Source organism: Lynx canadensis, chromosome D1 (assembly GCF_007474595.2).
Source record: "Lynx canadensis isolate LIC74 chromosome D1, mLynCan4.pri.v2, whole genome shotgun sequence".
Classification (NCBI taxonomy): Eukaryota; Metazoa; Chordata; class Mammalia; order Carnivora; family Felidae; genus Lynx; species Lynx canadensis.
In genome coordinates, this window is record NC_044312.2 from 8187126 (window position 1) to 8259214 (window position 72089).

The 72089-nt window shown below is 44.2% G+C and overlaps 2 long non-coding RNA genes across 2 annotated transcripts; one reads left to right on the top strand and one right to left on the bottom strand.

The window, feature by feature from the left end:
- Positions 1–7512: 7512 nt before the first annotated feature.
- LOC115525548 lies at positions 7513–20641 on the bottom strand. The gene is made up of 3 exons (XR_004908371.1): positions 20574–20641; positions 17257–17258; positions 7513–7524 (listed from the first exon to the last, which is right to left on the bottom strand). It is a non-coding gene; the product is annotated as an uncharacterized LOC115525548 (long non-coding RNA).
- On the top strand, positions 20581–39809 carry LOC115525547. The gene is made up of 4 exons (XR_003972389.1): positions 20581–20637; positions 31547–31553; positions 37208–37214; positions 39799–39809. It is a non-coding gene; the product is annotated as an uncharacterized LOC115525547 (long non-coding RNA).
- Positions 39810–72089: the final 32280 nt, after the last annotated feature.

The window sequence follows — 72089 nt, forward strand, 5'->3', positions numbered from 1 at the left end:
GAGGTGGAGCATGAGTGGGAAAGGGACAGAGAGAGCAGAAGACACAGAATCGGAAGCAGGCTCCAGGCTCTGAGCTGTCAGCCCAGAGCCCCACGTGGAGCTGGAACTCAAAACTGTGAGATCTTGACCTGAGCCCAAGTCGGAGGCTTAACTGACTGAGCCACCCAGGTACCCCAAGTAATGGTAGTTTTTAAATGTGCTTTATCACCCTATAGTAAAGTGGTGAGGAGTCGTCTCTCCACCCCGCCCCCTTCAGCCACCACCTGGAAACACCAGTCTAAGGAAACAAAGAGGCTTTATGGATTGGAATGAATTCCAAAACATCAGAGCCATGGCCCCCTAAATAAGGATGATAACCTAAGGAAACTATCCAGTTTAGGAAAAATAGCAAAAGAATGAAATTTCTGAAGATGAGTGAGAGGTATTTGAGGAGAGGAAGCTTTCAGGCAATGGAGTGTTGGGAGTTGGTAGAGAGTTTGGGGGTCTCGATCAAGTACTTAAAAGTCAGGACTGTCCCTAACTCCTCAGTATCCCCAGAACAATCCAGAGACAAGGATTCTATGACATGAGCTGGTCTGGGCTGGCTTATTGCCCTAACCAATGTTAACTTCTCCCTGATGCTTAAAATTTAATGGCCTTTAATTCCACATTTAAAGAATAGGGCTTAGGATGTATTTCCATTGGGAAAGGGAATCTATTGACTTAATTTTTCAGAAAACTATGAGTTTGATACTAGATACAGATCTTTTTGAGGGCAAAGGCACTGAATTCTTAATGTGCATGTGATGGGCTATCCTCCCTGGGGAGAACTGGGAGGTTTTATAGCATAGGCAGTAGAGGTGCTGAAGGAGAAGCTTCAAAGGCAAACGGGCATCTTAAGGGTTCTGCATCTAATTGACTATTTCCCAACCATAGCTAGGTCCCGTCTTGGTGCCTATGAAGTCTGGCTTGTTTTATAAACCTTGAAAATGTATGGATTAACATCAGTTGCTGCTAGTGTGGGACAGAACTAAAAAACAGCAAGTCCTCTATGTTTTTCCAGCCTTAATTCCTGGAATTTGTAAGAGGCCCTTTTGCTTCCGGTAGCACGGGCTCTGGCCACTAGAGGGGGCTGCTGCATCAGCTGTAGGACCCATTGACAGCAGGTGCCGCATTCTCGTGGCCATGACTATGGAATATCATTTTATGCCCCTTCCCTCAGAAGCATAAATTGATCATCAATCCATTCATCTCTCCTGCATGACTTCCAAATATACCGTCCTGGCCTCCGAGTCGTACGGATGGGGACACGCCAGTTCACCAGAATGATTTCTCAGGGACCTGGTTTCTCTCTGTGGCCTAGCAGATGACTGTCTCCTTGGCAACCAAGACTGCTTCCCTACTTGGAGAGAGGGATAAAGTGACAGAGTCCTCACGGGTCACTCCATCAGTAAACAGGTCAGAAGTATAACCTGCTTCCCCCCCAAAAATACCCATTTCCCAGAACCCACCTGGGTGCTAGATTACATAAAACAGGGACCATACTGACCCAGTCATTTAGAGTGGGGTCAGATGGCTGCTGAGGCTCCGTGCCAGCTAAGACCCAGGTGGCCTCAAGTCTGTCAAAGTAGGAAGAAATGCATGAAACTAGCATCCCCAGTGAGTAAGGAAGGACAAGATTAGATAAAATTTCTTTGGAAAAATGAAAATTCTCCAGTTGGCTCCTGTGGACAATTTGTGTTCTCAAGCACATTCTGATTTCTACCATTCCTTCAGCGGTCCATCCACAAACTTAGAAGAATGAACCAAGATTATGGCAGAGAGGGGAAGAGACTTGAAAAAAAAATGTAGACATGAGAAGAGAGTTTCTACCTCTCCTGGAAGTTTTAAGAGTTATGGATCTTAAGTATATACCAGTTTGTGAATCATCCCCTTGTTTCAAATTCATGTCTCAGTCATTCATTCGAGAAAATTAAGCGCCTTTTATCCGCCGGGTTCTAGGTACTAGGAAGTGTGTATGAGACACAGGTATTGAATATAGGATCTTTGTTGCTTTGTTTTTCTTTATACTTTTTTTTAATTTAACTTTTTATTTTGAGATAATTATAGATTCTCACTCGGTTGTCAGAAATAAACAAACTGAATTTTGCCACCTGAAGGTATCTTATTTTCTTCTGGTTTGGAATTTAATCTTTTGGGATAATTACTCAGAACTTACATTTAGCTGATTTGTCATTTGCTTGATTTGTTTAGTCCCCGACCCCCTTCCATCAATGGAATTGGGCCTGTGAGCCATTCAGTTTCTCTGTAGAGAGATAAAAATAATCATAATAATTGCATGTTTATATCTATATGAGGTTTAATGGAGAAATTAAACTTCGGGTCCTGAATGGACTTTGAAGGGTGTCTGCTCCGTTTCGCACTGCATCGAGAGGAAACAGACTGAGAAATAGGGAAATAAATTGCCTCGGGATCACAGAGCTGGTCGCAGAGCCGCAAGATTTCACGTCTCTGAGGCACTCAGGTATGTGAGTGTTCCAAATCAAGAGCCACTTTCACCACGGAAATTGAGGGTGGAAATCCCTAGCGATTGGGCTCGCCACATGCTTCTGTGTCGGGTCTCTGAGCTTTCGCGCAGCTCCTCTTCCACAGGGGCAAACAGGCAGCCATCAGAGCCAAGGGAGGACTTGCCCTCAGCTCCTTGCCCTCATGAGAATTCCCTTTGTGGACGACTTTCCATTTTCTGCAGCGCCAGCTGGTCGTGACTGGTTGTAGCATCTCTCACCACACGTGCCGGATTCTGTTTTAAAGTCCCACTGTGGTGTTTAAGGGCTAAAAATAAAATCATGTCGTACCCTCCGGTATTTTCAGATGATCGCTTACGCTACTCTTCTCCTTTCCGAACATCACAGAGGTCCAGCTGATTTTAAAATTCCCTTCTTCCGACAGCCCAATTCAGAGAACAACAGACGTCTGTCTTGAGCACACCTAACTTCAGAGAATTCAACTGTCTGCACTCAGCCCCTACCCCTTTGATCCAGCATGAAAGACAGAAAGACAGATGGACAGACAGAGACAGAGTTTCCCTCTCTCCTCTTGCCTCATTGTCAGGAATAGTCAAGGCTCCAGCTGAGTAACGGCCGTCTATTTATCTTCAAGAGATTCTCACTGGAGATTATTTTTCCCCATTTCATGGGCTACTAGAAAACATAGAACCAAATGTGCGTGACTCACCCCAACTGTGTGTCTGCCACTCAGCCTGAACGAGTGCTTCTCTGTGTCACACGAGTGGGGTGCATCTTAAGTGTGACCTCACACTTGATTTCCTTTTCTTTTCTCGATCCATATTCCTCTACCCCGACTTCTACATCTATTCTTATTGTTTATTTTACGCAATTAAGTACGTTTATTTACTCAGCTTACGTGGAAGACCAGGTTATTAATCAATTTGTTTGTCCTCAGCAGCTTCAGCCACATTTTCTTTTCCTGTCTTCAAGTTATTTACCCCAATTACATCCACAAAGCAAAATGAAGCAGAGGGAAAACAAGTAAGGGGGGGAAAACCTGCTACTGAGGACTAAAAGCACCTTTCATACAATAAGTAGTAAATTTTGCACACTGTGAATATGGATGACAATGTCAAATACGTATTTCAGTGGGGCATTTTCACTCTGTCCATGTGGATATAACTTCAATTTAAAGTTCTAACAAAACTTAGGGCACAACTCAGTAGCTCAGTTGGTCAAGCGTCCAACTCTTGATTTCAGCTCCGGCCACGATCTCATAGTTTGTGAGTTCAAGCCCTGTGTTGCGCTCCACACTGACACCATGGAGACTGCTTGGGATTTTCTCTCTGTCTCTGTGTCTGTCTCTCTCTCTCAAAAGTAAGTAAATACATAAATAAATAAACAAATAAACTTAAAACAAAAAGCTTGTCACAAAACTTGAGACAAACAAGATTAAGGTTTAACCTCTGAGATCAGGGAGCACACCTTCCTTTAGTAGGTATTTTGGCTTTCTTTTCATGTACATTCACCCAGGCAAAACGACCACAAGAACTATTTTTAAAGTGAAATTTTTAAAGAGAAATTAGTGGGTTCTGTACTCTACAACAGCCTTACGAACCTAAATAATAATGCTCTCTTGAAATATGAATAGTTACTTGAAAACCTAAACTCGAAGCCCAATTCAAGGTCAGAGTTGGGAAAGCCCTTTTGCTCTTGATAAATTGTAAGATAAATAGGCCCCCTTCCTTTGGGCCATGTGCACAATTCCAAAGATCACTGGACGTATTTGTACTGTGATAAATAAGATAATCTGGAATACAAGTCACAGTACTCAGGAATTCCTCTCTCTTGTCATTCTTCACTTTAAAATGATAAGTCTCAGTTCATTGTAGATTCCAAGTGATTCATTCTTTATCTCTTTTTTAAACATGCCTGTATTCTTTAGCCTTTCCCAGTTAAGGAACCGAATGGGTATCTTAGCGAAAGAGGTCCTGAGGAAGATTGCAAGCATTATACCATGCTTTGTTGAGTGGGTTCAGAATAGCTTATAATATATTATCATAAAAACAGAGAGTCATCAATAGCATAATTGCTGCATGAATAATCTTAGAACAAGTGAGACCTTTCAAGCTTTTTTATTGTAGGCAATCTTTATGCTCACCACATAAAACAAATGCCTTCTGGGAATTTTTTTTTTTTTTTCAAGACACAGCTTTCTCTAGTTTACATTTCTTGGTTTTCTACATGAGACATCTAAAAGATGAAAGAAGCTGGCTTTTCTGGCTACAGGGATAATACTGTATGTAGCCACCGACGATTTATGCAGCACATTAATGAAAAAAAAGTTGCACCTATAACGAAATATCGGCAAGTTGGTCCTCATTACCATCATAATATTTGGCACTGGAATTTAATAACTCTTTCCGCATGTAATGCCAGAGAGCATTTTAACATTAATTAAAACCCCCAGTTGGGGCGCCTGGGTGGCGCAGTCGGTTAAGCGTCCGACTTCAGCCAGGTCACGATCTCGCGGTCCGTGAGTTCGAGCCCCGCGTCGGGCTCTGGGCTGATGGCTCGGAGCCTGGAGCCTGTTTCCGATTCTGTGTCTCCCTCTCTCTCTGCCCCTCCCCCGTTCATGCTCTGTCTCTCTCTGTCCCAAAAATAAATAAAACGTTGAAAAAAACAAAAACAAAAAAACCCCAGTGATATTGGATGAAAGGGATGTCGTTGAGGCAGTTTTACATACAAGAAACAGAGTTCTAGAGATTAAGGAAGTGACCTGGACAGATTTTTTTGTAATTATTCATCATGCCGCAATATGTCACCGGTGAAAATGGAAACAGGCGTAGCCTCCCACAACCACTACGGGCTCGACGGTGTCCTCATAATGGAGTAGGGGCCTGGTAATTAGGGCTTCTGGTTTCTACAGATGTTCTCACTCACTCTTCTGCCCTGCATTCCCTCAGCACTAATGAATCCGGGATTAATTTGCAATAGATGATTAAAAAGTAAAAAGCTTTCCTCGGCTCCTTTAGGGCAGAAACCCGTTCTTTAATTTTCCCCGAATGTCTCTGTATTTCGCTGGCTTGGCTTCATGACCTGTATGAGTAAAACAAGAGCTCCTGGACAAAGTTAAACAGGCTTCCTTACTTCCAGAATCCTCAGAGCCTTTGCTATGCTGATGTACACTGAACAGATCCAAGAAGGAAGTATTACTTGCAGATGTAGGTGACCAGCCAAACCTCTCTTTCTTAGGCATGGTAGGCAGAATAACGGCCTCCCAAAGACGTCCACGTCTTGGGCCCTGGAGCCTTGCGTGGCAAAGAGAATTAAGGTAGCAGATGAAATTAAGGTTGCTAATCAGCGGACCTCAAAATATCAAGCTTATTCTGGATGACGTAGGAGGGACCGAGGTAATCAAAAAGGTCCTTAAAAGTGGAGTCGGGAGGCAGAAAAGAGTCATTTTAAGGGTGGTGCAGCGTGAACCCTCACACACTGTCGGTGGGGATGTAAATTGGAATGATCACTGGAAAGCAGGTTCCTCAAAAAGCCAAAAACAGAAATACTATGTAATCCAAGAATTCCAGTATTGGGTATTTACCCACAGAAAAAACATTGGCGCACCTCGGTGGCTCAGTAGGTTGAGCGTCCAACTCTTATTTCGGCTCAGGTCATGATTCCAGGGGCACGAGATCGAGCTCCATATCAGGCCCCACAGTGAGTGTGGAGCCTGCTTAAGATTGTCTGTCTCTCTCCTTCTGCCCCTCTCCCCCACTTGTGCACATGCTTTCTATCTCTCGAATAAAAAAAAAATTAAATGAAAAAAATCAAGGTAAAAACATTAAATCAAGATGGTATATGCACCCCTATGTTCATTGCAGTATTGTTTACAGTAGCCAAAATATAGAAGCAACCTAAGTGTCCATCCATAGATGAATGAATAAAGAAGATGGGTATATATATATATATATATATATAGAGAGAGAGAGAGAGAGAGAGAATACACACACACACACACACACACACTCACACTGGAATGTCACTCAACCATAAAAAAGGATGAGATCTTACTATGTGTGACAACATGGATGGACCTAGACAGTATTATGCTAAGTGAAATAAATCAGACAGAGAAAGACAGATACCTTATGATTTCACTTCTGTGTGGAATTTGAAAAACAAATGAATAAACAAAATATGGAACCAGACCCATAAATACAGAGAACAAACTGATGGGGGCCAGAGGGTAGGGTTGGGGGGACGGTCAAAATGGGTGAAGGGGAGTGGAGGACACAGGCTTCCAGTTACGGGATGAGCAAGTCACAGGGATAAAAGGCACCAGCGGAGGGAATATAGTCACTGGTACTATAATAGCACCGTGCGGTGACAGGTGGCAGCTATGCCCGTGGTGAGCACAGCCCAACATACAAAGATGTGGAATCACTATGCTGTTCACCTGAAATTATTGTAACATCGTGTGTCAACTAAAGTTAAAAAAATTTTTTTGAAGAGTGATGCCTCATGGGAAACACTACAGGCCATTGTTGGCTTTGAAGATGGAAGGAGGCAAAGAGTGTGGGTAGGCGGTAGAAGCTGGAAAAGGGAAGGAAACAGAGTCTCCCCTCGGGCCTCCAGGGGAACAGAGCTGTGCCAACACCTTGACGGTAGCCCAGCGACACCCACTTCAGACTTCTCACCAGAACTAGAAGAGAAAAAAAATATGTGCTGCCTTAAGGCACCAAGTATGTGGTAATTTATCACAGTAACAGTAGGAAACGAATACAGGGGATGCCTGTTAACATCTTCTTAACACCTCTCAGAATGACAGTTCTTGGGCACAATTTTGAGAGGAAATGCTATTCTGTCTGGACCAGGGGCTCGCGTCGGACTGGCAATCAAGAAATATTCTAGATTGAATAATTCGTGTCTTAAGTTTATTTATTAAATAAATAATCTCTATTATTAAATAATAAATCTCCGCACGTGGCGTGGGGCTCAAACTCACAACCCTGAGATCAAGAGTCACGTGCTCTACCGACTGAGCCAGCCAGGCGCCCCTAATTCATTTTTATTGTGTGAAAATGATTGGTAGTTGGTCACTGGGCCAGCCCGTTTGTTGGCCTATTTATCCCACTACCTGTGTGTTTTTCATTTTATGGTAATAATTCCCATCAACCATTTTGAATATTGAAGTGACAATGTGTTTCCTTTAAACGATGTTATAATAAGCAGCGTGAAATAGATTAGTGCATCTCAAAGTTTAATGGACATGCAAACGACCTGGGAGAATGCCCTTGAACTATAAATCTGATTCGGTAGGTCTGGGGTGAAGACTGGAAGTATGTTTTTTTTTAATGTTTCTTTATCTTTGAGAGAGAGCATGTGGGGGCGGGCAGAAAGAAAGGGGGACGGGAGATCTGAAGTGGGGTCTGTGCTAACAGGACAGAGCCCGGAGCGGGGCTTGAACTCACAAACTGTGAGATCATGACCTGAGCTGAAGTCGGAGGTTCAAGGGACTGAGCCACCCATGCGCCCCAGGAAGTATGTATTTCTAACAAGTGCCCAGGCCAATTCCACTGCTGGTGATCCGTGCACTGCACTTTAAATAGCGAAGAAAAAGACGAAGACCCGTGTCAGACCCTGCTGGATTCCCTGCTCTGGGATCTTTGTGTTCTCACAGGTAGAATCAGTGACAAAACCTCTTGGCCCCTGCTGTTCATGATCTTAAACAGAAGATATTCAAGCAATTTTAGTGTAATACTTAGAAGACTCCATTAGAAGCTTCTGGTTCTTAATTTCAAAGTGAACATATTCTCATGAGAGACCATTGGTAAAACAGAGGAAGAAAGAATAATTTTAATCATCTTTGGCCCTAGCACCCAAAGATACACCCTATTAACATTTGAATCTTTTTTCTTTTCCTTTTTCTTTTCTTTTCTTTTTAATTTTTTTAACACTTATTTATTTTTGAGAGAGACAGACACAGAGTGCAAGCCGGGAGGGTCAGAGAGAGAGGGAGACACAGAATCCGAAGGCAGGCTCCATTCCAGGCTCTGAGCTGTCAGCACAAAACTCACGAAAGGTGAGATCATGACCTGAGCCGAAGCTGGACGTTTAACTGACTAAATCACCCAGGGGCCCCTGAATCGTTTTCTTTCAAGGCTTATTTCTCTGTATAGTTTCCGTTTTACATATCTGAAATCATGTTGCATGTGTCAATTTTTTGTCTGAGGTTATATACATATATATATATGTGTGTGTATATATATATATATATATATGTATACATATGTATATATATGTGTATATATATATGTATACATATGTGTATATATATGTATATATATGTATGTATGTGTGTGTATATATATATATATATATATACACATATATACATACGTAGCATGGCAGATTTAATTATTGGTCACAATTCTTCACTCCCCTCTAGTGGAACGATGCATCCACACTGTTGCCATTCTGGTGAAAAATGTCCAATCCTTCACTCCCTTCTGATAGAGATAATGTATCCGTTCTTGCCAAGCTGAGAGGCAAAGAGTACTTACCTGCACCTTGACTTTGAGCTTGGCCAGGTGACCTTAAAATACAGGTTTTATTATTTATGTATGGCAAGGCCCACAGCTGAGGAAATAACAGTCATTGGAAAGAATGTTTGTTGTCCTCACAGTTGTCAAGAGAAGGAGGCATGCCACACCACTGGGTACACAGGGAAGCACCAGGCTCGGTCAGGAGGTATAAGGCGTGAGGAGGAAATGTGGACCAGAGTTCTGTTGTGGTTTCTGTGGGAAGGAATGAGCAGGATTGGTGAGTTTGAATAATTTCAGTGGGCTCTGTGGTATGGGGGCTGTCCCTTAGTTGTCTGGTCCCTGGCCCTGGGGAGACTGGGGCAAGGGAATATTGGCCTAAGAGGATGATAATGGAGATGGTTGGGGTAAAGGCCTTTGGACTGGTTTGCCTGAGAAAGGTGCACCGAGGGCTCTTGTTTGCTATCTCTAGGAATTAACTAATTCTGGAGAAGCAGTTGCTCCACGGTCAGCAAGACCCAAAGTATCAAAAACACAGAATACAAGCACACGGTTAGTAATACATCATGATGCAAGCAGAGGCTTAGAATGTGCTGATGTGCTTGGGCTTGTTCGTTGTCGGTAAGGAGAAGAGCTCCTACAGCCACAGCTGCGGGATGACCACAAGCGGAGCGGACGTGAACCCCGCTCAAGGCCAAGAGCTCAGGCAGCTGGCGCCCAGCCCCAGCCAATCCCCATGAGAGAGGAGCTGATGTTTATTGCGACATGCCTCTGAGATTTTTCTGGCTGTTTGTTACTGGCATTATTGTGGCAATGGCCAAGTAAGACAGAGATTAGTACTAGACACGGGGTGCCGCCATAATAAATCCCAAACGGTGCGCCATCAGCTTTGGGACTGGGGAGAAGGCGAGAAGAAAATCGTTGTAGGGGCCTAGGAAAATGTTGACCCGTGTCATACAGTCATGAAACATTTTCTTTAACCACTACTTGCAGTAAACGAAAGAACAGAAAATGGATGCGATGAAGCTGGAATGATGAGGAAGTTTCAAGGCAGTGTTGACAGGATAAATGGCTCGTTGCTAATTTGAAAAGGTGCTGTAAGATACAAGACATGGGTGCAGGGGAAACATGGCAGGTTTGCTCATAGAACTGAGAGTGAACAAACATAGCCCAGAAGTCCTAGGATTTACAGGGGCGAAAAATGAAACTGTATAGAGAGAAACATTCTCTCAGCTTGAATGAAAAGGAATTGTGACTCTTTGAGATATGGAAATACCTCTGGATTCCTCCTCTTGAGACCCCACTTCCTTTAGGCAGGAAGCAGACTGAGAAGGCTGCCCAGCCACCAAATGGGGCATATTCTCCAATGCTGTCCTCAGATGTGGCCAGGGAGGGAATTTTGGCAAAGAAGGACCTCTCAAATTGTGGAAACAAGAGCCTAGGGAAAAGTCCAAGGGGTCTGGAGAGCTGTTCCCAGGGAGTGGTAATGGGGTCCAATCCAAGAACATTCCGTGCCCCCAAGATAGGGAACCCAGCAACATTTGCCTACCAGGATTTCACAATTACTGTAAACTCATGACTGCTCTCGGCTTCTCACTCTCCCCTACTAGAACGGGGACGTTCACTGTGGTCATCTCGTTCCGTACCACTTTGGTATGTTGCACATGGGAGAAGACAGATAAGTTGTCCTTTCAGTCAAAGGTCTACAGACCGAGAGCCATCACATCTGGAGTTGCCATAGATATAGCAATGCGATCTTTCTAGCCTGATGCCGTCATGGAACGAGATTTGGGGGCTGTGGGGCTGGGGGGTGAGTATAATATGTGGAAGGGATGTGAATAACAGTGATGGATGCCAGACTGTGGTAGATCGAGAGATTGGTGCCGATTCTTCATTGCCCTATAATAGAATTATGTATACACATTGTTGCCACATCCTCACGGCAGGCAAAGGGTACCTCCCCACCCCTGGACTTTAGGCTTGGCCCTGTGACTTGCTTTGGCGAATGAGAAGCTAGCTGCCTTGAAGCAAGCAGACGCCTAAAATATACTGTGTATCTACTCTTGCCCTCTTGCTCTCTTTCACTGCAGGAGTCGGCCATGAGAAGAGCCTCCCCCCTGGTAGCAGGTGCCCCTCAGCCTGGGCTCCAACACGAACACAGTGCCTCATACCTGAGCCTGAAACCAAAGCCAGGTTTTGAAGCCAAAAGCAGAGCCACACCCCAGCTTTCCTGCAGATGCGTGCCTGAGAAGTAAATGCTAATTGTTGCCTGCCACCCAGAATTAGGGCCCGTTTGTGTTACACAGCTTTATTGAGCGATAGCAGACTCAGGCATGTATCTTTCCATGCCATTATGTGTTCTTTAAGAACACTAGGGTAGGGGCGCCTGGGTGGCGCAGTCGGTTAAGCGTCCGACTTCAGCCAGGTCACGATCTCGAGGTCTGTGAGTTCGAGCCCCGCGTCAGGCTCTGGGCTGATGGCTCGGAGCCTGGAGCCTGTTTCCGATTCTGTGTCTCCCTCTCTCTCTGCCCCTCCCCCGTTCATGCTCTGTCTCTCTCTGTCCCAAAAAAAATAAATAAACGTTGAAAAAAAAATTAAAAACAAAAAAAAGAACACTAGGGTAAATATATCAATTCCACTGAGTAGTTTCACTTAAGTAAAACTGGATTAAGTAATCCAGGGTTAAGTAATCCCTGGATTCTGAGACGTTTAGGTTTATCCTCAGAGTTTTATTTTGCAGTGGGAAGGAGGAAGAAGGGTTTCTAGTCTTTGCTTCTCTTAACAATCCTGTAGTAACATATTGGTATGTAAATGTTGTCCATACTTTCATTTTTTTCTTATAGGGTTCAACTGGATAATAGTAGCTACCTCCTAAGGTTGTTGTAGGGATTAAAAGACATAAGATGCATGGAGTGCCAGGCATATTATCTGTCAGACAATTGACACTCAGCAAATGATTGTTTTTACTATTTTTTGTTGTAGTCTTAGAAGCTGAAGAAAAATTCAAAGCTCTTGACATGAAACGTAAAGCGGTTCTCCAAAAGACTTACACCAGTTTAGGTGGCTAGTAACAGCGTGTGAGTTTCGGGGCACCATCAAAGAACTGCAACCTTTTAAACCTTTCACGATTTTAACAGGTAAAAAATAGTATCTTACAGGGGCGCCTGGGTGGCTCAGTCGGGCGTCCAGCTTCGGCTCAGGTCGTGATCTCGCGGTTCATGCGTTTGAGCCCACGTCAGGCTCTGTGCTGACCGCGTGGAGCCTGGAGCCTGCTTCAGATTCTGTATCTCCCTCTCTCTCTGCCCTTCCCTGCTCGTTCTCGGTCTCTCTGCCTCTGTCTCTCAAAAATAAACATTAAAAAAAAAAAAAAGAAAAAAGAAGCAATATCTCACAGATATTCTAATTCTTATACCTTTTATTGAAGAGGAGGTGGAAATCTTTAAATTTTTATTTGTTTTTGAGCGAGCGAGCAAGAGAGAGGGAGACAGCAAGTGCACGCGGGTGGGCAAGTGGGGGAGAGGCAGAGAGAGCGAGAATCCCAAGCAGGCTCCACACCGGCAGTGCAGAGCCCGACCTGGGGCTGGAACTCACGAACTGTGAGATCATGACCTGAGCCGAAATCAAGAGTTGGACGCTCAACTGACTGAGCCGCCCAGGCGCCCTGAGGAGGTGAAGATTTTTTTAAGTGAATTTCCTAAAGTGTAGATGCTGTTCTGTGAATTATCAGCTGACATATCCATTTCCATCCGTCGTTATTGAAGGTTGCTTGCCTGAAATTCTCTATGGTCACAACTCATGGCCCTCACCCTCATACTCGGTCCTCCTGGTACATATCGTACAGCACATCACCTATGGTCTGTTGTCCATATGCTGTGCCGAGTCCAAATCCCTCACCTCTAAGTCTCCGCTCCGTTTTATCCCAATTTAACCCCACCTCCTCCTAATTCCATTCCCCCTCCTGTGGCCAATCCCCCCATGTCTGGGGAGGATCTATTCCTGAGCGAAATAGCCAACTTGATTAAAGATTTTTACCCCTACAGTGTGTTTTCAACAGATCGTATTCTCTCTTATTTTTATGTTCCTATTCTGTTTATTCTACTTCTGTCATTGCAACATGATTTTGCAAAGTTCTTTTTATATTTTGCCATTGAAAGGTCACAAACATACAAGGCTAGTAAACAATCACCTCTGTTTTCCGAACTCCCCTGCCTCTGCCCACACTGTCCGACACAACCCTGAATCTTCTCAAAACGCATTAGTGGAGACAAAGGTTATTGCTTGTAGCTACTTACACTCAATAGTTCCCCCAACACCAACCCCACTCAACCAAAATGTCACAGACATTTGCTCCTTATTCCTGGGCTTTTTTAGTCGAGACAGCAGGGTAGGTCTGTGTTAACTTATCTGGCTGTCGTAGGAGGCTCTTGAAAAGCCATTTACAAAGGATTCAAGAAAAAGAAGTCCTTGCTAATGTAAGACAGAATTCTTAATGTAGTGAAAGAGATTATCATGTGTCACTTGGAAATTCAACCTCATTTTTTCGAAACATAGCTCTTCCTTAAGTGTTTGTGGTTGTGGGGCTTTTTCCCCATAGGGAAATATCTGTAGCACATTTTTAATGCCCGACCAGCTTCCTCCACTGCTGTACCCTACCTGGCCTGCTGCCTTTCCTCCTCGCCTGACATCCCCACGGTGGTGCCCGGGGAATTCAAGCCAATTTGAATATGTAATCATGTGGAATAATAAGCTGAACTGGACTCTCTGGGGAGTCCTCTCGCTGCTCCCCAGTTCCCTGCAACCAGTTTCCTAAGTGCCTCTGAGAGATGCTGAGAACACCATGTCGCTGTTAACCTCCTCACACTTTAGTCATTTTCTGCTCACACTGGCTAGAAGCCCAGCTCCAGAGAATGTACAGGAAGTGGGCAAAGGAAGTTTCTCTCCTTCTGAGATGCACTGGGGCACACTTTCCACAGCCCGAGGGAGAGATTTGGGCAGGCTCTGAATCAACGTATTTTTAAAGCATTCGTTATTCCGACAGTGGAGTTCCATGGAACCAGCATTTATTCCTTTCATGTAAGTCACACTGAGTGCTCCCGAAACATATCATAATACCAGGAAGTAAATAACCATTGCCTTGTTTTATGAATATGAGAAATTTCTGGTGACGATGCCTAAATATTGTGATTAATTTCCAGTTAGATAGGCTGACGTGTAGGTATTTACAACATCAAAATATTTCTCTGATCGAATCCGTTTCTAAAATGTAACCTAAAAGGCAGGACATTCGTCTTAACTAGCAATTTAAAAACAGATGTCTTGGTATTCCAGAATCCGATTTCAATACTAAGGTGATCAGTTTGGAGGGAAGAACCTCCGCGTGGATTTGCTAGTCGGACTAAAGTACAAAAGCACCTGCTATACCCCTTGAATATATGATAACAATGAACAATACCAGTAAATATCTGAATGGTACTCTGTATTCTTTCCTCTGCATAGTCGCATCTATGCAGTCACATTTAACCTTCAAAGCACATGTCCAGGAGACGGATATTATTAGCCTTAATTGTGGATGTTGTTGGAGCTGAGACTTTGTTTTATTGCTTGTAACGCTCTAAGAATAAGTCATCTTTCTTGAACTCGGACATATCCACTCAGGTCAGAACTCGTGCAGATCGAGCTTGAGCTATTTTTAAGTGGGACTCCAAAAGGCAGCTGCAAAGCAAGTGTCACAAGCACATGCCTTTCTGACTCAGCAGTTGAGTTCTACCTCACGCTTTTCTCCTTCTCCAAACTCGTGGAGCAGTGGCACGGACGGCGTTGGGGACACGCTGTGCTGGGTGATGCGAGCCCCCGGAGGTGTATGGTAGGTGAAACCTTGCACGGGGCTCGGAACAAACCCCATCAACGAACGTTCACTGATAGCGGGGTTCTGTCACATTTCGGAGGCTGCCATGATGCATCACAGTCCTGACCCCAGAGCCAGAGAATGAGGGAGCCGCGGATCGAGACATCCTGTCGAGCCGCAGTCGGAGGAGAAAACCAGAATGAAAGAATAGTTGGGCCTCGCCAGGCAGATGGGTTAGACCACCTCCATGTCACAGCCAGAGGTTTCCAGAGAGGAGGCGGAGTTCCACACGGAGGCATCAGATAAAAGTTTTCGGTTTGGGTCACTATTATTTCTTAAGAACCTTGCCAGGCACTCTCAGATCTCGAGCCCTCGTCCCTCGGCATCTGACCCCTGCTGCTGTCTGCCTCCACCCCTGCCCGTGGCTTCTGTGTCCTTTCTGGCCACACAGACCAAAGGGCCTCGCCTAACATCAGCAGAATCATACAATCTTAGAATGGGAAGGACACTTCCATGCAAATACCTAAGACCCTATCTAGCTTTTTGGTTTTTGTTTTTTAATTTTGCTGCTGCATGAGTAGAGAATTTAATGTGGGTGCAGTGATATCCTCACTCTGACACACTTCTCCTGGCATTTCCTCTTTTCCGAGCATATGGGTGACCCTGAGCTCATCACCTCAGAGAAGGGATCCAGCTGGCCAGAAAGTAGAAACGGCCCAAGAGCGCTTTTTGCCTCTGCGTCTTGAAGGGGGGAGCTTAGAGTTTTGGACCTGGCGTGTAGACGAAACGTGTGGGAGAAGCCGGGGTCAGAGGGGATGGTGGGTCCAGGAGCCAAGTTTCCCTTCTTTCTAGGCAGTGCCCCCCGGGAGGTAGCAAGACCCCCAGAGAGCAAACGGCTTCTCCCAGACTCGGCCCAGGGGTCCATCACCTCTTAAAGTTTCCCCGCCCTTAAGTGATGAAGCAGGACATCTGCGCGAGGCCCGCATCCTGAAGGGCCACGACAAGGGCAACCGCAGTCTCAGGGTGACTCGGCTCCAGTGGGTGACTCGGCTCCAGCAGGTGACTCAGGCTCTGAAGCGCCCCCTCTTGGTGACCGGCCAAAGCACATGTACATCCCTCTGGGGCCTTTGCCTCAACCCCACGGAAAGAGGGAGAAACCCAAAACTACCTGAGATTGTTATTCTTTTTTTTTTTTTTAAGTTTATTTATTTATATCGAGAGAGAGAGAAAACCCGTGGGGGAGGAGCCGAGAGAGGAGGGGAGAGAGTATCCGAGGCAGGCTCCGCGCTGACAGCACAGAGCCCGATATGGGACTCAAACTCACAAACTGTGAGATCACGACCCCGGCCGAAGTCGGGCGCTCAACTGAGTCACCCAGGCACCCCCTGAGATGGTTCTTCTTAGCCTGACAGTAGGAGGATTGAACATAGAGTTGAGTTACAAGAAATGTTATATTTCTGGATCAACTGAGTCTGTGAACTAAGACGCCTGTGTCTCCTGTTCATATAAAACGCCGATAACCACATATAATAAAAGGTTGAAATGTTACATGTCTTGTTGACAATATTGTATCAGTGAACCCACCGTCTGCTACAGAATCTGAAAGGTGTTTTTTCACGCGTACCACTGCCAGTTGAGCTTTATGTGGTTCATACGTCCAGGTGGAAAAATGTTGGGTCAGTTTCCCGCTCTTTCAAAATCCGTTCTTGAAAAAAAAAAAAAAAAAGAGGGGCACCTGGGTGGCTCAGTTGGTTGGGCGTCTGACTTCAGCTCAGGTCATGGTCTAGGGTTTTGTGGGTTCAAGCCCCATGTCGGGCTCTGTGCTGACAGCTTGGAGCCTGGGTCCTGCTTCGGATTCTGTGCCTCCCTCTCTCTCTGCCCCTCCCCCACTCACGCTCTGTCTCTCAAAAATAAATAAATGTTAAAAAGGAAAGAAAAGAAAAGAAAATGTTAATTAAAGGTTTGCTGCCACTTTAGGGGAAAGAGAGAAGGAGAGGGTGGAGTAAGGTCTCCATTCCGTAGGAACTAGTCCTACGGTCTCTGTGCCACCCAGCACTTGGCCAGTCCCTTGGAGACGTGTACGTGCACGTGCATCCCGGTTACAGGGTTCGCTCTGCAAGACTTGACCTGATGTTCCAACTGTGCTACTTTTGAGTCTCAGTTGTGTCAGCCAAGCTTTTGGCTGCCCACTTCCTATCAGAGTATCACTTCGTCTGAAATGTCATCACCATGTGAATCTGCTTCTTCAGTAGCTTCTTTCCTCTCCTCATTATTCTCTCACATGACCATCTCTGCACACTCTCCTCCCTAGACCATTCAGCCCATCTCCGCCTCTCCCTCCTCCACCCCGAGGTGAACGTGTCATCCTCCTACAGCTGAGGACTCCTGGACCGTCAGTGCTGGTCAGCATCACACCCAGAGCCTGTGTTTCAGCCCCACCCCCCACCCTGAGCCCTCCTGAGACACAGGAGCTTCTTTCCCTCCTCGGCCAAGGTGCCACCACCCCCTTCTGGTTCTTCTCCGGCTTCTCTGACCTTTGTCTCTCAGCGCTCTCCATGAGCCCCTTTCCTCTTCCTTTAAATATTAGTGCTACTTTTCTTGTAGCCTCGGCTGTCCTCTCATGCCCCTCCAAGATTCCCAGCCACAGTGAAAACTTTAACAACCATATGAGCTAATGATTCCCAGATCCACACGAAGGGGGTCAACCGAGAGATACAGATTCCACAGACTGAATACGTGTGCAGGAAGTTGAATTGATATGGCTTTGGGGTTCTCGTCAAACTACACTGAATCACAAGGCCCAGGGACCCAAGAAATATGCACAGAAAGGGGGCAGATAGACCTGTCCTTTCACTCTTGATGTTCCTCAGTGGGACAGTGGAAACAGTACTTAAGGAGATGAAATCCTGCTCAAGGCATCCTGATGATGGCTGGCTATTTAATGAGAGATGGTGGAACCTGGGGCACCTGGGTGGCTCAGCTGGTTGAGTGTCTGACTTCAGCTCAAGTCATGATCTCACAGTTCATGGGTTCGAGCACCGCATCAGGCTCTGTGCTGACAGCTCAGAGCCGGGAGCTTGCTTTGGATTCTGTGTCTCCCTCTCTCTCTCTGCCCCTCCCCTGCTCTCTCTCTCTCTCTCTCTCTCTCTCTCAAAAATAAATAAGCATTAAAAGAATTTTTTTAATGTTGGAGGATGATCCAGGCAAAGACTAGGACTTCCCATTTTCATAGGAGAAGTGAGGACTTCATACCTTCTTTCTTTGTGGATTGCCTTTTCCTATAAATCTAAGTGGACCTGCCCCCTGGCTTAGTGGAGTGAGGAGTGAAGGAGCTGACTGCTGTGGCCCCCAGTTACTCCAAGGTAAAAAAAAAAAATTGTGAGCAAGCGTTCCACTACTACTGCATTCTCCAGAATTATTAAAATAAAGTGCCCCGGAATTTAGAATTGGTGTCGAGAAAGCATTATCTCTGTATCAGATATAGAAACTGTATAATGAAACAATCTGTAGGCAAACTGTATCACCTCTCTGGATACCATTCCCTAAACAGAGCTTTCTTAGTTAATACGTAGCACATTACAGTCAGTAACCAGAGGAGTATATGGATTTGACTATTGCTATTAAATTCCATATAAGTGGTAAAATGCAAAGTTGAATGAATGTTACTTCATGTTATCTATTGTTCTGCAAAACAGAGGTCAGTTGGTGTGGCATTGGACTGCCCTATAAAGCAGAACCAGAAATTTCTTTCTTGCAGGATCACGGAGAGGGAAATTAAGCGAAGAAATATGATTTAAATCCGAGAGTGACAGGTCAAATATTTCTCAAGCATCTCTACCTAGACTGAAATATTTAATCCTCTCAAAGCCCCTCTGAGGCATAGGTATTGTTAGGACTGTTCTTAGATGAAGAAACTAAGGCTTAGGAATTTAAGTAGCTAACTGAATATTATACAGACAGTGACTGGCAGAAGCAAGGTTCAAACAGAGGTGTATTTTTTTAAGTAATTTATATTTTATTTATTTATTTATTTAAACTTTTTAAAAAAATGTTTATATATTTTTGACAGAGAAAGACAGAGCATGAGTGGGGGAGGGGCAGAGAGAGAGGGGGACACAGAATGTGAAACAGGCTCCAGGCTCTGAGCTGTCAGCACAGAGCCTGACACGGGGCTCGAACTCATGGACAGTGAGATCATGACCTGAGCCGAAGTGGGATGCTCAACTGACTGAGCCGCCCAGGAGCCCCTATTTTATTTTTTTTTTTAAGTTCATTTATTTATTTTGAGAGAGAGAGAGTGCACACAGGAGGGGCAGAGAGAGAGGGAGACAGAATCCCAAGCAGTCTCCACACTGTCGGCACAGAGCCCGGTGTGGAGTTCAAAGCCACAAACCATGAGATCATGACCTGAGCCGAAACCAAGAGTCAGACGCTTAACCGACCGAGCAGCTCAGGTGTCCCAACACAGGTACATCTTATGTGGGTATCTGTTTCCAAATTCTGTGCTCCTTCCTAGAGCATCTCATTTACCATCTGATCCATTTTACACGTGACAGAACCAATAATTAGTTTCTTCCGTCTCTGGACAGATGAGAAAACTGCAGCTCAGAGTAGTTAATGTGTCTTCCCAAATTTACATGATTATTTTATGCCACAGAATTCAAACCCACTTTTTCACAATAGATTTGCCACCAGAACTCAGATATCATGGAAATTACCCCTCAATCTAAGCTAAAATGGGAAAGGAAAAGGTTCCTATTAATATCATTGTCACTGGACATGTGGATTGGGGTGGGTCCACCATCACCTGATCTACAAATGTGGTGGGATCGCGACAGAAGATCCACAGAAAAGCTTGAGAAGGAGCCTCCTGAGGTGGGAAAGGGCTCCCTCAAGTATGCCAACATCTGGATAAAAGAAAGCCGGACGTGAACAGGGCACCACCATTGATATATCCCTGTAAAATTCCAGACCAGCAAGTAGTATGTGACCGTCACTGATGCCCTGGGACACAGACTTTAATCAGAAACACGATTACAGGCACATCTCCCACTGACTGCACTTCCTGACTGTTGCTGCTGGCGTTGCCGAACTTGAGGCTGGCGTCTCCAAGAATGGGCCGACCCGTGAGCATGCCCTCTGGCTCACGAGACTCAGTGTGAAACAACTAATTGTTGCTGGTAACAAAGTGGATTCCACTGCACCACCCTGCAGCCAGGAGAGGTAGGAGGAAGTCATTAAGCAAGCCAGCACCTGCATTAAGAAAACTGGCTACCAGCCGAACGCAGAAGCATTTGTGTCGATTTCTGTTTGGAATGGCAACAGCCTGCTGGGGCCCAGCGCAAACGCGCTTTGGTTCAGCGATGGAGAGTCACCCTAAAGACGGCAATGCCAGCGAAGCCACCCTCCGCGGAGCTCTAGATTGCATCCTGCCACCAACTTGTCCACCTGGCGAGCCTTTGCATCTGCCCCTCCAGGACGTCTACGAAATTCATGGTATTGGCACCGTCCCTGTAGAGACCCGTATTCCCGAACCCAGCCTAATGGCCCCCTCTGTTCTAGTCAACATGACAACTAAAGTAAATTTTGTTGAAATGCTCTTTGAACGAAGATCTTCCTGGGGACAAAGCGGGCTTTCACGTCAAGCATACGTCTGTCAGAGACATTGGTTGTGCTGCAGCTGATGACAGTGAAAATGACCCACCGGTGGAAGCAGCTGGCTTCACAGCTCAGGTGATTATCCTGAACCTTCCAGGCCAAATCAGTGCTGGCTACGCCCCTAGCCTGATTTTCACAGAAGCTCATGTTGCTCGCGGGTTCATGGAGCTGAAAGAGAAGATTAATTGTCATTCTGGGGAGAAGCTGGAAGAGGGCCCCAAGTTCTTGAAATCTGGTGGTGCTGCCGTCGTTGATATGGTTCCTGGGCAGCCCACGTGTGTTGAGAGCTCCTCTGACTGTCCTCTGGGTCGTTTTGCTGTTCGTAATGTGACACAGATGGTGGCTATGGGTGTCGGCAAAGCAGTGGACTGGAAGGCGGCTGGAGCTGGAGGGGTCACCGGGTCTGAAAGCTCAGAAGGCTAAATGGATACTATCCCTGATACCTGCCACCCCGGTCATAATCGGCAGTGGAAGAATGTCTCAGAACTGGTCGCTTAAGTTTAATAATAAAGAAATGATTAATGATAGTGGGTCATAAAACCTTGAGAAGGTAAGAGAAATGTTTTGTAGACCGTTTGGGGCGTGTGTGTGTGTGTGTGTGTGTGTGTGTGGCAGTTTTAATTTATTAGCTTTTAAAAATCCGTACTTTTTAATGGAAACAACTTCACCAAAAATCTGCCGCAGAATTCTGAGACCCATTAAAGCAAAGTTGAATGAGTAAACGATCTTCTTTTGGTCAACACTATAAATCCCCACAGTACTACTTAAGTAAAAGACCTAGGTAAGAGTTGCCCACAGTCTATTTCTGCTGTTCATCTGCTGAAATTTCAAAATTTGATAATTCTGGATTAACATTTTCTTTCGGGTAGGAATTTGTGGGTTTTTAATACATTGTTTGAAAGGAAGAATCATCTGGGTTTTCTTAAACCTCTTTTTTCTTAAGGTTTATTTATTTTTGCAAGAGACTGCATGAGTGGGGTGGGGGACAGAGAGAGGTGGGATTGGAACAGTGGGATTGGAACTCAACAAACCGGGAGATCATGACCTGAGTTAAAGTCAGATGCTCAACGGATCGAGTCAGTCAGGTGCCCCGAATCATCTGTTTTTTAAGGACATGGTGAAAAGGTATGGGTGAGGGTCTGTCGGTGACAAGCCTTCATAGGTTAGGGCAGATAAGCAAAGATTATCATTGTTTATCAATAAGCTTGTTATAAGAAGGCCCAATCCTGCGACACTAAAGTCCACATGTTGCATATAAAATTGTAGCTACATCAATATCGAGTGAATCTGTTGGTATCATGTCAAATGTTAGTTTCCCACTTATTGGGATGTGCGTTCTCACATTAACAAATTTTGAAATAGTCCAAAGAACTCCAAGTGTGAAAGTTAAATAGTATTGAAGACTGTCCTGCTAGAGTTTGTTGTATCTCGATTTGGAGCAGGGTGGGTGGAGGGGGAAGGTACTGGAAGCTGGGGGAAAAAAGAGAGAGAGAGAGAGAATTCAAGCCCAGAACTTCTAATTCCCTCTCTAGGACTCTATCATGCACGTGACTGTAACTTCTCCTAAGTCTAGTGTTGATCATTTTTTTTTAATGCTTATTTATTTTTGAGAGAGAGAGAGACCAAGCACAAGCAGGGGAGGGGCAGAGAAAGAGAGGGAGACACAGAATCCTAAGTAGGCTCCCGGCTCTGAGCTGTCACCACAGAGCCCAACGTAGGGCTCAAACTCACAAACCACGAGATCATGACCTGGGCTAAGTTGGACACTTAACTGACTGAGCCACCCAGGTGCCCCTGGCGTTGATCATTTTTAATGTCTTCTGTAACCTTTGTCGAGCATTTACTCCTTAATCTAGATAACATCCTGGGTCATCCCCTCTCTTAAAATCTAGATGAGACTACTTATGGTCTCCCAACACACCTCACATCGAAAGCCCGGTGCCATTTCTGTGTATGCCTAGGGTCTTGTGTTCTCAGGACCACCCCTCGATTCCTCTGACTTTTTGTTCTCCCCTTGGCATCTCGCAACATTTTCTTTCTCGCCACTTGAGTTCTTGAACCACCTTCCTTACTTTTACACATAAACAACAGATTTTGTGTAGCAGATTTTATAGACAGTTTAGAGAAATTAAGAAAGAGGTGGTTTTGCATTGCTGACCTCCAAGCAGTTAGAACTGAATGAATAATGGTCACCCTGTTCTGTAAAGGCTTCTGGCTGATTTCCAGTGATGCTCAGCCTTTCTCTCTCCTTTCTGTCCCCTCCCACCACCACCACCACCAACCATTTTTTAAATGCAAACTGATTCTACCCTCTCTTTGTTCTGCCCAGACTTCTGAATCCTACTGTAGACTTTTTTTTTCCATAGCCAAATGCTTTCAAGGTGTTTTCTTTATTGAAGACCATTTATTCCCAAAGGGAATTCTATTCTCAGCTATTAAGAAAACAATAGGATTTTTTTTTTAGCCGCCCACCAACGATACCACGGGTTCTGAGGAGTACAAGGAAGAAAATTGGCTTTCAAAGAGGAGCCAATATAATAGGAAATAAGTGCACATAACTCACATTTCTCTTGGGCCTTGCCACCTTGTGAAAACAGAGACCACATACGCGATGTGTAACAGTTGAGTCTCTGCAGTATGTTCACGTCCCCTCCCCCCCAACACCCCACCAGGAACCTCCTGTCCTGACAGATGTGAAGAAGGCCAATACAACAGAGATTTGGCCAGTACAACTAAGAAAATCTAACTTACCACGTGAGGGGGAAAGATACCTGGAGGTCGAAGAAGAGGCAACTACTGGGATGACCACAGGCAGAATGTGGCCCACCTGAGGTTGAAGTCGGGGAGTTACATTCTGAACTTGAGTCATCAGGGTTCAATGGTAACAGCTTCTAACGGTCTGTTTAAGCTATTTTAGTTTTACACCCCTCCCGCCCCCAACAATGTAGCATTATCTGGGCTTTCCACTTCTGACCAAGTGGGAAGTATTGACACTCAGAATTCACCTGACAGTGGAAATCCATGTAACCCCATGTGAGTAGGTGTCTGCCACAAACGATGAGAAAAACTAGCAAACTCAGTGAAAAGACAGTTTTGCACCCATTTGAAATAATGCTGCTGCCCCAGGTCTTCCGTTCTTTATCCACGGCCTCAAAATCCGAAGAGCTCTGAAGTCAAGAAGGTTCTATCCATCAGGTGTCTAACAATGTCCTTTAGAGGCGAAACCCGACCTGTGCATGTGTGAGGCTGCTTGGAATCTTTATGCAGCTTGCTTCACGGGAGTGGTTATGTGTTTCCTGCACAAACATGAAAATGTTTGATTACACGGTGCTCCTGCAGCCTCACTGAGGGAGGGCACATGAAATATAGAGCGTGGAACATACCTTTCCAAAGTCTGAGACATTCTGAATTCCAAAACACATCTGGCCCCAAGGGCTTCAGATAAAGGCTTGCGTATCTATCTTGGCATCTGCCAGAGGAAACTGGGAGCCAACCGAGAAGAACTGATGGCCAATGGGGGCAGCTAGTATGGTCCCAGGGGTCCTATTTTCACGTGTCCTGCGTGGAACATGTGGTCCGTCAAAAAGAGAGAAGACTAGATACAGGACTGTGTTGTCGACATGTGGAGTCGGGTAGAAGTTGTGACCAGTGAGAATGTCTGGAAAACCCTGCTGAGTCCCTCAGCCAAAGCCAGACTGCCTACCGGGGCCGACAGTCCGGCTACTTCCCACCACCTGCACTGCAGGCAGATGAGGGCAGCACAATGTTCTCGTGAAAGTTTCCAAGCCCCTCCTATAATTTTAAGGTACAGGATCATCTGAATTATTTTTTTCATTGTTCCTTTTATTTTCAGAAAGGAGATTATTTTTAAAGGAAAATAAAAAGACAGGTGGTGAATAAAGACTTACTAAAGCGATTCTCCCACCCAAGTACTAACCAGGCCCGACCCTGCTTAGCTTCCGAGATCAGACGAGATCGGGCGCGTTCAGGGTGGTAGGGCCATAGACACTAAAGCAAGTCTCAAACCTGACGGCAGCACGTCAGAATCACTTGGAAAAGATGTTTAAACTACAGATCTGTAAACCCAACCCAGCTCCATGGAATCAAGGGCTCCCGCAGGCGTCCCAAGGCACCTGGAGTTTTCAGAGTGCCCCAAGTAATTCTGGTGTGCAGACAAGAATGAGAATGACCGTCTTAGAAAAAAAAAATGTTTTTTTAATTTTTAAAGAGGGAGAAAGAAAAAGACCTTTTCCCTATTTCTGTATAAGGAATGAAAGTCCCTAAGATCTAGAACAGCCCAAACAGGGTGGGGGGCATGCTGTGCAGTTCTTGTTTTAATCACATGTGCTAACCACACAAAGGAAGTTTCATTTCTGCGAAAACTATCAGTTTCTCTTTTATACGTATTGTTGGTGATCCTGGACACATAAAACATTTTTCAGCCAATGATTTCATCTTTCCCATAACTGAAAGCGTGGATGCACCCTGCACTTACGGGCCGTCAAGGATTAAGGGAACATCCGCTCTACGTCAGAGAGAAAACCATCTTCCCACATAGTCTCTGATGTGCTGGGTGGAATGTGGTAGAATCAGTGCCTTGACAAGGAGCCAACTTGTCTTCTGTTGGAATATCTACATAGTAAAGTTGACATTCCTTCTGTGTCTGCTCAAGTAATTTGGTTCTCTCTTCTTTTCGGAACCCCCTCAAAATGAGGAAAGTTTTGTAAGCTAGTCTCTCTCTTATCTTCCCTAAAATATGGCTTCACAAATGCTTTCCCTTCATTTCATGTTTATCTCCATGAATGTTTGGTGACTTTGTGACATCTGACAATCTTCTTCCTCTGCTGCTGCGGGGCCGGGGCGGGGGGGAAGATTATCTGCCAAACAGGACCCATAATCTTTGTGTCGACCCAATCAGACATACCTTCCAAGTCACGATTTTTCTCTCTCCCTTTGGACTTTCTTCTCCCTTCTCCTCCAGCTGGTCTCCTCCTCAGGGAGGCTGCCTGGATCTCCAATTTCAGTTGGGTTCCCTGTTACTGTTTCTCAGAACATCATGTGCTTCTCTTTGATAGTACTGCTCACAACTTAATTAAATGTTTATTTCATATCTGTTTTCCTGCTGGATAATAGGATATTTGGGGTCAGGAAACAAGTCTGGTTTTTATGTTTGTTTGTTTTTGTTCTTGGTTTGGTTTAGTTTTTGCTTTTCTTTTTTCACCACAGCTGTGCCTCATACTAATGCATAGTGGATGAAAAATAAATATTCATTGCATCGATGAATTACATACCCCAAAGACTCAAGTAAGCTGGAGCCATTGGGTAGGTTCATCAGAAGATGACTATATCATATGATTTCACTCATATGAGGAATTTAAGATATAAAACAGATGAACATAAGGGAAGGGAAGCAAAAATAATAAAAAAAAAACAGGGAGGGGGACAAAACATAAAAGACTCAAATAGAACAGAGGGTCACTGGAGGGGTTGTGGCAGGGGAGATGGGCTAAATGGGTAAGGGGCATTAAGGAATCTACTCCTGAAATCATTGTTCCACTCTATGCTAACTAACTTGGATGATTTAAAAAAAAATTTTTTTTAAGTTGACTACAGACTTTATGAAAAGGTGTCAGCCAAAGCTGAGATAACTAGAAGCGAGAAAGCAGTAGACGAAAGAACCAGGGAAAGGGGGCATGTTAACTCACCTCTGAACAGCAGGGTTTGCAATTATCATGCTAAAAATGAATGCATTCAAATTGCAAAGCTTCAGTCAATGAATCACAACTAACATGAATGTTTTTATTTCAGGGTTGCACATACTTTATTTATATAATTGTGATTCAGAACGAATACCTTGATGATGCTTTATGTGCTGCGGCAAATGCTTAATTGCAGCTTGTTTTGTTGGCATTTATTTAAATGTCAGTAAAACTCTCTCCCACAGATATTAAATTTTGTAATTAATCATTCATGAGGCCTTCTTTAATCAACTTTTCCTTAAGTATTTCAGATTCTTGTCAGGCCCATTCATTTCCCCTGTGAAGATCTAAGAATTGGTTTTAGGTGATAAATTGACTGTGTTCTCCCAGAGCCCGTTTTTCTTAAGCGCTTGAAAACATTCATCTACATGAATCTGACTTATGAAGTGGGGCCCAAGCCACAGTTAACACAGTCGAATAAGCAGCACCTGTCAACCCCAATGCACGTGATGTCAGGCATTCTCAAGTTCCTTGCATTTTTATGACAAACTAAATTGATCTATACATTCACTGCATCAGTCAACCAACACTTGTGTGAGTGGCAACCATGAGTCACATCTGGGGATAAGATGATATATAACATGATATGACATACGATAGTATGCCTGCCCTCCCGGAGTTTATAGTTCAAGTGGAGACAGAGAGATGTGAGAGCAAACCGGGGCAGTAAAGAGTTAGAGCAGCTATAATGGAGGCAAGTATAAGTCGTAAAGAAAAGGTCGGAGTTTGGGATGATGGGGGGGATCAGAAAAGCTTCCTGATTTGAGATGTATCTTTAAAAAATAAGTCAATGAGGGCATCAGAGTGGGAAAAATAATGGAGAGAAAGGATGATTGAAACATGATGAAGAACTTGATCAAAGACCCAGAGGCATGAAACAGCATGGCATCTTGGACGTGCTAGTCATTAGGCATCTTGCAGGCCATTAGGCATGGGGGGAGGGGGTACTCCGTGAGAAACGAGACAGGAGAGACACGCAGAGACTGGCTCACGGAGGGTCTTGAGGCCTATGCTAAGCAGTTTGGATTATATTTTCTCGGCCACGTATAACCTCTAGCGTGTTTTCAGCAAGGAGTGGCTTGGTGCGATAGATAATTTAGAGAGTTCACTCTGGCAGTTGTTTAGAGATTGAATTAGAACGCTTGGGCCCTGGAGACATTGTATTCATGTATTCAAACATTTTTAGAGTTATCTTTTAAGTGCCAGATACTGTCCTAAGCTCTAAGAATACAGCAACGACCCAAAGAGACAAGATGTCTGCTCTCACAGAGCATTCGAGCAGAGACGTATAGACAGTAACCAGAGAAGTAAACAGATAAACAAGAAAAATGGAAGATAATGTCCAGCCCTGCAAATATGAAAACTGGCCGATAGGGAGTGTCAGAGGGCTACTTTAAATTGCGTGGCTATGAAAGACCTCTCTGCGCCCGATCTGAATGACAAGGGCAGAGGTCATTCAGAGGTCATATGATTGGAGGTAGGACCTTCCATGAAAAGAGAACAGGGGATGCAAAATCTTTAAGTTGGAGAGGCTTAGCCAGCTCAAGAAGTGGAAAGAAGGCCAGTGTGCCCAGGGAGTGGCCGCGAGGAGATGAGGGGTTAGAGGTTAGGTTGACTAGAATTCAAAGGCCATGTGACCCAGACCTGGGACAATGTGTTTGAATTTTGTCTTCAAGGCCATAGGAAGTCACACATATAAGTCACTGCCTGGTTTTAGGCGGGCAAGTGATATGGTCAGGTGTATATTTTTAAGTGATGCCTGGCTGCTTTGTCAAACGTGGACAGGAATAAAGCAGAGAGAAGTCAGAAAGCTCTTGGAGTAGACCTTGTGGGAGACATTCAGGTGGACTAGGGTCACCAGTGGAGATGGAACGAAGCAGATGGAATTGGATGTGTTTGTGTGTGGAGTGAAATGGGACCGTGTGGTGGGTTAAATATGGGGAACAAGAGACAAAATGCAATAGGGAGCAACTCTCTTTAGTGTTCAAACTGGCTTGCCTCATTCAGCAAACAGATCGTGCGCTCAGGCCCCCCGAGTGGGAGCTGGGGGCCTTTCCCCTTCCAACGCAGTTGGGGTTTTGCTTGTGTTGTATCGCCTTGTGTCCGTTTGTTTACCAAGAAAGTGAATTCTCTTCCTTGTACTTTTCAGTTTGCCCACCTCCCTGGCTGGGAGATTATCTGGCGCTTATTAAATCTCTGACACGGGGGGCAATGGTTTATTCCCACCCGGTGGCACCACCCTGGGGGGAATGTGGCCGGGAGACGTGGGGTCGCCGGCACAGCAGGGCCAGCGTGAACTCACGGGGCGTTTCCCAAGCAGCCTCAGCCTGTCGAGCCACACGGACTTCTGAGCACTGAATAGTTCTCCGTCGGAGTTTGAAGATGATACAGGGACTTCTCAGACATAGTCCCTGCTTTCCAGGAGGCAGCAGTTTCGGTGGGGCAGCAAGACTAGTGCAAACCAAAAGGATAAAGGAAGCAGGTGAGGCCACGTGCCAGAAAGTGAAGAAGCCAGTTTTGTGAGAGCAGCTGCGGTTGAGATAAAGGCAGCTTCAGGGCCGACTGGGGAAAACAAGGAGAGCCTTTTGCTGTGAACCGGGCCAGGAAGAGGGGGGCTTTAGATAAGGGGCCCAGAGGGTCCGGAGGATGCTGGGCTGTGATGGTGACATTACTGGGCACACCACACGTTGGGGTGCCCTGGGTACGTGTCCTCGGACCTTTTGCCGTCTTCTGAGTTCTTCCCCGTGGCTTCAATACTATCTAATCTAGGGGTGCCTGTGTGGTTCGGTCAGTTGAGCCTCCGACTTTGGAGGTCTTGATCTAGCCGTTTGTGAGTTCGAGCCCCGCGTCGGGCTCTGTGCTGACAGCTCAGAGCCTGGAGCCTGCTTCGGATTCTGTGTCCCCCTCTCTCCGTCCCCCTCTCCCACTTGTGCTGTCTGTCTCTCTTTCTCTGTCTCCCTCAGAAATAAATAAACATTAAAAAAACTTTTAAAAAGTACTATGTAATCTAATGGGCTGATGATTCTCCAGATCAGTCTCCCCAAAAGTCTTATCCGTGTAATTACATGGCACCACCAGTCACTTGTTCCGTTGCTTAGGCTGAGACTCTAGAGTCATTCTTTTTTTCTTTAATTCCAGTATAGTTAAAATACAGTGTTGATTAGTTTCAGGTGTACAATTTAGTGATTGAACACTTCCATAAAACACCCCGTACTCACCCCAAGTGCCCTCCTTAGTCCCCTTCACCTAGTTCACCCATCTCAACCCCCCCCACACACCTCCCCTCGGATAACCATCCGTGTGTTCTCTATAGTTAAGAGTCTGTTTCTTGGTTTGCCTCTCTCTCTCTCTCTCTTTCTCCTTTGCTCATTTGTTTTGTGTCTTAAATTCCACGTATGAGTGAAATCGTATGGTCTTTGTCTTTCTCTGACTGACTTATTTCGCTTAGCATTATATTCTCTAGCTCCATCCGTGTCCCCGCAAATGGCAAGATCACAATCTTTTTTATGGCTAAGTAATATTCCACTGTATATACACCACATCTTCTTTATCCATTCATCAACTAATGGACACTTGGGCTGCTTCCATATCTTGGCCATGGTAAATAATGCTGCTGTAAACATAGGGGTGCATGTATCCCTTTGAATTAGTGTTTTTGTATTTTGGGGACAAATATCCAGTAGTGTGATTACGGGACCATAGGGGAGTTCTATTTTTAACTTTTTGAGGAACCTCCATACTGTTTTCCACGGCGGCTTCACCGGTTTGCATTCCCACCAGCAGTGCACGAGGGTTCCTTTTCCCCCACGTCCTCACCGACGCTCGTTTGTTTCTTGTGTTTTTTAGTTTACCCATTCTGGCAGGTGTGAGGTGATCTCTTATTGTAGTTTTGATTTGCGTTTCCCCGATGACGAGTGACGTTGAGCATCTCTTCATGCGCACGGACAAGAAGTTTTGGGATGTTGGTTTGTTGACAGCTTACTTTGCATTCTCAGGACGGTCTTAAATAAATCTGGAGGCATAAAAGAGGAATCGTAGTGACTGTATTTTCAATGTGAATTATTTACAATATCTAAAAGTTGCTTGCATTTACGTGATAATGTCAGAAAAGTAGCACTGATGTTACATAGAAAACATCAAAAATACATGTAGTGAAACATCATGGCGCAGTGTTATTCTGTTGCCGACCTGATCAGTAAAGCCAGCGAGAATAGGAACGGGCAGATGTCCCCGAACCTTGCCTGGCATTGAATTTTATTCCAGTTCACACGTATGGTAATGTTTCATTTGCTCGTCAAATTTTCTGTGTATCTATGTATTCAGGCTTAGCTTTTTAAAAGAGCAGTGTATACCTTATAACTTTTTTAGCAAGTAAATACTTGCAAGCCACTTTTTTGTGTAATTCAGAAATATTTCAGCATGTCTTTCTAGGAGCTAGGAACTCATTTTTTAACACAGCGACACCATTATTAAAAAGTAATTGGGGCGCCTGGGTGGCTCCGTCGGTTGAGCGTCCGACTTCAGCTCAGGTCACGATCTCGCGGTCCGTGAGTTCGAGCCCCGCGTCGGGCTCTGGGCTGATGGCTCGGAGCCTGGAGCCGGCTTCCGATTCTGTGTCTCCCTCTCTCTCTGCCCCTCCCCCGTTCATGCTCTGTCTCTGTCTCCAAAATAAATAAACATTAAAAAAAATTTTAAGAAAAATAAAAAAAAAGTAATTATTCCTCAGGATCATTAAGTGCCCACTCGGCATTCAAACTTCCCAAAATATTTCACAATAGTTCAAACGAGGCCCCAAATTTGCTCCGTATGTTGCATTTGGTTGGTGTGTACTCTATAGATTCCCCCTTCCATCATTCTTTCTCCCCTCCCCCAGCCTCTTCCTTTTATACTGAAAGTGAACAGTGGGCCATGAACTATGCTAGATGCTTAATGGATATTATTCTGTTTATTCAGCACCGGAACCTGGTCTTCAAGTAGCTATTATAATTACCCACATACAAAGCCAGGAGATGAAGGCTTGGGAAGATGAATACACTCACAGAACACTAATATACTAATGTATTGATACTCCTGAGGTTCAGTCTCCAGATCTACTCAACCCCAAAGCTCACGTTCTTTCTGCTAGCTGTGGCCTCCCAAATCACTTGTACTTGGGCCTCCAAAGCCCACAAGGACCTCTGTTTCATTTTGAAATGCTATCCAAGCAAACTGGAGCCCAGGAACCCCAGAAATCTGGGTTTCCGTAATGAATGCAAGAAAGAGCGTCAAACCTTCTAACTACTTTGATATTTCCAATTTTTCAGGACCCTTACAATTCCCAGGAAAGCAACAGCAATTACTGAGACGGTAGCTGGGAGATTGTCCTCCTGACCTCCGCCTCCAACTTCCAGTAGAAGCTTTGAGCTTTTCAGAGGTAAGAAGCCAATGAAGAGGTTGTTGTGAGGGAGCTGGGAGAGTCGCAGGACACAGAGATCCATAATGGCATTTCCCATGTTCATCTTCTTGTCCCCAAGTTTTGCAGATCTGGGCACTACTGAATAATAACTCTGAATATAATGGAAGTCGGGCAGACTTGATTTTTCTCAAAAAAAAAAAAATTAGTGCTTTAATTTTTATATATAGTGCTTATAATAAAACAAAGTAAGTTTAAATCACTTGCGATGTCTCAGACAGACAATATTTTGATCAGGGATTGCATTCTTCATCAAAAAGCCATCTCAAAAAAAAATGAAGACGTATCCAACAATATGTCAAAAAAACAAAAACACAGCCAACATATTTGTAAATGCTTAAAATAATAAAATAATACTCCTAGTGTTATCAATGAGCATACATTTACTTTGTATATTGACATTTAAAAGAGTCCCAATTTAGGGGCACCTGGGTGGCTCAGTCGGTCTGAGTGTCTGACCCTTGATTTCAGCTCAGCTCATGATCTTGTGGTTCAGGAGTTTGAGCCCCATGTTGGGCTCTGCACTGACAGCACGGAGCCTGCTTGAGATTCTCTCTCTCTCTCTCTCTCTCTCTCTCTCTCTCTCTCTCTCTCTCTCTCTCTCCCCCTCCCTGCTCATGCTCTCTCTGTTTCTCAAAAATAACACTTTTAAAAAGCAGTACAAATTTACCAGATTGCATGTAGACCTTCCAAAAGACATAATCCTACTGAATCTCCACATTTAATCTCACGGTACTCGCATTCAGTCTCCCAGACGCGGGTTCTATCGTTTTCATGTTACTTTTTGAGATACAAACTTTATGCCCAATCAAAAGTTGATTTTATTCCTGTATTTTTTCAAAGTACATCTAATGAGCCAATCTTAGGTAGCAGGTCCGGAGTGAGATACTAGATACCAGAGACCTGATGATTAATAAGACACTGCCATTAATTAATTAATTAGTAAGACACTGATGATTAATAAGTTACTGCCATTTAGTGGCTCAGCCCTGGAGAGAGCCAACATGAAAAGGAACAGTGTAATACGATGAGTTCTGGGTGTATACCGTGATACTGGGTGGTGGGAAGTCTAGGAAAGCTGCACAGAGTAGATCATAGAGGAGCAGATGGTGAAAGGATGATGGTGATGGTGCTGGTGATGATCCTGCTGATGGTGGTGGGGATGGTGGGGATGGCCCTAGTGGGGCTAATGATAGCAGTGCTGTCACTGAGCACTAGCTAAGGGCCCGTGCCTGTGCTGTGTTTGTGTATTATCTCGCTAAATCCTCACGACAGTCCATCGAGACCAGCTACGCTGACATTTCTGCAAAAGACATCACTGAAATCCAAGAAGTTAAGAATCTTATCTAATGTCATACAAGAGGCAGGTAGACTCAAAACCACTGGTTGAACCCAAACTTCTGGTTCCAGCAACTACTCGCCTCAGCCTCGCCCTGCTCAGAAGCATGTCAGGTGGGCAGGGGGAGGGGACACCTCCCAGGCAGAGGGGCAGGGGTCAGGAAGGCTTTGGAGTGAGGGACGACAGTCCACATCCACATAAAGTGGAGCCTGGTGGAGAGGAGAGTAAGATTATAATCTCTGCTAAAAGCTTTTTGTGTCACAGATAGATACACTAAACTAGATCTCACCACTTTGCAACCTGACTCAAATAGAGAGTCATAGAAAAAAAAAAAAAAAAGAGGCCCCAAAACACTAAACAAATAAAAACCGGTCATTCTAATGAAAGTGTTGGCGTTAGGGTGGAGTGATGGATGGAGTTCATTTACAGTGAAACTGAACACAAGATACATTGCCTTCTGTCTTCTCAGCTGCAAACTACTTTCCAGCAGAAACTAATGAGCAGGTTACCTGGTTTATCATTTGCTTAATGGATTCATTCATTTGGCAAATACCTCTTGCCTGCCTCTGTGGGGCACACACTGGTGGGCACTGCAGGGAAGGAGGCAAAGAGGGCGTGAAGCCTCCCTCAACAAGACGTCACCCAGGAGCGGAGCCTGACGTCTCAACATGTAGGGTCAGTAGGGGTACGTAGCGGGCAGACAGCAGGCTTGGACTCCATCATGTCCCGTGTCCTTGCTTCCCTCTAGTGACCCTTGGTCAGGGGCGGGGGTGTTGTCTCCAACAGCACAGTTTGGCACAAGGCACAGAATGCACCGTGGTTCGAATTTAGAAGCTGCTCGATTAAAAATTAGCTTCGTAAGGGGATTGAGTCATCAAAATAACAGCAGACAGAAGCCGGTGGTGGATGATTCTTCAGAGTCTAATACCCTTTCTCTTTCGTGAAGCTCCCGACACTGCCCCGGGGGGCCTCTCAGGCCACGACTGGGGCAGTTCACCTTTACGTCCTCTGGGAATCTAGCCGCGCGTTACCCTTCAGTTGATAGTGAAAGAAAAAGAAAAGAAAAATATGTGTTCTTTGGGAAGAAAACAGGAAAAAGGATTAAACCTTCTAATTATTAGTGTGTAAAGCTTCCCACTTTTTCCTCAGTTTTCTTAAGCTAAAAGCTATCCGACAAGGTGTTGGTTTCTCAATGTAATAACTAGAGGAGTAAACAGTCGTTAACAAGATAAGACTTTGTTAAAACAAGTGAACAGATAACCCAATGGAAGAATTGGAAAACCAATGAACATCGAGAGTACTGAGGGGCGACTGAGCACAGAGGACAGGAAACTGCCAGCTGAGGGCTGCCCGGAAGTGCTTTACATGGAGGACAGAAACTGTGGCCTCTCCTCAGGAGACATCATGTGGTACCAGGGGGCAAGAAGATTGTGTACGAAGGTGGGCCGCACCTGCCAATGTGCCGTGAGAAACAGAACCACACGTTCCCTAGGTCTGGGATTCAGTGATTGCCCCTCCTAGCCACCTCTCGCTGTCTCTCAGGGTCCACCCTGGGAAGCCCCCTACAAAGCGGGTCCACAGCGCCGTGAGCATCAGACTCTCCGTGGAGGTGCCCCTGCACGGTGGTTCACGAGGACATGTCGCTCGTACACAGATCTGGCAAAGGGTGACCCGCGAAGCGTGAAAGCAGCCGAAAAGCAAAAGGGTGATGAATCCAAGTGAATCTCGGTGGTTTAGTTTAGGGTTTGATTACGTTTGTGATGAAACCGGCTTTGCCTACTCGTGCATCATTCGGGGAATGTTCCCTTCTCCGGCATCATCCCTTTTCCTTATCTTCCCTCTGGGCTGTTTCCAGCGTGTATACAAATAGGTTTATCTTCATCGCCTTATAAAAATGTCCTCTCTGGACTGGACTGCCCCCCTCCCCTACTCTCCATTTTTCTGGTCTCCTTTTGCAGCAAGAACTTCTGGAAAGATTTGGCTATTCACTATATCCTCCTCCAATTCTCTGTCGCCGCACTCAAACATCACCACACTTCGGCCACTACCACTCCCCCCAGACTGCTTTTGCAAGGTCACTGGTGATGGCCACAGTACTGAGTCAACGCACAGCCCCCATCCCCTTGACGTACCAGCAACATTCGATGCTTTTGATCGTGTTCGACCTCTTGGAAATGCTTTCCTCGCTTGGCATTCACGGCCAGGCACACCAGCTGCCTCCTTTACAGGTGTATCCTCTTCCCCCTGTCCAGCGCTTGGTTCTTAGACCCTCGCCTGTTTCTCCCTATTCTCCCCCAGGATCTCGTGGCCTTAAATATCATCTCTTTGTTGATGACTGTCAGATTTATACCTCCATGCTGGACCTTCCCCTGGAACCCTTAGCTCATCCATCCAGCCGTCTACTCAGAAACTCCGCTTGGATGTCTCAAAAGATCTCAAAATGAATGTGGCCCGCACTGAATTCCTGATCTTCCGGCCACCCTCAGATTTGGATCACCCCAAAATCTTCCCCACCTCAGTCAGTACCACCCATCCTTCCACTTGTTAAAGCCCAAAATCTCAGCATTAACTGTAATTTCCTTAAAGTCAGAGTTTTTTCTTCTTTTCCCATAGGTAGAAGGACCCTAATAAAATGTCATAGGTCCCTTTGAGGAGGGACCTGGTGCCACAAGTACCATAAATCTTCCTCCCGGTCTCCCCCAAAAGGAATGTGATCACATACCAGGGTGACTGTGCACTGTGGGCGTGGAAATACCCAGACCTTTCTGGGATTACTGAAGACTGGCTCTGAGTTGGCACTCATTCCTGAAGCCCCAAAATGCCACTGTGGTCTACCAGGCCAAATGAGGGTCTGGCCTAAGTAACTCTGGCCTAAGTCATTGGCTCACTGGGTCCAGATACCCAGCCTGTGATTATTTCACTAGTGTCTAGTTCCCTAATCCCAAGTAAGCCTTATTTAATTGGAGTAGACATTCTCAATACCTGGCAAATCCTCCCACAGAGGGAGGGCAGAATGTGATAGTTAATATGACAGACTTCAGAGCCAGCTTGCCTAGGTTCGGATCCTCTATATGACAGTGGCCGTGTGACCTTGGACAACTCTCTTAGCTTCTCTGGGCTTTAGTCTCCTGATCTTAAAAATGCCCTGTAAAGATGGTATGAGGACCAAATGAGTTAGTATTTGTCAGATGCTTGGAACAGTACCTGCACATTATGTAAATGCTACATCAGTGTTGCTTAAGTAAATAAAGCCCTTAATCCCTTTCTTGATCTCACAGTGTCCCTCCCATCAGTCAGGAAATCCTTGTGGCTTTGCCTTCAGAAAGTATCTCCAACTGGACAATTTACCCCACTCCTCACTGCTGCCAGCCGAGAGCCAGCCACCACTGCCTCTTGTCTGGATTATTCGCAGTAACCTCTTAACTGATCAGGCCGTCCGTTACCTCTCTGACCTCATCTCTTAACGTTCTCCTCCATATTGACTCCACTGCCCTCCAGCCACACAGCTACTTGCTGCTTCTCAAAGACTCCAGACTTCCTCTCACCTCCGTGCCTTTGCGCTGGCTATTTCCTCCGCCGAGGACGTTCTTGTCTCGGATATCCTCACGTCCCAACACTCGTGTGGTGCTCAAACGTCACCTTCCTGATGAAGCCCACTCTGACCGTTCCTATTTAAACTGCATGGTCCCAACACATGCATACAAACTCCCTGCCCTGCTCTATTTTAATGACACTCGGTCACCTTCAAGGGCCCCCGGGTGGCTCAGTCAGCTAAGCATCCGACTTCGGCTCAGGTCATGATCCCACGTTTCGTGAGTTCAAGTCCCGTGTCCGACTCTGTGCTGAGAGCTCAGAGCCTGGATTGTGCTTCACGTTCTCCCCCCTCCTCCCTCTCTCTCCACCCCCACTCTCAAAAATAAATAAACATTTAAAAAAATTTTTTTTTAAATAGCGCTTGGTCACCTTCAAAAATGTGTGCAGGTTACTGTATTTACTGGATCCCACAGAAGATCATGAAAAAGTCCCAAAGGATTAAAGATCCACTAGATGGAAGGGACCAACCCGGATCACTGCTTGGAGAATTGTCCGGGAGAACCTCCATGAGCAAGGACTCACTGCTTGCCAGGCCGTGTGTCGCCAGTTCAGAGGAGCGGACTGCTGGCCCGCCTGGCTTCACCATCCTTCGCGAGCTCCCCCTCAGCTGCTCAGCTCATACCCCAAGAGGGAACAGAACCCGCGTACGGAAACAATGACAGTAGTACCAGAGAGGGAAAAACAAGCAAAATAACCCCAAACTGGCATCTCCTTGTGAACAAGGACGGCTGCAGAAGAAGCAGCTTTCATTTTTCAACGAGGTTTTAAAAAATAATAGTAACAATAGTGCTCACAGAAATTCAATCTCAATTTGAGGAAAAAAGACTCTAGGACGCTCAAAGAGGGCTTTCTCCTCCTCCCTCTTTTTTTTTAACTTTACATATTCCAGCGCTGAATTGAAGGAGCTGTTATTCTCTGTTGGGGATTGAATCTGGGCATGTATGATCGAGCAAAGGATATCTTGACACAGAAAGTAAAAACACAAAGACATGGAAATCATTATGAGAAGTTTTCTAAAAGGGCTCAGGGGACAGATGCAGCGACCTAACGTGAATAATAGGAGTTCCGAGGGAGGGAAAGGCAACAGATGCAGGAATGCATTAATTAAGGAAATAATAGAAGACATTTCCCCTGGTTTGAAGAAAGACTTGAGTCTTCAAATTTAAAGTGCTCATGGAGTTTCGGGCAGAATTGATGGGGGGGTGGGGAATGAAAAATAAACAAAACACACTTGGTCATGTCCTAGCAGAGTTCCTAAATTTAAGCATGATATATATATACACACATATATATGTGTACATATGTGTGTACATATGTGTACATATGTGTGTATGTATATAAAGGCTGTCAGACATGAAAACTACATTACTTACAAAGGACAAGGGCCAACACCAATTGCATTCCTGCACCGAGCAGAAGAAGACAGGAGAACTGAGGAACTCCACTCCCAGAATTGGCGGAGGAGGATTCCAACCCCAAATCCTATCCCTTGCTGAGAGAGCCACCTGCCGGGGGAGGGGAGGCTGTGAGCCAATGTGCAAAGATCCAGGGCCGTGTCGCTCGTAGATATTTCGTCTAAGGAAGTACTTTGTGAACGACCCTTAGACAACAAAATGCAAATTATGATAACGTCTGCAGTGGGGCACAAGGTGGTGAGGAAAGAGCATGACTGTGAGTCTGTCTGTACACATATACGTGTGTGTGTGTGTGTGTGTGTGTGTGTGTGTGTGTGTGTGTGCCGTTGGCCACTCAGGGACACCTACATTTACGTCTGAATTGAAGATAATGGGGTGCTTGGGAATTTGTAAGGCAAGTGCGAATTAATGGTCACGCAAATAGAGGGAACATCCTACAAAGGCACCTGGGTGGCTCAGTCGGTTAAGCCTCTGACTTCAGTTCAGGTCCTGATCTCATGGTTCCTGTGTTCAAGCCCCGCATCAGGCTTTGCACTGAGACCTCAGAACCTGCCTGGGATTCTCTCTCTCTGCCCCTCCCCCACTTGAGCTCGCTCCCTCTGTCTCTCTCTCTCTCTCCCCCTCTTTCTCTTTCTCTCTCAAAATAAATAAATAAACTTAAAAAAATCCTACAGGAAAACCCTACAAACGTCTAAAAGTACTAAACTGTCTCATAGATCCTTGGGAATGGAGGAAGGAGCAAGCAGAGAAGGGAAGAACTTTTCTTAGGTTTTTATCGGAGGTAAAGAGCGTTATGAAAGTGGAAGAGGGCAGTCAGAAAAGAAAACGCTTTGATGGAGAGATATAGCTTGACCCCTTGTTTTCATATCAATAGCAGGGAAAGGAAGGGTTCAGTAGAAATGAGCAAAATAGAATAATACCCAGAAGAGTGGGAGATTGTGCTAGAACCTCTAAATTTAACAGGCAAAATGGAGAGAATGAATAGTACCTTTATCAACCCACCGAAATTAAGGGGGAAAAGGGAATAACAAAGGAACATAAATGGCACGCATAAGGTAAGATGAAAGAAATAAAATCAAAGACATCTGATATTCCATTAAATGTGAATGGGCTAGATTCGTCTTTCAACGACAAAAAAAAAATTGTCAGATTGGACTTTAAGAAGCAGATGTATCTTATTTCAAGCCACCGTTACAGTGAAGGGATTTGTTTAATGTGGAAAAGAAAGGAAGAGGCCAGCAGATATTGGGTTATACATTCTTTGAAAAACAAAAAGAAAGCAAAGACGGAAAAGCAGCAATACAATTATAATTAGCAACGCAACATTAAAGATTAAAAGCATTGAGGCGCCTGGGTGGCTCAGTCAGTTAAGCGTCCGACTGTTGATCTCAGCTCAGGTCTTGATCTCAGGGTTGTGAGTTCAAGCCCTGTGTTGGATTCTGCACTGGGTGTGAGGCCTACTTATAAGTAAGTAAGTAAATAAATAAATGAATAAATAATAAATTGATTAAAAGCAGGACAAGACTAGAAGAAGGTTATAAAATATCGACACCCTTTATGAAAAGGATGTAACAGTCCTCTCTATATTCCAAATATCTAAAAAGCTAAATATATCAACCAAACACCTTTAGAAATATTTTTAATAAGGCATAAACATTGATTTTATAGTGAGTTATTATTTGTTTTAGTGTTTATTTATTTTTGAGAGAGGGAAAGAGTGCGAGCAGGGGAGGGGCAGGGAGAGAGGGAGACACAGAATCCAAAGCAGGCTCCAGGTCTAAGCTGTCAGCACAGAGTCTGAAGCGGGACTCGATTCCACAAACTGCAAGGTCATGACCTGAGCTACAGTCAGACATTTAACCGACTTAGCCCCCCAGGCGCCCCACCTTGGTCTATCTTTAAAGTGGCCTTTCTTTTCTGAAATGATAGCAGATGGCAAGTGTTTTTTAACGTTCTTGAAAAATAATATTTCCAAGACTATGACCCCCCCAATAAATTAATTCATGTTGAATATAAGATGTATTGCTCTGTGAAGCCAAGTGTGTGGGGACCCCTGTTCTCCATGGTTTCTTTTCTAGAGCTCTAAAGACTATCCACGCTACAAGGAAATCATGTTTCTGCAATTGCCTTGCACTGTGTGTAAATGCACTTGACCAGAAAGGGGAGGTGTCCAGTCATTTAAGGAACCAGATTTCCTCTGGAGGGTTGGGGGATGTAGCAGTCCTGCCCTGGGAGTTTCGAAAAAAATGCTGCATTGCAAAGCATCGCCAAGACTGATGATTCCTAGCCCTTTTTAAAAATCCCTGATGGGGGGCGCCTGAGTGGCTCAGTCGGTTAAGCCTCTGACTTCAGCTCAGGTCATGATCTCGCAGTCCATGAGTTCAAGCCCCACATTGGGCTCTGTGCTGACAGCTCAGAGCCTGGAGCCTGCTTTGGATTCTGTGTCTCCCTCTCTCTCTGCCCCTTCCCTGTGCACGCGCGTGTGTGCGCGCTCTCTCTCTCTCTCTCTCTCTCTCTCAAAAATAAACATTAAAAAAAAATCCCTGATGGAGTCTGTCCCCACATTACCAACCCATGTCCATTACCAACTGTGTACTTGGTCCGCCCCCCCTCCCGCCCCATATTCTACTTAGGAATCTCATCATAATCCAATATCATTACAGAAGAAAAACTGTCAGATACACACAGAGAAGTCATCATTAATATGACAAAGTTGCCCCGAACCTGGCTTCAAAATTCAAAAGAAAAAAAAAATTGGAGGTTATAATTTTACCAACATCAGACCAAAGACAGACAAGTACCATCTTCATTTACAGTATACTTTTTTATCCTCTAAGATTTCAAAATGATTTCTGGGGCGCCTGGGTGGCGCAGTCGGTTAAGCGTCCGACTTCAACCAGGTCACGATCTCGCGGTCCGGGAGTTCGAGCCCCGCGTCAGGCTCTGGGCTGATGGCTCGGAGACTGGAGCCTGTTTCCGATTCTGTGTCTCCCTCTCTCTCTGCCCCTCCCCCGTTCATGCTCTGTCTCTCTCTGTCCCAAAAATAAATAAAAAACGTTGAAAAAAAATTTAAAAAAAAATGATTTCTAATGTTATTATCATTTTGTGATTCAAATTTTAGGGACTTTATTTTTTTTTAATTTTTCTCTAACATTTATTTGTTTTTGAGAGACAGAGAGAGAGAGAGCATGAGTGGGGGAGGAGCAGAGAGAGAGAGAGAGAGACGGAATCAGAAGCAGGCTCCAGGCTCTGAGCTGTCAGCACGGAGCCTGACACGGGCCTCGAACCCACAAACTGCAAGATTATGACCTGAGCCAAAGTCAGATGCTTAACCAACTGAGCCACCCAGGCGCCCCTTATGGAGCTTACTTTAAACCCAAGTGGAATTTGGAAATTTGGCTCATTTAACGTGCCGTTTCCCTTCTTCCCACCATGGGAGACAGCATGGCGTGGGGAACTTTGGTCTGTCTCACAGCAAGTATCTGAATTCAAATCATGCCTGAAAATTGATTATTACCTGTGTTGCTTTCAGCAAGCTTGTAACCTCTCCAAGCTTCAGTTTCACATCTGTAAAATGGGTATTGTAAGACCAACAACACATAGATGTGGTGTATCTGATGTGAAGTACTCAAGAAATGCTAGTCCTATTTTTATAAAAAAATCTAATTAGACCTCCAATTTTAATTTTAAATGAACTTTCACAGGTTACCTCCTTTTCTGCTTGGATTATTAAAAAAAAAATAGGGAGGAAGAGTTTAAATTTGCGTTTCAAGTTTGTGAAGAATTATACAAATGAATCTGGAGAGAAAAGATTTTATGCCAAATGTTTTGCCTCCTCATAACCCCAGATACCCACAAATAAGAACCACGGGTGATCCAAGCTTTAATTTTACACCACTGTCTCTTTAACTAAGCAGTCCTTAGCACCGTGCTTTGGCGCTGAATCATTACTGACTCAGAGGTTTATAAATACTGCTCCTTGAATCACTTGGAATTTTCTTTGCTTGTCCCCTACTTCCCTCTCTAAGTTTCAGTCGGACCTGACCCTGTAAAGAGAGTGGTATCTGACAAGTTCACTTCCCACACTACGGGGCCGCTAAGTCTCTATGACGTACATGCTGCGTTTATAAGAAGGAACATTCTAAAAATAAGCTTAATATATTCTCACTCAATTCATTAAATAGCTGATGCAACTTAAAGACAGTGAGCTGCACTCGTCAGTTTTCTCTAATAGCTGACGAAATGCCAGAGACAGAGGAGTGCCTGATTGGCCCCATCGGTTAAGAGTCTCCTTGGGCTCAGGTCGTGATCTCACGGTTTGTGGGTTTGAGCCCCACGTCGGGCTTTCTGCTGTCAGCGCAGAGCCTGCATCCGATTTTGTGTCTCCCTCTCTCTCTGCCCCTCCCCCACTCATGCTCTCTGTGTCTCTCAAAAATAAATAAACATTAAAAAATGTCCAAAATTAGGACACCACTCTTACTCCCTTCAAGATAAATTAGAATGCATACACCTTTATAGGGGGAAAAAATGCTTCAAGAAATAATGTAAATAGGGAGCCTGGGTGCCTCAGTCAGTTAAGCATCTGACTTCAGCTCCGGTCGTGATCTCACGGTTCGTGGGTTCCAGCCCCGTGTCGGGCCCTGTGCTGACAGCTCAGAGCCTCGAGCCTGCTTCAGATTCTGTGTCTCCCTCTCTCTCTCTCTGCCCCTCCCCACCCTCATACTCTGTCTCTGTCTCTCAAAAATAAGTAAACATTTAAAAAATTTTAATAACAATAATATAAATACATGACATTTGAGACCTAAGCCTCATTTGGTAGAAATAGTGAAAAGATAACACTCAGTACAAAACGGCCAAGGTGCCTTGTTGAAGGCAGCTGAAATGTGATTGCTGGTACATAAATCAAATAAGGGATTTGTTTGAGAAATAGCGGGTGAGGAATTACAGACAGAATGCACAAGTCAACACTGTTAGAGTCAACTCATCATCTGTGCTAACAATAATGTACAGCAGCAAAGATAATCCCCAAATCTTGCGCATTGCTTTTGTATTATCACATTATTTGCAGTAGATTGTTTTTCCCAGTTATATTTGAGATTTGTTTGCTTTTTTGTGTATTCATTACCTGATAGCTGGCGAAAAATACCCAGCAGCACCCTCAAGGGCGCAGGGAAGCCAGGGAGATAAAATTTTGCCAGAGATAATCTACAGAACGAATTGTGTCTGCAGGCGAGTGGGAGGTGTTTGGAGGGAGGCCAGTCACAATACTTGATGGCTCTGCCGTCTGTCAGCCACCCTACAGGTGGCCCGGGGAGAGGCAGGCTTACAAGCACACCTACTCACTGCAATCACTCTCCCTTTTCTTCAGGCCCAAGCCCACCGCTCCAGAGCTCTTGTGGTTAGAGCACTGTAGATGACGGGTCTCGAAAAAAGGAGCGTCCCTTCTGTGGCCCAGGTAAGAAAGGCTCACCCGAGTTCTGGGTGAGAGCCCCCTGGGCTTCTTTGGGGCCAGAGGAATCCTGAAACCATGGATCAGGAGACACGCTTGAGATGTGTGTTGGTTTGTTTTTCTGGCCCTGAAATCACCCTAAAAATTGAACGTAGTGTAGAACAGACCTATATATGTCCGGGGGCGGCAGAATCCACATAGAAGCCTGTTTCCTGGTGTTCCGGGGAAAAGCTTTCATCTCGCGGGCTGTACTTTTCAGTATGGCTGTATACTGAATAATAATTCATCGTGGTTTCAAACATGCCGGTGATGTTAAGTGTTCTGCATCATCTACAGAGCCTACCATTCAAAATCAGATACCGTCGGGGCGCCTGGGTGGCGCAGTCAGTTAAGCGTCCGACTTCAGCCAGGTCACGATCTCGCGGTCTGTGAGTTCGAGCCCCGCGTCGGGCTCTGGGCTGACGGCTCGGAGCCTGGAGCCTGTTTCCGATTCTGTGTCTCCCTCTCTCTCTGCCCCTCCCCGTTCATGCTCTGTCTCTCTCTGTCCCAAAAATAAATAAACGTTGAAAAAAAAAAAATTCAAAATCAGATACCGTCTTCGCAGAAAATCTTAGTTGACATTTTTATGGTCTCCGAAGAGGTGACACCGTGATTGCAAAAATGCTGAGCCATCCCAAATCAAATATTTGCCGAGGGAGACAAAATTTTCCCCGGTAGTTCATCAGATTCCTTTAAAAGTCATAGCGATGGGCCAGTGGCTCAGGTTTGACTAGAAGGTGCTAATCTATAGAATTCTGCAGATTCCGGGTACCATGGGACCTATTCCACATGGACAAATAAGAGGATGTAGCTTAAGATTTGGCCTCCGAGTGACTTGGGATTTCTAAGTGACAGCCCTCATAGCCACAGATTTTCTGATGATTAGCTAACATGTATTCTTTTGACTTGATTATTGTCTCCTATTCAAGTGAATTTATTATTGCCACTGAAACCATTTATTTACCAAGAAAATATTTATTTTTCAAAAAAAGGATCACCCCCAAATTTGGGGGAGCAAAGTCCAAAGAAAACTAATACGAACCAGTTGAAAAATGAATGAGCTAAGCCACATTGCTCAGGGTGACCAGAAAAAGGGATTTTCCAAGGAATCTTTCTGACTCCTAAGAAGGAGATGAATCGCGATTTGTGCAAAACCTCTCAGTAATATTTTAAATTCTAGGGAAGGTGACCCCGAGACAACTAGTTTCAAACCCTCTGCCCAGAAACGGACAAAATCATGAAAGTAAAATATCAGAAACAAGTCCTCAGTGCTGAAAGTAACACGTTGTCAGCAGAGGATTATATGATCTATAAGACAAAGGTGAAACAGAATCAAAAGATCTCACCAAAAGCCCACTCGGTTTTCCTGCCCTGGAGGTGGGGCCGTGTTGAAGGAAGGGAAGCAAGTCCTGACAGATTTCTCCAGAAATCCTAACGATGAGAGTGAGGGCAAGAGGTGAGGGTGAGCAGCCTATAGGACACATGCACAGATTCAGAGGCTTCAAGGGCGGGGCAGGAAAGCAACCCTAGGGCTTAGCAGAAAACCTTGTAGCAATTCCGCTCGCTGCGCTGCGTAATCAGTTTCCCAACAGCAGCACAGACTCGTTCCAACCTCGAGAAGTATTTTCCTGAAACAGGGACAGAGGCAGGACCCTCAGTGAAAGGGCCAAAAAGGCCCTGAGAAAGATGAGGACCACCCCTACGGAGACACTTTTTCTATTGGAATTATTTAACTGTCACGTAGTTTGGAGCAGGACCACCAATGAAATCCTCTCCAAGAGAGAACTCCCTCCAAGTTTTCTCTCATCCAGAATTTTATGTACCTGGCCACTTCCTCCTGATATATTAAAATGCACTCCCAAATTAGAGATGATTTGGGGCGCCGTGTGTAGAGCGACATGCATCCACAATGACAAGCCACGCTCCACGTTTGGTGAGGAAAAGCCCCAGGGAAGATCCCAGAGAAAGCTGGGCCCATCCTGTGTACTTGGAGTGGAGACCAGGCTGAGCAATAAAACAAATGCAAAAAAATTTCCAGTAGAATAATTTCAGCAAAGAGTGGAAACACAACTTCCGTGACACGCACGTAAATTCCCTCCCTTCCTGACCCACGTGCGACCCTGTTTCCTCCCTACCGTATTCAGGCTGCTGAACAATCCACTGATAACATTATCTGACACCCAGCACTGCAGGTTATCGGTGAGAAAAAAAAAAAAACCAACAGACTGGAGTCACATATATCTGCAGCATTCGATGCCAAAAAAAAGGGAACCCATAATTTTTTAAAGGAAATAGCCATGACTCATGAGTTCTATAATTCAGTAAAATGTCCTTTTCATACAGCAATAACAGAAAAATCTTATCAAATATGCAAACCTTCAGAAAGTGCACAGCTCATACTCTACTGAGGAAAATGGCTTGAGAACATTAACCAGTGGCAAACAGGAGATACAATTAAAAGAAGTTACAGGTGGGGGTACAGTGGCATGAAAGTCCCCGATACGTGAGTCAAAACACATAACCAAATCCAAACGACCTGGCACTTAAGGTTGTAAAACAAGATGCAAATGTAATTCTTGAAAGTAGAAATAATAAATTCTAAACTACTACTGTTTTAACAATTCAGGAATTATCTAGGAAGAACTCCCAGAGGATACCAAGAAAACCCTGCAAAATGGAAGAAATGTTATCCCTGATGAATTCTTCATCATAATAGGTGTCAGTCACAAGATATTATTTCATATTGATAATCTGAGAAAGTGTGTACCTGAGGATTTAAAATAAATCATTTGTGAGACTATGAGGCGCTTGGGTGGCTCAGTGTCAGACTTCAGCTCAGATTCTGATCTCGCGATTCATGAGTTTGAGCCCCGCGTCAGGCTCGGTGCTGACAGCTCAGAGCCTGGAGCCTGCTTTGGATTCTGTGTCTCCCTCTCTTTCTGCCACTCCCCCTGTTGCATTCTGTCTGTCTGTCTGTCTCTCTCTCTCAAAAATAAATAAATACACAAAAACAAATTTTTTTAATCATTAGTGAAACTAAATATTGGCTTTAATCCATAAACTACGAAAGAAAATTAAAGAAGTTCCACAAACACTATGTCAAGATACAGAATAAATGAAGCAGAGAGAAGAAAGAAACATGAAATAAGAGAATAAACATATGTAATAAAAAGAAATGTAAAGGAAATAATCTCACCATTAAAATAAACGACCCTTAAGTGGGTCAAATAAACAAAATCCACCTCTACATTCTTGGTAAGATATATACCCAAAAGTACTCAGAAAAATTAAGATATATTATGTAATAAAGATACATTATGCCAATATTCACTGCAAAAAAAAAAAAAAAAGAAAACATCAGTTATAATACAAACATCAAAGTAGAAATTAAGGGAAAAAGGGTCAAATATTATAGTTACTTTTGTTAAAGAGTGAAAATTCACAATGAGGGGCACCTGGGTGGCTCATTTGGTTAAGCGTCCAACTCTTGATTTTGGCTCAGGTCATGAACTCGTGGTTTGTGAGTTCAAGCCCCTTGTCAAGCTCTGTGTTGACAACACAGAGCCTGCTTAGGATCTTCTCTCCCTCTCTCTCTACTCCTCCCCCTCCCCGACCCCGTGCTCGCTCTCTCTCTGTCTCTCAGAATAAATAAATAAAACTTTTTAAAAACAGAAAATTCACAATGAATGTTTTCTACCATAAATTGATGTGCCCAGTAACATGCCATAACATTATCATTTTAAAGTTTAAAAATAGATTACTGTAGACCTGAGGAAGTTAATATAAGTAGTGCATTCCTAAAGGATTAGGTAGATGAAAATAATCAATGAGCAATAAAATGGCTCAAACGTCTTTATAAATGCCACATTCAGTGAGGACACCGGTACACCTCCTTCCAAGCTGCCGCAGAATATATGCAAAATCTTACCAGATGTTAGCCAGCAACGTAAGTTTTGAGAATTTCAAACTGTCACAATGGTATCATCCCTGTCCGACCATAATACAAAAATAACGTAGAAAAAAGTCATTAAAAAGAAAAAAGGATCTCCAGTTAGTTGGAAATTTTAACAAGAAAAAAAATGAAAAGAATGACAGGAGAGGGAGGAAAGAAGGGAGGGAGGGAGGGAGGGCCAGCCTGCCGTGTGGGGGAAAGAACCTGTCAACTACTTGGATGTTAATTGTAATAGAACCTTATGTATGAAAACTTACGAGATCTAATTCTAGGTCTGTTCTTAGAGAAAAATGCATAACTTTGCTTGCTTTCTTTAATTACCAGATCACTGCCCTTCTGGTCATCTTTTTTTTTTTTTTTTACCTTCTTCTTTTTTTTAAATGTTTATTTTTGAGAGAGAGAGAGAGACAGAGCAGGCACACATGTGGTGGGGAGGGGCAGAGAGAGAGTAGGGGGACAGAGGATCCAAAGTAGGCTATGCCCTGACAGCAGAGAGCCAGATGGGGGGCTTAGACTCACCAACCGGGAGATCATGACCTGAGCCAAAGTCGGACGCTCAACCAACTGAGTTACCCAGGTGCCCTCATCATCTTTTTTTAAATTCATCTTGAATGGCCATTTGAAGGACTATGACAACACAAGAAAAAGACAGGAAAAAAAAGGCAGCCAAAGTGACATACAGGTAGATCACAGAAAATTTTTTTAGCATGGCAAGACTTGATCACATCAATCATTGCAGCTTCCTTATGGGTTTCCAGGTTAGTGATCAAATGGCATGAAGTTTTATGATCCAAATGGTCACAGCTCTGAAAACAGACTTCCCTACTTCCAATGCATGACTGACCTTGGAAGCAGACAGCCGTTGTGTCAACCAATGTAATCACATGGAACGACCCTTAGAGAACTTTCCCTACCTACCAGCCATTGTGTGAAGCACTTTTCATGTAGTAATTCATTCAATCCTCACAAGAAATGGATGATGCAAGGCACTGCCCCAATGTGAGCTTCTTTCCAAGCGCTACGTTAATGTGTTACTTAGAGATTTTCTTCTCTGCCCTCTCCATTTCCAGTTTATAAAAATGAGTGCCACTTTCCTAATCTTATACCTAAATAACCACCTAGACAAGCATGTCAGGCTGGCCTCTTATTTTTCCAGAAGTCACATGCCCTCGATTTCCCAGATCTGTTCCCGTTGTCTTAAAATTGTTAGAAAGAACCAAGCTTATTAAAATTGTCTTCTCTGGATTTAAAGAATGCAGTTGTCTCCCTTCTAGGGAATGTTCAATATTTTTCTCATTTGTGATGACAGAGATGAACCAGGGTCTTGACATATATGCAAATAATAGAACTTTTCCTTTTTAACTATATACTTAATGGAGAGCAGAACCAAATTAATAGAGCCAACAGACCTTCAAAGTAGCATTCAGTTCTGATACACAACTGCGGCTAACCAAAGAGCAGCTGCCATGATATTTTGCGGTGAATCTGGTTTTAATATTTTACAGAAGATTATTAAAATTAAAAATTCTATGAGTGTAGCTTAGCAATCAAAAATCGTCCTATGAAGCCTCTACAAATTCAGCCTGAGAGGTCACTGCAAACTCTCCTAGCTCTCTAAAGATAATTAGTTTCTTTTGAATAATGCTTAAAGGAAAATAGTCTTTTAACTCTCTGAGTGAGTTAATCTTCTGGGATTTTTCCCTCCTAAACAGGAAATTTCTCTGAAACTATATAGAGCGAGGCTACAAAAAAAAAGCGGGGGGGGGGGGGGAGGGGGAGGAAATCCTTGGCTGATGAACAAATAAGAAATCAAAATTGCTTGGTTCATTCAACTGCATGGTGCCCCTTGTTATGTCTGAGACCTACCATGCTTTAATTTTTGCCAGCTAGAAATGAGAGGAGAATGCTTTGAAAAGAAGTTGGAAATGCACGTATTTGGCTGCTCAAGAAAGCCCAGCAGTAGCACGTTTTGTCAGACGGTGGAGTGGATTCAATAAAAAGGACCCTCCTAGGCTAGTGAAGAGACTTTTTTGGGCAGAAGAGGGGCATATCTTGTGCCAGCATTTTATCATCCTTTACGATCCAGCATCCATTGACTATCAGTAATAACATTTGTTGGTTTGTGCATTCATTCAACATACATCCTTCGTAATGATTTCTATCTATCATTCCTACTACTAGGGAATTATTTGGTAGGGTAATGGTAGAAGTGGTTATTATTTTAGTATTATTCCTAATTATCAGGAAAAGAGTCAGTTTCCCTCTCAGAACAACTGTGTCCAAACTAGAAGCTCTTCCCTGGCTCCAGCCAGGGCTCTTTTTGCCTAGAGTAAGAACAGTGAGGACGATGAAGCATTGTCACTGTGCTGGGGCAAAGTCAGACTGTAACAGCATCTAAGTCCAGTAAAACATAAAGGCACAATATCTTTTTTGTTGTTGTTTTCTAAGATTTTATTTTTAAATGGTCTCCACACCCACCATGGGGCTTGAACTCACAACCCCGATGTCAAGAGTCACACGCTCCACCAGCGGAGCCAGCCAGGTGCCCCAAAAGGCACAATATCTTAAGAAGACATATCGTAACCCTGAATTCAATATAGCACATGGAACCATACCCCTAGAATCTAAAAATCTGTCGTCACAAACAGAGAATCTAGCCTCCCTGCCCTCTGAGGAAGACTCTGGAAATAAGACTCAGAGCCCATGAGTATGGTAGGAGGACTGACCAGAAGACAGAGAGAGCTCACCAATTTGGGTTGCATCAGATTGGTCTCATTCTACATCACAAAGGTTGTGTCTTTGTGGGGGCCTGTGATAAATAGGCTTTTCCAGAAAATGTCACAAATGCAGTCATTGAAATGATTACCTTTGTGTGCCAGCACGTGGGGATACAAATACTGTGAAAGACATGATGATTTTTCATGTCTTAGAGTCTTCTTAACAAGAACATTTGGTTAGAACTTCCACTTCTGGTCGTGAACGGGCTCTGGAATTACCCTCCCACCATAAACAACTAGAAAAATTGACCAAAAAATAACAACAGAGACGGTTTCAGTATTCAACAACAGGTAGCACAACCCTGTGGTCTCTTCGAGAAGGGAAACCAATGAGGTGAGCCCTACAGTTACCTCTGCTTTTAGCCTTGGAGACAGTTTCTGGAGGGCAGTGCAGCAAAGGGGAACCCAAGCAGGGCCCAGAAGTGTCATTGAGTTGAGGAGACAGACTGGGTTTGGGGAGACTGAAATGGCCAGAATTCACAGGGCAGAACACTAGATAAGAGGGAGATACCTAGAGAAAGAGTACCAGAAATCTGTCTGGGAGTCTGCTTGAAGTGTGAACTGAATATCCATCTTAACAGGCATAGGATGAGACTCCACAAGACCAGGAAAAATTAACTTCTGGGGGAATAAGTAATTACTAGGCAACTTAAAGCAGGAGGAGTCCCAGAGCTCACACAGGACTGGGAATCTTTCAAATTGCCAAAAGCCAGAGTAAAGAGATGTTGATGAATGCATAGGGCATTTAGCCAAGATCCTGGAGAGCTCACGTCTTGTAGTAGGACAGAGAAAAACTACTCTAGATATTTACCATTGAGGATTTTTAAGAAGAGCCTTGAGCTAGGGGCGCCTGGGTGGCTAAGTCAGTTAAGGATCTAACCTCGGCTCAGGTCATGATCTCGCAGTTTGTGAGTTTGAGCCCCACGTCGGGCTCTCTGCTGACAGCTCAGAGCCTGGAGCCTGCTTCGGATTCTGTGTCTCCCCCTCTCCCTGCCCCCCTCCCCCATGCTCATGCTCTGTCTCTCTCTGTCTCTCAATAATAAACGTTAAAAAAATTTTAAGAAGAGCCTCGAGCTAACCTGCATGTAACTTAATTGCATGCTAAAATGAAGTCCAACACTCTTTAAAGAAATACAATAAAATCCAGCACTCAACAATGTGAAACTCACCATTTCATCATCCAAAAAAATTACTAGAATAAACATAAGAAGAAGAAAACTGTGATTCACAATGAGGAAAAAATAAATTAATGGAAATATATTCAGAAATAACAGAGATGATGGAATTAATGAGCAAGAATACTAAAACAGGTATTATAAATATTTTCAATATGCTTAATGGCTTATAGGAAAAGATTAACACGTAAGAACTTCCAGATGGAACTTCTACAGATGAAAAATAAAATATCCATTGGATAGTGTTAATCTCAAATTAGACCTCGCAGAAGGAAAGATTGGTGACCTTGATGATGTAGCAAAACTTTGTCCAAAATGAAACAAAGAAAAACTAATGAGGAAAAAATTTGGACACCGGGTGACACATGGGAAAATATCAAACAGTCTAACATACATGTGTGTGAAGAAGTAATGGCCACAAATGTTCCAAATTTGTTCAAAACTATGAACCCAAGAATGTCAACAAATAGCAAGATTCATACACACACACACACACACACACACACACACACACACAAAACACCAAGGCACAACATAATCAAATTACTGAAAACCAGCAACAAAGAGAAAATCCTAAAGCCATCTAAAGAAAAAAAGGCACACTGTATAGAATGGAACAAAATTAAGAATGACCATACACTGATCATCAAAAACTACACAAGTCAGGGGCGCCTGGGTAGCTTAGTCGGTTAAGCACCGACTTCAGCTCAGGTCATGATCTCACGGTTCACGGCTTCAAGCCCCACATCAGGCTGTGTGCTGACAGCTCAGAACCTGGAGCCTGCTTTGGATTCTGTGTCTCCTCTCTCTGCCCCTCCCCTGCTCATGCTCTGTCTGTCTCTCTCTCAAAAATAAAACAAAAACATTTTTAAATTTTTTTTAAAAAAACCATGCAAGCCAAAAGAAAATTGTGTTATGCAGCTTAACAAATCACCCCAAATCTAGTGGCTTTAAACCACAATAATAACATTATTGCTCACAATTTCTGTGTGTCAGGAATTTGGGACTAGCTTGTTTAGGCAGCTCTGATTGGGTGTTTTCATGAGATTGCCACTTCCTAAGTGTATCACTCTGACAAGCCGATACTGACCAGTTTAGTTTGTTTCTCTCCACGTGGTCCACTTCGTGAGACTGCTTGAGATCCGTGTGTCATGGTGAGTGCCTGCATCCAGAATGAGTGCTCCAAGGAACCAAGGGCAAGATGCAGTGACTACCTAAACAGTCTGAGAAGTGACATATTGCAGTTTCAGTCATAGTCTCTTGATCACATGGGGCACAGCCCTGGTTCAGTGTGGGACAGTCCTGTATATCCCCCATATACAGACATATGAGCCCCAGGAGGTAGGGAACATGGATGGCCACGTTGGAGGCCGCCTGCCTTAACAGTAGAACAACAATTTTTGAGTGCTTGAGAGAAAAAAAAAGAAAAAGAAAAACCCCAGTACTTTATACGTGACAAAAATCTTTCAAAGATGAAGGCAAAATAAAGAATTCATCTAATAAAAACTGTGAGAAGTGCCACCAGTGGGCCTGCACTGCAAGAAATATTAAAGTAAGTGCTTTTGACAAAAGGAAAATTATACTGGATGAAAACTTGATTCTCCCCAAAGGAATAAAGAGTGCTGGAAATGATAAATATATAGGTACGTGTAGAAAACGTCTTTTTCTCAATTGTAAATTTACAGAAAAGGTAACTGACCACTTAAGACAATAATAATAATAATAATAATAATGCATTGGAGTTTATAGTATATTTAGATATAAAATGCAGAACAACAATAGCACAAAGAATAGGAGGAGAAAATGAAAACACGCTCTTGTCCAATCCTTGTATTATATGTGATGTGGCATAATATTACGTGCATTTGCATATTGTACACATTAGAGCAACCACTAGAAAACGCGTATCAGTAAATTTCAGGAGAATTTTACTTGAGATAAAAAGTGATATTTCGGCACAAAAAAGAAGTCATTTCATCAGGAAGACACAACAGTGTGGGACCCGGGTATATTTGATTTAAAAAAAACTTGAAAACGGAGGAAGTGAAAATCTACACAATGTAAAGGAGAAATAGACAAATCACATCTAAAGTTAAGAAGACGATCTAGACACAGCGTTGGTGAGGATGTGAAGCCACTGGAACCGTCACTCACTGCCAGGGAGAAGGTAACAAGGTACAACTCCTTTGGAAAACTAGAAGTTGTTTAAGAACTTCTTTGGGTTCATGTCACCTCCCTGGCCAAGTGTGTGCAGAAGTAATCAGCCCGACTAACACTTGTTGCAGACGCTGTTGCTGAGGACCTACTTGACCGCTGGACGCAGAAAACTCTAGAGAAGACAGATCTAATCCATAGTGATCCAAAAAGAGATCAATGGTTGTTTGGGATGGAGGTGGGGAGGATTGACCGGGAGGAAGCATGAGGGTACCTTTTGAGATGGTGACCACATTTATCAAAGTTCATCCTGTGAACTTAGAGTGTATGGCTCATGTTGTCACCTTAAATAGGTCAAATAACTTCTCTATGTCGCAATTATTTCAAAAGGTGAAGTAAAAGCCATATACTTAAGATACACACACACAAAAAGCTGAGATTTAGCATGCCTACGGTGAGCTGTTTGAAAAAGGGTTTTATTTACAAATGAATAGTTGTTGCATATAATTTTCAATTGTGAGTTTGCTTTCAAATAAAGGTGCTTCTGCTGTGAGGTACTGGAAAGCACTCCCTTGCAGAATCTTAAAGGAAAATGAAACTGGGACCCACAACTCAAAATCTATGCAATGTTCTCATCTGAGCAACAACACCAAAAAACAATAATCATCCTCGTAGAAAATACCAGTCCCACTAAAATGACATTTTATTCCTACTAAATAAAGCAATGCTATTATAAATATGGGAATCTCCCCCAGAAGCTCAAGTTTGTATGATGAAGGAGGGTGAAGAAGGACTGAGTTTCCCCATTTACAGAGAGAAAGGGCAAATGCTCAAAGATCAAAGGAGCCACAGTTAAATACTTCTAAAGTAGAGCTTGTGTCCAGGCTGGGGAAGGAGTAACAGGACAGACGGGCAACACACGCACCGCCATATTCTCTCACACTCGCTCTGTGCAGCTCTGTGAGTGGATTTTGCCTTGAGCTGCATTTCTTGGTTGCAGTTGCTGGAGAAAATCCACATCGTCAAAGAGTGTGACTTTCACTTTATACAGGCACCGTTCTCCAACTTACCAATCATGCATGAGCCAATCGGACTTACAGAAACACGTGTCAGAGGAGCAGAATAGACTGTGCTTTTTGTTTAATCTTTGAGCTCAAAAGTCAATTCCTCAGGAGGACTTTTCCCGGCCTCTTGCCCCAGCCCAGACCAGAGCTGGCCGGGCTCACATTCTCAGAGCTATCTGTACATTTCCCTTACGTTTATGTCTTTGTGAATTACCTTCCCTTGTCTGACTCTGCCATGGGTTGTTAAGGTGGATTTTTACTCACTACTATAGCCTTAGCACCTACCATAGATAGCGCTTAGGATCAAGAGCTAACCCGATGTTGGGTGACAGAAAAGACTTATTTAATTAATGAAATGTTATGGTACCATTAAAGAAACACTTACTTGCCCTCAGTAGGGTCTTTATAAAATTAAACTTTATAATACTGTTCTTTTTCCTTGTGCCCTTGTTTTCTTTGTGTTTAAAATAAGAGAGAGAAAGCCCAGATTATGGGTGGATCTACCCTGTTGGTGGCAGTGACAAAAAACAGTGGGCAGATAATGAGCTTGAAAGATGAAGAAAATAATAATTGTCACTGTGGTTACCAGTTCCCTGTTGTAAAAGGTTATCAAGTGAGCCTGGTTAAATCAATGTGAGCCCCACCTGGCTTCACCTGTCAAACTAGGGCTACATTAAGAAAGCCATTGAAAATAATATTATTACAACAATTTGTTTCCATAAAATTAGTTCAGTGATTTACCACGTACCTTACTTCTCATTGTAAATGGTACTACAGGGGAATGTGTCTCACACAGATTAGACCACAGCACCTACACAACTTTGTAACGAGTAGACAAAGAAAAGGAATCAATACAACAAATACTGCTTTATTTTTTTCCCTTCCAAAGTGCTACGCCCTTGTCCTTTCTTCCAGATTCTACAGAGTACTGGGGTGTCTCACTGGCTCACTCGGAAAAGCATGACACTCTTGATCTCAGGGTTGTGAGTTCAAGCCTCACGTTGAGTGGCGAGCCTACTTAAAAAAAAAAAAAAAGATTGTTCCAAAATTCTACAAATTATTGAGGTTGAAATTATCATAGAAGTCACTGGTGAATAGGCTAAGGCCCAGAGAAACAACATATGATTCTTCCCAGGATCATCCCAAGACTTTATGGAGAGCGGGGGTTAGAATTCAGATGGTCTAACTCCCTATTCAGTAGCACTGAGTGAGTTTTAGTTGATCCTGAGTCTTCTGAGTAGAGATTTCTGCACATCTTCCTTCTTTCTCCTCTTTTTAGAATAGGGTTTTGATTTCTGAAAATGTGCCATAAATCATGACAGTCTGATATGAAAATCTAATGCTGTTCTTCTGCTGTATTGCAATTTGCCAGATTATTTCTTCTGTGTATAATGGGGGAAATGGGAAATTGATTTTCAATGGGTGTAAAATTTGTGTTATATAAGATGAGAAAGTTCTGGAGACCCACTGCAAAACCTAGTACTTACAGTTAACAATACAGTGTTGTGCAGTTCCAGATGTGTTAAAAGAATAGAGCTCACTTTATGTGTTCTTACCACACACACACACACACACACACACAGAGGGAAATTTTTGGAGGTGATGGATATGTTTGGTACCTTCGTTGTGGTGACGGTATTATGGGTGTAAGTTGTATGCATATGTGTAAACTCATCAAGATGTATACATTAAATGTGTGCAATTTTTTGTATATCAGTTATACCTCAATAGAGCTAAAATTAAAAAAAAAATCTTTCTGGGGCGCCTGGGTGGCGCAGTCGGTTAAGCGTCCGACTTCAGCCAGGTCACGATCTCGCGGTCCGTGAGTTCGAGCCCCGCATCGGGCTCTGTGCTGACGGCTCAGAGCCTGGAGCCTGTTTCCGATTCTGTGTCTCCCTCTCTCTCTGCCCCTCCCCCGTTCATGCTCTGTCTCTCTCTGTCCCAAAAATAAATAAAAAAACGTTGAAAAAAAAAAATTAAAAAAAAAAAAAAAAATCTTTCAAAACAAAAACCAGAAACAATGAAGTCTGCACATGATGCATGGCTAAGGCATTACTAATCAGTGATTAGTAATTGGGGCATTAGTTAGTGTCCCCCAAGTCTCTCAGATGTACTTTCAATGAAAGGTAAATTGTAATCATAGTTTCACAAACAACTAAGCTAGTTCAAAGAGGGTCATTTGAACACTATCGATCAATGGGATTGGCTTGGAGTTGACATTCAAACACATAATAGCAAATATATACTTTGCAAGCATTTTACGTGTATGTATAATTTACATACAATATATACCGTGTCAAGCATTTTTCTAAGTGCTTTACAATAATCCTATAAGAGTATTGCTGATTTTATCTCCACTTTAAAGATAAGGAGTATGAGGCACAGAGAGTTTTAACATTCTTTTCTAAGGTCACACGTGAGCAAGGATTGTTGGAACTTGGGATTCAAACCTGCACTGGCCCCAGAGTGCGTGCATTGAGGAATTCTGCATGAATGGATCAGGACACAATTCAGAGGGGCAGGGTGACAGCCGTGGAAGTCCGTTGCTCACATCTTCATTCATCTGCAGGAAGTTCAATACCTGTAGGCCTTAGCTATTTCAGGGTCCACAGACTGTGAATGGATGCCGCTCTCTTTCGGGGCAGTCCCCTGCCTCATCCATGAGATGAGCATATAGGACCCAAAGCGGGACTGCTGAAATCAGCAAGCTTTCTGGACGTAATGGGAGCTCCTTACTGGGTTAACAGAGCCTCTCAGATCTGCACGGTGGCCTGGGGCTGTCCCTGCTCAATCTTGCTTCCTTTCCATTCCTGCTTTCGCAGATGGTACCCCCAAGAAGCTCCTCGCACCAACTCTGTCTCAGCACGCACTTCCCAGAGGAAGGAGCCGGCAATCCCGGGCAAGTGTCCGACTAAGATCTCATCCGCAAGGGAAGAGTTCGACACCGTAGTAACAAAAATCTGAACCTGAAGGAGATGAGTGCAGACCCCAGTGCGTCCAAGTTGTCTGATCAGATGGGGGTCAAGTACAAGCTGGACGCTGGATGGCGTCACTGTGTCACTTTAACACTACACCACCAGCCTCAGGGTGCTTGGCCACTTCAGTGACAACGCCTTCACCCTCCCTGAAGAACTGATTTCAACCTTATGCTCGGATACCTGCTTTCCTTTTGTCATTTCAACAGCAGCAAAGGAATGAGCTCTGACTTAACCGCGGAACACTGACATTTGGGCAGTGGCGTGTGCTCCTTACTCCCCCAGCCCCGCTTAGAAGAGAACACGACGCCCTGCGCCCCACGCGACTCCACAACTGAGCGGACACTTTCCCATTTAAGAGGCAGACATTTTGCCTTTTCAAAAGGCCACTAACCTTTTATGTTCCATCAAAAAAAAAAAAAAAAATAGAGGCTTTGTTTAATTGACTCCCTGATAAAAATTAGAGAGTCATCTCGTTGGAAAGACAGGAAGATGGCAACGCATTCGGACTTCTCTGCCCTGGGTTCAGCCTCCTGGAAATAGAGGTAGATTGCAAATTATGGTTAAAAGATAAAGGCAGGAGATGATCTACAATGTTTTAAGTTGTGTGAACAAGTATGAAAGACACCTTTAGGGAGAGACGTTGCACAGTCTTCACAGAGTAGACAGGCACAGCGCCACGACAATGGCAGTGGTAGTTAAGCTCCTCTGATGGCAAACGATAGATGGCAAGTCCAGCCCAGGGAAGCCAAAGGGAAGTACTGGAAGAACGTGGGGCTCAGAGAAAGCACGGAAGGCTGGCAAGCGGGAGCCAGAGCGGTGATCATACAAGAACCGTATGACCAAGGAGCCTTGTTAGGGCGGGAAGAAAGTCCAACTACTTTGAGCGTTATTGTCCTTCTGTTCAAGATTCAAATTCCAGGCAGAGAACAGCAGATTGGCCTAATTCGCGTCATTACCCAGTTCTTGGGGAGGAGTAGACAGGACTCCTGTTTATAATCCCAACAGACAGTAGCTGCTGGGGAAGAGATAATTCCTAAAAAGGAAATGAGGTTACTTAAAAAAAAAAAAAAAAAAAAAGGAAACAAAAGAAGAAGGAAACGAGTGCTGAATAGTCATATACCTTTACTTTTTTTAATATAATTTATTGTCAGATTGGCTAACATACAGTGTATACAGTGTGCTCTTGGTTTTGGGGGTAGATTCCCGTGAGTCATCACTTACATACAACACCCAGTGCTCATCCCAACAGGTGCCCTCCTCATTGCCTGTCACCCGTCTTCCCCTCTCCCCCATCAACCCTCAGTTTGTCCTCTGTATTTAAGAGTCTCCTATGTTTTGCCTCCCTCCCTCTCTGTTTGTAACTATTTTTTCATGGTCTTCTTTAAGTTTCTCAGGTTCCACATATGAATGAAAACATGTGATGTCTGTCTCTCTCTGACTGACTTATTTCACTGAGCATAGTACCCTCTAGTTCCATCCATGTTGCTGCAAATGACAGGGTTTCATTCTTTCTCATTGCCAAGGAGGATTCCATTGTACATATAAACAACTTCTTCTTTATACACTCATCAGTTGATGGATATTTGGGCTCTTTCCCTAATGTGGCTGTTGTTGAAAGTGCTGCTATAAACATTGGGGTGCACGGGCCCCTCTGAATCAGCACTCCTGTATCCTTTGGATAAATACCTAGTAGTGCTATTGCTGGGTTGTAGGGTAGTTCTATTTTTAATTTTTTGAGGAACCTCCACACTGTTTTCCAGAGTGGCTGCACCAGTTTGCATTCCCACCAACAGTGCAAGAGAGTTCCCGTTTCTCCACATCCTCTCCAGCATCTATAGTCTCCCGATTCGTTCATTTTAGCCACTCTGACTAGCGTGAGGTCATATCTTGGTGTGGTTGAACCGTCAAATAACTTGAACTATTTAATAGGTTATATCACTTTCCAGTTAGTACCAGTGAACAAATTCTTGAGGCCGATCAGCCTCCAGCTGAAGGCACAGAGTGCAAATAAGAGACGCCTATTAGGACTATTGGATCAGTTCTTTGAGAAAGATATAGATAAAGTAGAGTATCTTTTGTGGGGGGGTGGGGGTGGGGGGAGTACCAGGATGGTAAGGGAACCATCCTGATAAAACCATAGGATAAAAATTATTATACAAAGAAGAGTTGAAGGAATAGGAATTTTTTGTCAGGAAGAAAAAGTCTCAGGAGAGAGAGCATAGCTGCCATCACATGCTGGTCACGTGTCATTGGCTTTCTCTGTCTTCCCAAGGAGTAGATTTGAAACCAATGATGTTTGGAACCAAGGGGTAGATTTCAAGTAAATGAGATTGAGTTTTGATCTGCCTTCCCTGGATGCCAAATGCTAAAAGAATTCCTATTGTAAAGAAGCAAAACAATACCAAAAAGTCAGACAGAGCTGAGGTTGAGAAATTATACAAAAAGATAATTGAGCTTGATAGAACAATAGTAACAATAATGGCTATATCTTTAGCACATACTATATGCTGGGCACTATGCTCTATTCCTTAAATATCCCTGCCTCTCAAACGTTCACACCCCAGCACCCTTAATGACAGAAGAAAGAGATTGCTTTCCTCCTGATCCACCCCTCCCGGGGTTGGGGGGGGGGGGGCGGGGAGGGCAAGGCAAAAGAATCAGGGCAATGGTAAGATTGTCAGTAGTTCCGAGGTTCTACGTTAAAAATTTATGGGACTCTTTAGGCTGCTTCATAAGACATCAGTGTGTAAGTTTACAAAAAAAATACATTTTTTTGTCACCAAAACTTAATTTGAAACAATGGGTGCTACCCTGTATTTACCGTACGGGCTTGTGTAGGGGCCTCCTGGAGCATTATTGCATCAGTCTGTGGGTATGCATACTCTAGTTTCTGAAGGGAAGTCAGATATTTAGGAGAGAATTTTTTTTTTTCATATTTAGAACTGTCTGAAGATGAATGGACCACCTAGGGCAACTTACACATGGACAAGATGACTTCCGGGCCACTAAGGGTGAGTTCAAAACCAAGCCTGTGAACAGGAATAGAGTCCTTCAATCACTCCTTTCATTTATCCATCAGAGGTTCTCTCAACCCCTGTCCTTCAGAATTGGACCGGAAGGTCCAAGCATAGTGGCCATGGCCAGCAGAGGGGAAAATAGCAAAAGGTCAAGGACCCATAGAAGCTGCCAAAAGGCTACCAAGTAGACTTCCTGACAGATAGGAGGAAACCCCTACTTTGCTACCGAACTAAATATGCGCTAAGTCCCATTTCTCCCATTCTTACTGTACCCCTTAATATGTGTACCGTAAAACTTGTGTTAGTGAGCCAACAAAAATATTACATTTCCCAAATTATTCAAAGAGTTTGGAGCTGGAAGGAATCTTGAGATTAAGGTAGTCTAACTGTTGCGGGGTGAACTGGGGAGACCCGGGCCCTGGGGCCTCAACCCAGCCAGGCCCTGAGGAATGGTGGAAGCTTCCTGATCTTGTCACCAGAAAGAATTCACAGCGGCACAGCGGATGAGTAATACACATGGGAAAGTTTATTAAAGCAAAAGGTACACTCTGGAGAGAGAGAGCAGGTGAGACCCAGAGAGAGAGAGAGAGAGAGAGAGCTGTGTCCTCAGGGTTTGGGTTTCTATCTTTTATCAGCAGTTGTTAACTAGGGGAGGAATGTTCATCACTTAGGGCCAGGAAACAGGGTTTCAGCTTTTTCTTCCTGATTTGGTCAGGGGTTTCCTGCCATGGCACCACATCTCGGGCCTGTCTGGTTGGATGTGGCTTCTTGCGGAGAGCTGCCAGGACAGGCTCTGACTGTCCCAACAGCCAGCCATGACTTCGTTGCTGACCTCCAGCTGTCCTATTGGAACCTAGCTAAATGCCTACTCTAACCTAGCCTCCCTCCTTTGACAGTCGAGAAGGCTGAATTCCTATCAAGTAAACTGGCTTCACTGACATCACACAGCTTTAGGGGCAGAGTTGGGCCATTTTATTTCCTAGTGGAGTACTGTTTTTGCAATGACAAGGTGGACAATAACGGAAGGAGGAGCTTTAAAGTGGCACGCTCAAGGCACAGCCCACGTCCTGGCCCTGTGACCTTGAGCAAGTTGTTTATCCTTTCTGATCCTCAGTGTCTTGTCTGGAAGTGGGAATAATACCCACTTCAGCGGATTCCTCTGAGAATTTAAAGAGGGGATGTTTGCAAAGCAGTTAGCAGAGTGCCAGGCAAACAGAGGTTGCCTACAAAACTACTTTTGTTCTCCAATTTCCAGCCTTTCTTGCTTGGTTGTTTCCCAAGCCTTCCTGCTGATACGGCCCCCATGGTTTTAATCAGAAGCAGGGACTTCCCTCTCTTGTTTCCAAATCATACGATTGAGAGAGAGAGACACACACACAGAGAGGGAGGGGGAGAAATGGAGCCAATGCAGTGAAATATTAACAGTTGGGGAAACTGGGTGAGGAGAATCTCGCATTTGTTTGTAGTTGACTTGCACGTGTTCTTTTTAAGTTGGAAATCTTTGCTGAATAGTTTTTAACAGAAAGATAAACCCCACACCACTGCACGTTGTTCTTCTTCCATTCCAAAGCCCTATTGCATAGCAACTGGACTAAGGTTCTTAACCCCACATGCGTCTGAAACTCCATATTGATAAGTGCACCCTCCCAATCCCTTCTAGAGGAAGTTAGGTTTGTGATTCCTCTTTCAGTTGTCAAACACATGAAACAAAGAGGAACCGTACCCAGGCCTCGGGCACAGGCTGGAGCTCAGAAGTGCCTCGGTTTGAATGATAAATATACGGTTATCCTATGTCAACCACTGATGAAGACGAGGTCACGAGCTAAATTGGAAAAGTCCTGATGTTCGGGAAAGTAATCGAGACTCTCTGTTTCCAAAATAGCACAGAATCCAGCTGAGAAGAAACCCAAATCAGTTTCCCTTTCACAGCGATTTAATGCCGCAGTTGAAAAAAAAAATTGATTTTGGAAGACATGTCCACCAGCAAATGAATCAGATACACGTTTTTCTTCATCTGATAAAGCCCCAAGATCCTGGTCAGCCGTCCATTTGGTAAGCAGAGATGGCTCCTAAGTGCATTATTTTTCAGTTTAGGAAGAGCCCTCTGTGTTTTGACATTTAAGTAATCTGTGGACCGTTTCTACAAGGGAAAAGGAGAACAATAGTGGTGTCATCCTGATGAGCATTTTTTTCCTCTCGGCAACACGATCTTATGTGTTGTTCCTTGACGCATAAGGTGGGAGTGCAAGGAGAAATCCAAAGCAACTTCCCTGCCCTCAGACCTCAGCCTATAAGTCATTCATTCACTCGCTTAGATAATAAGAACTTGCTGAGTTGCTCTTAACGCCCAGTTTGCTGTGCTAGAAGTTGGCTTCCTGCTCTCAGTGGATTCACAGCCTAGTGGAGAAGACACACATGAGCAAGCGATTATAGGGAAGGTGGTAAGTTCTCTGTCCGGGTGCTGTGGGGAAACACGCGAGAGGGGCTCCACCCAGCCTAGCGGGGGCTTCCCAGGGAAAGTTGCATCTAAGCCGAGACCGGAAAGCCAAGGAAGAGTAAAGCAGGCCAGTTGAGCAGAATGTTTTCCAGACAGAAGAGACACTGTGTCTAATTATCCGGAGGCTAGAAATTCCAAGGAAGGGTGGGATGAGGGGAATAATGAGACTAGGAGACAGACTGAAAACGCCAGATGCCATGCAAACGCCCTTGCGTGGAGGACAGGACCCCTTTCAACATGGTCCACATGGCTGCTTTCCTTGGCTTTGCTCTGACACACAGCCTTTCCCCTGGTGATAAGACTGCCTGGATCAAGTTGACTTTGGGAAAACCTGTTTTGAGGGTACGACTCTTCTTTGGTGCCTTTTCCCTCCCCTGTTCAAGTCTGTTCCTCAATTTTGATATTATAGCAGAAGTAATTACCATTCATGGAATATTTCATACGTGCCTGGCACTCTCTTAAGTGCCTGACAGGCATTATTAAACCAATTCTCAAAAATGACCCTAGGGGCGCCTGGGTGGCTCAGTCAGTTGAGCATCAGACTCTTGATTTCAGCTCAGGTCATGATCTCAGAGTTTCATGGGTTCAAGTCCCGTATCCAGCTCTGCACTGACAGCACAGAGCCTGCTTGGGATTCTCTCCCTCCTCTCTCTCTCTCTCTCTCTCTCTCTCAGAATAAATAAATAAACTTAAAAAAATGGTTAAAAAATAAACCCAAGGGGTGTTATTATTTCCCCTATTTTACAAATAAAGAAATTTGGGATTACATACGCCAGCTAGCTAACTTTCCTAAGGTCACAGTACTAATCAACAGCAGATAATAGATTCCATCTGAATCCAGAGCTCCCCTTCCTAATCATCCTGGTACCCGACCCCCAGTTTCCTAGTTTGTAGACCATTCCCTGTAGAGATTTCCTCTCAAGTATGTATCAAGTAGCAAATTAAAGGAGGTAATTATGGGCCCAGTATCTAGGAGGTATTCAAAGTGCTAATGGTTATCTTAACCATTAACTGATAGAATTAGGTGCATTAACTGTGATTTTTGGACAGAGAACTCTTAAGACCACAAATGCCTTCAAGGCCCAAAGCAATGAAACTATTCTTACAGAAAGGTGACTGGCACCGGTATAGGAAATGGTAGCCATGGTACCCCCTTAAATCACACCATGGAAACAACTCACAACCTTCCTGCCTGTTGCTACGCTATTTCCTCTTGGACGATGCTTCTGAGGTCTTAGCAGAAACCCATGCTGCCACCACCAGTTTCTTTCCATGTCTCATGAATCAGGGTGTTCTACAGGGGGGGCAAAATTAGGCCTTTTCCCAAACCGTAATTGTAATAGCAGATGGAGAAGTAGGAATTTCCAGCCACAGTCAGGAGGGAAATTTAAAACACCTTCATGCCATAAATGTTCTGAGTATTCTGTAACCCATAGAGCATGTCTGGGGTGTGTGTGTGTGTGTGTGTGTGTGTGTGTGTGTGTGTTTAATAAACAACAGAACTAGCTGTAGTTAGAAAAAAAAATACTTCACCTTTTGGAACCTAATTTTCTTCTATTCGAAAAAAAAAAGAAAGAAAGAAAAGCTGAGAAAAATGATCCCTAAAGATCGCTCCAGGTCAAAACTCTTAAGAAACAAGCTTTTTGGTCTAAAACTTGTCTGGGTATATGCGTGTAGATACAGAATAAGGTGGAAAGGAACCTGAGGGATCCTCCAGCCCTGCGAGACTGTCTCACTTCTGTTCTCTTTCCTTATCCCTAGCATAAAAAATACTCAGAGGTTTGCCACTCTTGACCCACCCCAATCTGATTCTCTAATCCTTCCTAACGTTGTCTCTGACATGTGGTCAGTGATTGGTACACAAACCGCAGAGGCCAAGAAGATTCCCACTACTGGAAACAGCCCCCTTATTTTTCAGATGCCTCCAGTTGCTAATGGCTCATCTTACACTGAGCCAAAACCCACTCCCCGTAATTTTACTTCCCAGAGAAAAACACTTTAGGCCACAGGAGAGGTGGGCAGGCAAAAGACAAGGCGACCCGGGATTTAACAAGCCACAGAGGGACAAGGGCCCTTATAGGTCTTCTTTGGGCGTCCTTCTCATCAGATACGTAAAAAGTAATCTCTGTGAGGAGAGAAGACAAACATACTGACCTTGTGAACAAAAGGGTATGGGAGGAAAGTGAGCCAGGCCTCCCTATGAACAGGGAGAGCGTTCATGCTTTTTTATAAATAAAGGAAGAGAGGGGCCAAGGTCCAAACTATAAATGACCCAAGGGTCCGTCTAGTAATGAAAGGGAGAATGTGAAAAACTCTAATGAATCACTGTTTTGATTCAGGCTACACGGCAGACAGGACAGTGAAAAATGTGTCCCAGGAGTAAAGGTCGTGCCTATTAAGACAAGTGTGGAGTTGTTTGGAACACAGTTTCCCTGTGCTCTGATGAAAAGCCTTGCTGGTCATTCTCTACAGGGAGTGTCCCTTTCACTACCTACTGTCCCGGGAGGAGGAGAGGAGGCTGCGTCTGAAAAGATAAGTTGTAAGTAAAGTGCAGCATAGAGTGGCCACCTGCCAAGGGTCAAGGCAGGGGTCGGGGGTTACGGGCATTATCTTATTGGTCCCTTTTTGTCCTTCGAAGGCATGGAGTATTTCTGGTTGTGCATAAGGAACGCCGTTCTTGGGACAGAAGGCTTCCGCTCTGACTGGCTGCAAACTTGAAACAATCTCCCACCCTCTCTGTGGCTTAGGTGCCTGTCCCTGACCAACAAGTGGAAGGTGCAACAGAGGTCTTCTACCGGGGATGTGTATTTACTGTATTTCTATTACTTCGTCTATCATGGATGCTCTGCTCCCAAAATTCTGAGAAGGGAGTGTGCCACCTTCCCTCCCCAAGTCGTTGCTGCCTAGCCAACAGCCATAGTGAGGACAACACTGGAGAGGGGTCCACATTTGCCGGAGTCCCCATCCAGGGTCTTTCGTTGTTCAGGGGACCAACCGGTCCCGAGCTACTGAGGGAGCAAGCTCATTCCAGAGGTCATGCATCATTCACAAAACCTATTATCACCCCTCCCTCTCTTGGGATTTTCGGAGCTTCCTAAACAAGTTCAAAGCCATGGTCAGTTTTCTCCATATTTTAGGGTGACCTTACCCACAGTCTATACTGGACCTGATGTGACCACCTAAAAGAGTTCCCAAAGGCCTTGAAACCAGAGAATAGATTAGTGTACCACGGAATCCAAAAGTGGCCACAGAAACCAGCCACTTAGCTCACTGGTGTCAGAAGACTGGCAGATATTTGTAGCTAACCGTACGAAATCTCAGATCTGATTTTTTTTTTGGCACTCCTTAAATAAATGTTTCTTTATTTCTAAAATATATTTGGACGTCTTGAATTTTAAAAAAAAGTAGCATCAATTTAAAAGCTTGATTCTTACCTTTTTTGTTTTGTTCTTATTTGTTTGACTTTATTTGATTGTGGTAAGAACACTTCACATGACATCTACCTTCTTAACACATTTTTAAGTGTACACGTTGTGGGTCAGATCTCTAGGATGCATTCATCTCGCTTAACTGAAACTTTATGCCTGTTTCCCCTCCCCTCAGCCCTGCCAACCACCATTCCACAACTTGATTCTAATAATTTTCCTGTGTTGTAAATACTTCATATAGGTGGAATAATGAAGTATTTGTTTTTCTGTGACTGGCTTATTTCACTTAGCGTGATGTTCTCGAGGTTTCTCCATTTTGCCATATGTTGCAGAATTTCCTTCTTTTTCAAGGCTGTATAGTATCCGTGTACCTATATACCACATTCTCTTCCAGTGGGTGTTTAGGTTGTTTCCACATCTTGGAGATTGTAAATAGTGTTGCAGGGAATAAAGAAGTGCCAGTATCTCTTCCAGATCCTAATTTCAATTCTTTTGGATAAATATCCCAAAATGGGATTGCTGACTCATATGGTAGTTGTTTTGTTTTGTTTTTTTGAGAAATTTCCGTACTATTTTCTATAGGGTCTGCTTTTTTGTATTCCTACCAGTAGTATGCAGGAATTCTGATTTCTCCACATCCTCACCGGCATTTGTTGTCTTTTGAGTTTTGTTTTATTTGTGACAATAGCCATCTGGACAGATGGGATGTGATATCTCATAGTGATTTTGATCGGCATCTTGCTGGTGATAAGTTACATTGAGTACTTTTTCATAAACCTATTGACTGACTACCATACATCTTCGTTGGGAAAATGTCCGTTCAAGTCCTTAGCCCATTTTTCAATTGAATTATTTCAGACCTAATATTTTTTGGGATATCTTTCTTAATTTCACTTGTGCCAGCAAAAGCCAAAAGTAATACTGGAATGAAACAAAACTAATGGGTTTATGGTCAATGATCCTATCTTCTCCCCCACCCTCCTTCATGTGACTCGTCCAGAAAATGGACTACCCATTTCCAGCAGCCCTGATAGGCCATGAGTGGACCATGGGTAGATGGTCCATGGGACCCTGCTGCCTTCTGGATTGCTGACTGTACACAAAATAGATACATGGATATTCATCTGTCTCTAAAAGTTGGCTGAGCTCTCAGTAATCATAGTAAAGCATTTTAGTTTTCATAATTCCATTTTGACCATGGCCAGATATTCCCAATTATTTTAGGTTTTAGAATTTGCATTCAGAGCCAAAGAACATGGAAATGCAGCAGTACAGAAGGCCTCAAAAAGAAACCACTCCTTTCCTTCCCATTTTGTTGTTCATACTGGTTTCGGCACACCATAGAGTCCATAGTTCAGTCTCATTACTAACAGAAATATTGACAAAAACTCACTGATTGACCTAAGTACATACACGTCAGTAAGTCTGTGTTAATTATAGTAACCAAAAACAATTCCTTCCTTGTGACTTTCATGAATCATACAAATTATATATTATTTCATTTCTCTACTTGTCCAAATTAATTCAAGCACATGCTATACCAGTAAAGCTAATTAATAATGTATTCTGTCTAGCTCCATTAAAGTCATTTCTATTCATCATTCTTGGCCAGGTAACCCAAAGACCCTTAAGTATTTCAAAGTATATTCTAAAAAGAGTTATTGTTTTTTTCCATTTTAGCACCTAATTTCCCCACCGATCCACGCTTCACCTGTTCTTTCCATTTTCGCATTCACTGTCTTCTCGGATCCGCGTCCCATGTTGTGGTTTTCTGTTCCTTTTTGACTTGTCTTATCTCTGTGGCTGATAGTTTCAACTCCTTCCCATTCACCATTCGTATCCTTCCCCCCTGACATCTGCTGCCACGGGCTGCCTTTTGTGTCCCCGGCTTCAGGGCACGGCTTCCCTTCCATTTTCCTTCCTCCCTCACTGCCCTCTGTTCTGCCAACCTCTTTGTCTTTTGTACTTCCGGCCAGACGCAGCTTGGGCTTTAAGAAGCCAGCATTCTGGCCACAGCTAACGATCCAACAGCTCTTTAAGGCCGCAGGCGGCTTGTAACATTCAAGCAAGAAAGAGAAGTGCAGGGAGAACACTGTGCCACAACCCTCACGGTAATGTCAGTGTCCTAGAAACGTAATAGGGAGCAACTCTCTTTAGTGTTCAAACTGGCTTGCCTCATTCAGCAAACAGATCGTGCGCTCAGGCCCCCCGAGTGGGAGCTGGGGGCCTTTCCCCTTCCAACGCAGTTGGGGTTTTGCTTGTGTTGTATCGCCTTGTGTCCGTTTGTTTACCAAGAAAGTGAATTCTCTTCCTTGTACTTTTCAGTTTGCCCACCTCCCTGGCTGGGAGATTATCTGGCGCTTATTAAATCTCTGACACGGGGGGCAATGGTTTATTCCCACCCGGTGGCACCACCCTGGGGGGAATGTGGCCGGGAGACGTGGGGTCGCCGGCACAGCAGGGCCAGCGTGAACTCACGGGGCGTTTCCCAAGCAGCCTCAGCCTGTCGAGCCACACGGACTTCTGAGCACTGAATAGTTCTCCGTCAGAGTTTGAAGATGATACAGGGACTTCTCAGACATAGTCCCTGCTTTCCAGGAGGCAGCAGTTTCGGTGGGGCAGCAAGACTAGTGCAAACCAAAAGGATAAAGGAAGCAGGTGAGGCCACGTGCCAGAAAGTGAAGAAGCCAGTTTTGTGAGAGCAGCTGCGGTTGAGATAAAGGCAGCTTCAGGGCCGACTGGGGAAAACAAGGAGAGCCTTTTGCTGTGAACCGGGCCAGGAAGAGGGGGGCTTTAGATAAGGGGCCCAGAGGGTCCGGAGGATGCTGGGCTGTGATGGTGACATTACTGGGCACACCACACGTTGGGGTGCCCTGGGTACGTGTCCTCGGACCTTTTGCCGTCTTCTGAGTTCTTCCCCGTGGCTTCAATACTATCTAATCTAGGGGTGCCTGTGTGGTTCGGTCAGTTGAGCCTCCGACTTTGGAGGTCTTGATCTAGCCGTTTGTGAGTTCGAGCCCCGCGTCGGGCTCTGTGCTGACAGCTCAGAGCCTGGAGCCTGCTTCGGATTCTGTGTCCCCCTCTCTCTCTCTGACCCTCTCCTCTCCTGCTCGTGCTGTCTATCTATGTCTCTCAAAAATAGAGATTAAAAAAAATTTAAAGGACATTATCAATTTCATAGTCATGATTATATGAATGTATATTGTATCGCATCAAAAGGTGCCTGTCTGGTGACTCTAAGTGGTGCTAAATTTGGTCACTGAGTTGAGGTACTGACGGCCAGATCTTTCTGTTGTAACGTACATTTCTCCTTGTATGATTAGAATGAGTGAGTGAGTGAATGAATGAATGAATGAGTAAATAAATACATAAATAAATAAAATCTGTGGCATGATATTTTGGCAGTGGTTTGTAACTGGGCTGCTGATTAGAAATCACCTGGGAACTTCTAAATATTTTGATGCCCAGAATCCATTCCAGACCAATTCTATCAGAATGTCTGGTGCTTGGACCTAGATGTCATAGTTTCCAAAGCTTCTCAAAGATTGCGGCAAGCGGTTGACTTTGAGAATCCCTGATCCGATGGTTTTAGCAACTACCGCTGATCTCTACCAGATCCTTAACTTAATTGTTTTCCTTAGGGATTGAAAAGTGGTGATTTCCTAATTCTATAATTCTTTCTCCCGATACATGTTTAAAAGTTTTTCCTAATCAATGGGTGATTGTCTATTCTGAAGTACAACTGTACTGAAAAGGCAGGATAAATGCTCTTACTTTGGGAAACCCACGTTGGTGACATCACAAGGATGTCCAAGAGGATAATGGGGGATCTGTCAGGATCTTGTGGCTCTCAAACCCTCATTCCAAGAGTCATCTTCTTTGTAATCCTTGATATCCCTGTTGTGTGATGCTCACTGCTGGTTTTCTGTTTGGTCCCTATATTTGTTCCCTCTGGCCACTGTAACAAATTAACACAAACAGGGTGGCTTACAAAATCGGAAATTTATTCTCTCACAGTTCCGGAGGCCAGAAGTCTAAAATCAGCTTCAGTGGGTAGAAATCAGGGTGTTGGTAGGGCCATGCTGCCTCCAGGCTCTCGTGGAGAGTCATGTCCTGGCCTCTTCTAGCTTCTGGTGGTGCAGCTGGCATTCCGTGGCTTGTGGCCATGTCATCGCCATCTACACTTGTCTTCATGTAGGGTGAATCCAGGATAGTCTAGGGTAATTTGGCTCTTGCACCCGCATACACACACACACACACACACACACACACACACACACACATAGATACACACACACGATGGATATATTTGGTATTTTGAGGAGTCATTTTTCAACCTACCACAGCGTTCAGAAGACAGGCCAGATGAGTAATCAGTCAAGGTGTGTTTATCTCATTCTTCATTCTTTCTCTGTCTCCTTCTAAATCTTGTTAATATTACCTCTTCTCTTACATCCCACTAGAGATTGATCCCCCGCCCTCACCCCCGGATAGAAAGATAGAGAGATGGGCTCAAACGTGCATGCTGGTCCTCAGTTCTGTTCTGCCCACCTACCCATCATCAATGAGAATAACACACAGAATGCCTGTCTTCCCACATGTATTAGCAACTTAGTTTCTTCAGCCTCTCGCCTTTGGTCTCCTGTTGCTTTGCCTCTCTAAAAATGATGTTTGGGACACCTGGGTGGCTCAGTCGGTTAAGCGTCTGACTCTTGATTTCGGCTCAGGTCATGATCTCATGGTTTGTGGGATTGAGCCCCACACCAGGCTCTGTGCTGACAGTGCAGAGCCTGCTTGGGATTCTCTTTGTCTCCCCTCTCTAGCTCTCTAGCTCTCTCTCTGTCCCTCCCCTGCTCATGCTGTCTCTCTCAAAATAAATAAACTTAAAAAAAATAAAAATAAAAAACTAAAAATGATTTTTGTTTCCACTGAGAATTCCTGTCCACAGACTTCTCTGACTTTTTGTACGTTATCTTGTATTTCTCGAGTTTACGATAGTCTTTTTCTTTTCCTTTTTTCCTGGGAAATGTTTGCTCCACAGTCAATCTCAGCATGTGTCTTCCTCATAGCCCCCTGCACTCCTGGATGAAGATTGGCAGTGCTCGATTTGAGCAGAAACAAGAATGTGATTCTCAGATAATACCCCATTGGATTCCAGACCTGTGTTATTTTCTGCAGGACAGGTTAACCTTGCCTTTCTGGCAGTTGGCTAGGCCCATCAGATCTCACTGGTTCCACCCTCTTTCTCCCTACTTGAGTTCTCAAATGGCTCTATTTAACATCAATATTTCTTTCTGTGTTCCCGGCAGGTGGTAATTCATCTGTAAATGTTCATTTGGCCTTGAACGTCTTTCACAGTATTCGGCTGCTATCAGAGAGAAGCAAAGAGCAGCGCAGAGGCACCTACCAGCATGCCAAAAAATAATTATATCCTTATGCTAGGCATCCTTTCCAAGAAACTTCACACCA